The 72,089-nt window shown below is 38.1% G+C and overlaps 1 pseudogene across 1 annotated transcript; it reads left to right on the top strand.

The window, feature by feature from the left end:
• The first annotated feature begins 12,169 nt into the window (after positions 1-12,169).
• On the top strand, positions 12,170-71,074 carry LOC114261758 (putative zinc metalloprotease EGY1, chloroplastic; annotated as a pseudogene). Its single transcript, XR_014345543.1, has 12 exons — positions 12,170-12,404; positions 13,296-13,389; positions 41,214-41,262; positions 49,292-49,700; positions 49,838-49,973; positions 63,176-63,277; positions 63,787-63,998; positions 65,677-65,727; positions 65,802-65,871; positions 68,601-68,669; positions 70,482-70,532; positions 70,672-71,074. The product of XR_014345543.1 is annotated as a putative zinc metalloprotease EGY1, chloroplastic (transcript).
• Positions 71,075-72,089: the final 1,015 nt, after the last annotated feature.

Genomic DNA, 72,089 nt, shown 5'->3' with positions numbered 1-72,089 from the left:
TCGAGCGTGGACTTCCTCGCTCGAGCGGTCTGTAAAAAATGCAAAAAGTGCTGGATGTTGAAAATCTCCGCTCAATGCTCACTCGAGCGTGAGACACATCCTTCGCTCGAGCGTAGGTCTCGTCGCTCAAGTGTGCGTCTGCGTGCACCAAAAATCTGAGAGCTTGCAATCTACGCTCGAGCGGAGCTCTGAACAAAAGATGGTCGCTCGAGCATGGAATCCTTCGCTCGAGCGTGGAAGCCAAATTCTGGAATTTTCAGATTTGCCTCACAAGCTCAAACCAAGCATTCAACACCTCAAAACTCAACCTTTTGGGCCAATTTTTTGGAAAACACTTGAAAACCAACAATATAACATGTCTTGAAGATCAATTTGTAAAATCAAGCCCAAGGGTAAGTCAATTGAACACAATTTTAACCCAAATTTCAAGAACATGATGTAAATGCACCATGCATGTGTTTATTCGAAAACAAAGCTTCTAACACATGATCAAATGAACCATTGACTCCAAAAACAAGATGAATTCTTAGATTACAACCATAATCTAGACATGCATGGAAGAATTTAATGGAAAACAACGGTAAACTTCATGATAGGTACATGCATGCATACATAGCTACTCAATACAACACTTTGAGCCAATTCTAGACTCTAATCACCAACCTCCATGAACCATGCAAGAAATGACTTAAATCCACAAATGAGAGGATGAAAACTCTACCTTAGGTCCTGAATTCAAAGTATAAAAGCTCAATTTTGCAAATTCCCTTCAAGTCTTCTAAGTCTCCAAGCTAAATTTCTTGTTGAACTCAATTTCTCCCAATTTCCCTCTCTCACTCGGTTTGCTCAAGAAGATAAATGAGGAAATGATGCTAAACAATGTAAAGGGTGAGAGAAGTGGTGGCCTAGCACAATCCACTCAATGGCAAATTCGTAATAACTCAATCTAATGTAATTTAACGTTATTTAATCTAATTTAATCATTCCAAATTGAATTTTAATTAAATCTACCATAAAATCACATAAACTCTAATTAGCATAAAATACAAATCAATTTCAAATTCGGTCGCCGATAAGGCCTTCAATTTACAGTTCGAAATTAAAACATGAACAGATTCATTCAAAAATCAAACAGATAGAAATGCATTTAAAACAGTACACTCCTACAATCAATTCAAGATCTCATTCTAATTAGTTACTTATCACACTCAATCACAGTTTAGCACTAATCAGAGGTGAGTGTTGTCACATTAGCCGAGCCTATTTAAATTGCATATCGTATATGTTGCATTAGTCATCTTGCATAAGTTAGGAATCATGCATTTTTTTTTCTAACTCTTTTGTTCATTTTGGTTTGAAGTACTAGGTGAGTTTTTAGTGCTATAGCATACTTGCATAAGTGTAAGTGATTGCCATGACTAGCATGCTTGCCATGAGGCTAAGTGCTTACTTGTTAAACTGTTTGAGTGCTTGTGAATGAAAGCTTGTTGCTTGAATTGGAATGATTCAATGAATGTACGTTTAAGCCCACTTTGTCAAGTGGCAAATTCACAAACTTTAAGCCCACTTTGTTAAGTGGCAAAATCAAACTCTTTTCGAAAAACAAACATGACTTGAAATGTTCCAATTCGGGCAAACTAATCTATACCTTGTGTGAGCACATCACATAGTAAATGCTAGCCTAATAAACCGGAACAAAAGCATATAATGTTGATAAAAATCATATCATGATTAGTAGAGCCCGATCTTTGATCGGACGAGTAGGGTGCTCAATTCATGACCTTCCCCACTCGTACCTAAGTTCCCAAACCGAGACAATCTTGGTGATGACGGACACGTGGCCTTTGGCACGAGTCATGGGTTTTCTAAATTTTTCCAAAATAAAATATTTTGATGGCAACTCTGTATCTAGCAAAGCAGTCCATTTTTGGCAATTTGATTCGAAATCAATTTTCTAAAAGATTTGTCAGATTTGGACTCTTTGGTGTTTATCAATTTCACATTGCACTTGTGAGATTTGATTCAGAACTGCAGGAGTCCGAACTATAGGGCTTATTTCGAGTTTTCAAAAGGGGGGGGCCAAAAAGTCGAGCTACACATACTTACCCGGTTCTACTTCGTCTTCTTCGACAGAGGCATCCTGGGTTCAGATTCATTTTTATTTTTTTCCACTTAATGGGATAGGCTCTCTTTTTGTTGGTCTATTGTACATTGTTATGGGCTTTATGGGTGTTTCATTCTAAATTGCCACAGACCCAATTCATTGTGCATGGCTTTCTGCTTGGACTACGTCAAGCAAGTTTAAAAATCAAGCCCATCATGTCCAAGCATGATGTAGAAAAAACTATATTGCAAACCAATCCAAGAAAAGAAATAAACAAATAGTTTATTATAAATAAATCATATCCAATAAAAAAAATAAAAAAAATAAAGCACAAGATTGATTTAGTATTTTCTAAATTCATGAATATTTTAATATATATGACATAGATATATGAAAATATTGTTTTTTCATGTATCCCCCAACGTGTCGTGTCCTGAAATTTTGAAAAATTGTCGTGTCGGCATATCTGTGTCATATCCGTGTCTTATGTCCCTGCTTCAACATAAAATTTATTCCAATAAATAAATAATCAAATACATGAATCTAATTGGCTTAAAAACATATACCTTATGAAGCACCAATACTCCAAAATATGTGTTGTAGCAGTGTTGGAGACGGGGACACATAGGGGACTCGTGTGTCCCTTTATTTAATTACTTTTTTTTCAAGGAACACCCCAACTGGTTTTTTATCCACTTTTCTTAGTTCTTTTTATGCATGATGGATGTTAAATGATTATTACTTTTCGCTTAAATTTAAATAATTAATAGATGTCGATGGTGTGGTGAGGTTTCTTTGCAGTCTCATTTTCCATTGATTTTTTCTATTGCCATTGATCAGGAGGTTGTGGCTGTTACCTGGAATGCGGATTGTTCCGCTACATGGAACAGGAACATGAACATGCTCTAAAATGTGATACAATAGGGGTAAACTTGTATATATCACGCTTAAGAATTTAAGTTACACTAGAATAAATTTCTTTTAACTATTAGGCATCCAATAAATGTGGTTATTATTATTATTATTATTTTTTTTTTTTTATTTATTTATTTTTTTTTTTTTTTTATATTTTTTTCATGTAGCAAAACATTTCTATGAGCATTATGACTCATTTTTTTATGTTTTTGTCTTGTAAAAACTTAAGTCACCTTAGATTATAGTTCATTATATTTGATTTTTTTTCCTCCTAACGTAACATTTAAGGAAATATATTGGTAAAATTTATGGGATCGTTTCGGATCACTAAATTTATCGTTTTGAAACAGAAGTGAACGTGTATATCAATACGTAATTCGCTAAGGTATTAGCATTTTTTGGTAACATAGGGTTGTGGTGGCATCTTATCTAGATGGGTGATGGGTCGTTGAACACACAAAAAATAATCACTAAACTATACCAAATTCTTTTAGAATAATGGCAAGTCCAGGTATCAATCCACAGGGACAATTGTGAAATTAATCTAATTTAATTGTTAAATTCCCAAATTAATTTTGATAAAAAGATTGATGGTTCATAACCTAATTTAACAACAAATAAAATAAACTAAGGAATTAAATTATCAACTATAACTGACAGTGGATTTATTGAATTGGGGAAAAATCCTAGGGTAGAGAATTCACCACTAACCACATGAATGAAACTTAACATCAACCACCAATCGCAATTCGGTTTGAACAACCCAATATTTCACAACTACAAGTTTGAAATATTGATCAAGAGGGTTGTTGCATTCAATGTACAGGCACGAATCATCCCGAGGAGTACGAGTCATTTGCTCTAAACTATGTTAGCAAAACGACCCGTCTCTCATAGCATGACTCGTCTCGCACTTTGAATACAAACACAAAGAATACTAATGTATGGAAAGCATTAAACAATCACAGAGAGTAAAAAAGCTTGAAGAGAAGAACGAAACAATTATTTATGAACTTCTAAAACATCCATACATTCATTCAAACCAATTTACAATTAAAGCTCATGAAAAACTCCATTACATGGCTAAGGTTTCATCAAAACCCTAGAAAAGACGACTAGCCACTCATGGAGGAGTGGAAAGAAGAAGGAGATGAAGAAGAAACCTCCATGGAAGTGTCCTTCAAGCTTTGGTAGAAGCTTCTCTCTTTGGAACCCTAGCCTCCCTCTATTCTGTATTCAATTTTTGAACCCTAGGTTTGACTGATTTTCTGTCTTTTATTCGGAGCAAAACAGACCAAAAAGTTTGTGCACGCATCCCTAGGTGGGCCGCACGTGCGGTGAAGCTTGGCCGCACGTGCGGTGGTCTAGTGGGCTCGGATTTTTCACGTCTCGCTCGGAGAATCTGATTTTGCGCCCCCTTTTGATTGAATTTTCATATTTCCTGCCAAATCTGTACAAGTGCACGAAACACATCATCTCCACCAAATAAATAAAATTAAAAGACAACAAATGTAACCTAAGTGGCCTCAATGTGGTACCTTTTGGCCTACATCAATGGGGTTGGAGGTGCAATGGTTTGGGATATTATATTGCGTCGGCAGGTTCACGGTTGGGAGGTTGGGCAGCTGGTGGATTTACTGAGTTTCTTGTATAGGGTCCAGGTTTGGGGGGATGAGAGAGGATGTCTTGGGGTGTGGGGGGGGGGGGGAGGATCAAGTGCAAAAGGTGTTTTCTCGATTTTGTCATTCTACTGAGCTTTGTCTAGTGGTGTGGAAGGGGAGTTTCCTTGGTATCGTGTTTGTCTAGTGGTGTGGAAGGGGAGTTTCTATTTAATTATATTTTAAATCAATTCTTCATTATATTTTATATTTTAGAGCAATTCTTAATAATACTTGAATTTATTGAATTTTAATTAACATATTAATCTAATTTTAAATTTAGAGAAAATGGGGGTAAATTTGTCTTTTTGTTGTATTAATTTCACTTTAATTTTTCAGAAAATCAAACCCACTCTAAAAATTGGTGTGTGTAATACACCTTCCGTTAGTTTGGCTTGAAAAACTAACGTTGTGTTTGATTTAGAGATTTGGAAAGGGATTTGGAAAGGGAAAGAGAAAAGGTAGTTGAAATGTGAACAAAATATACCTACATTTCTCCTAATTTCACACCTTCACCTTTTCCTTTTCCATTTCCAAAATCCTCCCAAAATCCCTCATCCAAACACAGTGTACCAGTAACACTTTAGGCCAAAATCATATGGAGGTTTTCTAACTATATTTGAACCATAGGGAGATAAAGTGTGTAATAATTCGAATTCTAATACATATCGGGATTGGTATAGTTGGTGTCCATCACCTTAAAACTTGCATGGTTGTCGGACTCTTGGTATTGATGGGTTAACAAGTGAACCTTAAATATTATAATTGAGGACCCTTGGTAATGTTTGGAACCTTGATTGAAGTCTTAACAAGGTACTTAGGCAAGATTAGATCAAAAGCCCCAAAATTGAGTTTTTAGATTTGACCAACCTTCACTCCTTTGTCCTTTTCTCTCTCCATACTTTGAATTTGGATGTGAGGCTAGAACCATTGGAAAGCTTATTTTCGGGGCTTCGATTTGGATACAAGAACGACCTAAAATAGAGTTCGGATGAGAGAGTTAGGTTCGTTTGAATTTTGAGTTTTTGTGCTTGAAGTAAGCTCGCTCGAGTGAGACTTTCTTCGCTCGAGTGAACCGTGCAATTTTTAGAGATTCTGCGAGCTTCTTTTCCATGCTTGAGCGAAGCTTCCTTTGCTCGAGCGACCAGGTCGCTAACAGACATTATAAAGGGACTTTTTGGCCCAAGAACCTTAGTTTTTCTTCCTTTCTTCTTCTTCTCTCCTCCATGTCCGAAAACCTAGCCCTCAAAACTTTGATTTCATCCATTTTTACCAACAAATCCACCATGGATCTTGCATCAAGGATGGAGAACAAGAGAACATCAACATTTTCAACTGATTAGATTTTGGATTTTCGAAAGGATGCTCTTGATCTAGCTTCTTTGCTTCCAATCTTGAGGTAGGGGTGTCTTTAACTTGTTATATACTTGACTGAGACTTATATGTGGTATTTTCACTAGTTATTCATGTGGTATATGTATACATAGGTATATATATATATGTGTGTGTCATATAGAGATTTGTTGTGTTAATGAATAAATTGAAATACATGTGAGTAATACTTCATGGTTATGAAAGGAATCATACTTATTATGGATGAATATCATTCTTTATGATGGATAATTAACTCAATTTCATAAAGGAGAGAAAAACCCCAATTTTACTCAAACCCTAGTTTTCAACTTTAATTTATAAAAAGGGGTTTTGCTCAATTGATTTCTAAAACATGAAATTGAGTGTAATTACTTGATTTTGAGATTGAAATGTAAGATTGGAGATTCCTTCTTAATGTAAACCTTAAGAAGAAGATGATGATTGCTTGATGGTAGATCCTTGAATTATGAAATGTGAAGAGGTGGATTATTATTAGTTGATATCATCTTAGGAAAGTAATGCATTGTTTACAAATTCATGCATCATATGCATTATTCACCTCTTTTTGGTTTTACCTTTGTATAAACGGTTGAAAGTTGGAAGTGGGTAAATAGTTTATGAGTCCAGGTAGTGAGTTAGGTTGAAATTGAGTTATGTATTGTATTTGGTACCCACGCGGGGAGTCAAGGTGCTCAATTGCCCTGTCTGCGCATATCGCCGGACGAATGTGGGAAAACATTTTGGAGTGTCCACGAGCCCGCCGTTTTTGGAGCTGGCAAATGTGGAAAATAGATGGTTTTGGGTGTCCACGTTCCCGCCGTTTATGGAGCTGGCAAATGTGGAAGGTTATGATGTTTTGGGTGCCCATCGCCCTGCCATTTCCTGCATTGCATGATCATGTGTGTTTCAGTTAATTATATTACTTGTTAAATACATTGCCTGCTGAGCTTTTTGCTCACCCCAAAAGTTAACAAATTTCAGGAAAAGATATCGAGGCACCACCACAACAATGGATGTATGAAATGAGGTTGGATGAGAGCACGAGAGCTCTTTTGTAGATATTTTGTGATTTGGTTTGCACTATTTTGTATGGACTATTTGTATGAATGAATTGGAAACTTTTTTTGTATATATATAATTTGACAATGATGTATATTTGAGATAGTTCAATTGGAAAGAGGAGTTAGAGGATTGTATTAATGTTAATATTTGTTGTCTGTATGCGGGTATTATTGTTGATTGTATTAAGGTATCAGGGGAATTTAGAGGTATTTCTCTAGGGCGTTACAAAGTACCCCAACCACAAGGGGATAAAATGAATTTAACCCTTGTATTTATCTATATATATATATATATATATATTACCTGCTTATTTAATCAATTATTTATCTAATTAGTTATGGGTGATAATTGTGATACTTGCCCAATTCCTTAAAGACACGAATGTATGACCTAACCTAGCAGTTATATAGCCTACAATTGTTGGAAAATAATGGTTTGTCAACAACTTTAATTTGAAATTAAAGTGGGACCCAACCGCCGGTTGAGGTGGGTCTAAGTGGTTTTGTATTCTTTCAAGTGAGAAGATCACAATATAAAAATATTGAGCCAAAACCATTGAGTTATGAATGAGAATTGTCTCATAAAGTGGGCATCAATAAAATTGAGCTTAGATTTAGACTTAGTCTTAGTTTGGACTGGGTCTAGACTTGTATTTGTGCACGTGTTGGATTTGGTCTTGGACTTAGACTTGGACTTAATCTTAAGCTTGGGCTAAGCTATGTTGTGTTGGGCTTAGCATGTGCATGTGTTTGAGAATTGGGTTTGGATCGGGTTGCAACCCAACATTAGTATCCATTTTGTGACCCATCTAGTTGGTTTATTCAAACATCATTATATACATATTTATTTGTATATATTAAGTACATAGGAGGTTTAGACCTTTGTAACTCTCATCTTTTGATGATGGAGTTGATGACCATATTAGTGGCCTTAGGTTTTCAACCTTTGTAAATCTAGCCTTAATGGCTAGAGTTGATGGCCTTAGTTAGTGGCATTTGAGGCCTTATTGATGTATAACCTTCATGGCTAGAGATTTCCCTACTTATATAAATAAAGGCCTTTCCCCTTCAACTTGGAAGAAGAATTTTAGAGATGGAAAATGGTGATGGTGTTTTGAGATAAAAAGTTGGAGATGTTTATTGTACACCAAAGAAAATTTTTTCCTATCTTCTTTTGCTAGCCCCCTTCTTTGATTCTTGTTAGAGAGAGTGCATCCATTGCCAAGTTCGCCAAAGCTATTTAGAAGGTGCTTCTACATTAGCTGGTTTCAACTGTCGTGTCTTGGAAGACACACGCCAGCGTACCTCTAGCATCCATCAAGAGGCGGTGAATCTGTTTTAAGGAAACTATTTAGTGCAGGCTTCGATTTGCTTCTTTTCTTATCATTTGTTCTTAAATTTCTCAAAATTTCGTTTACAAAGATAGCTTCTAATTTTAAGTTATCCATGTTAATAATTTGTTCCATTAGTAATGTACTCTAATTCATTTCTATATTTTTAGTTGTGTAGTTTATTCTGTATTTCATTATTTAATAATAAAAAATTTTGTTTTGTCATTTCTATTTAATTTTTTTAATATATTTTCTTGTATTATTATAGAAAAATACCAACAACAACATCATTCATCAAATCAGGCATTATAGTCTTACACTGGTTAGAAGACACTTATCTCCAGAGTAAGTGTGTATGAGAAAAACAAAGTACAATTATTGAGAGGAATTCAGAGGATATTTACTCAAAAATCAATAATAGTTATATATAGAACCCATATTGTAAATGCACTCACAAATTACAAATTGAACTATTAGCATACCAAAAAAATAAAAATAAAATATGAATCCCCTATATTCTACAGCTTGAAGATCGCGGTTGATTAAACCTTTTCACCAAATCAATTAAACAAAAACTTCACAACATAACCCTGAAATCTTAGAGTTCTACAAATCAATTTAAAAAAAGAAGAAGAAGCACACAGATAGGATTTGAGTAGAGAAAGAGATGTGAAGTAAAAAGTACCTTTGAATGTAGTATCATCGCTTGAGCATGAAACGATAGAGAGTAAGACTGAGTGAGAGAAAATAAGAAGAGGTGGAGCTACAGAAGAGCTCATCGCTCCAAGGGAAAGAAAGAACGTGCCAGGCGCGCTTTGGGTTTGGATGGACCTTCTTGATGATTTTGGTTTTGAATTTTGGAAAACTACCTAGGAATGAGGAAAAAATATTACCAATATATAGGGGTGCAAATTACACCCCCCAGTCTTTTATTCGTACTCATTGTAAACACACTTGCCTCTTATGTATTTGTATTTTTTTTTTCAACTTCCACTTACATTTAGTTCTCCATTAATTTTTTGGTTTTTTTACAGAACTGAGATGAATTGAAATTTGGGTTTTTAGGGATGCATAAATTTGATCCTTTACACTTACTATGTTGGGCTCAGGGCATAATAATAACTGTTGTATCTTAATTTGAGGTTTATTATAGTTTATTTTTATAATTTGAATCGTTTATTTTGTAAAACTCGTCGAATACTTCAAATATGCCAAAAATTATATTAATCAGATATCAGTAACCATGTAATTAGATTACACTTATCATTAAAAAAATAAATAAATAAATAATTTTTTTCTATTAAAATAGTATAAAAAATATGCAATCTTCACGTAACTACCGATATCCGATCAATATAATTTTTTATATGTATGAAGTACTCAACGAATCCTACAAAATGAACGGTTGGGATCATAAAAATGAGTCCATAATAAGTCTCAAATTGAAGCACAAGAACTACTGTTGTGTCAAGGGCACAGTAGCAACCCATACCCTATTTTGGGGGCAATAATGCTACGCACATAAAGGACCAAACATAGAACCAAACATAGAAAGTATCCATTCGGGTGATCGACCGGATGAGAAGATGATAGTCGCGATTAACAAGATAACAGCCACAATTAACAAGATGATAATCGCGCTCAACAAGATGACAACTATGGTTGACAAGATGATAGTCCCAGTTGACATCCTTTGGCCGATTGACCATCCGGTCGTCCGGCCAGATGAACAATTTATGTGTTTGATTCTGTGTTTGGTCCTCTGTGTGCATTACTGATTTTGGGAGTGTTTGAGGAAGTAGGTTGGAAGCTAAAATAGTCAATAAAGACAAAATATACTAAAATAACCAATAAGACAAAATGTCATATCTAAATCATAATTATTTCATTTTTTCTCTCGCAACTATCAAATCAACTACCAAAAAAACAAAACAAAACAAAAAAGCAAACTTCTCAAACAAATTTTTTTTAGCCATGTTAAAATAGCCAAAAAGCTAACTAAAATAACTAACTTTCCAAACGAGGTTTTTGTAAGATAATAATCAATATATCTAGTGGAAGTTTTTGAAGATTTTTTTTTTTTTAAAAATGGCTTTATTAAACAAAATTATAAAAACCTATAACAAAATACATCTTAAATTTTCTAATTTGTCAATTTAAGTTCTATTTTTTTTTTATTCCCAATCTAAACTATTTGTCTATTTTCGTTACGATGAAAAAAATTTATATTTTAACCATTAAACTCGAAAAATATATTTTAGACATTTTATGTATACTTACATTTAATTTAATGGCTAAAATACTATTCTTTTTGGAGAAAATTAGTAATAAATCCAATTTGGAGAGTAACTAAGGCATTAGGTCAAGTGGATATTTTTTGTTAGTGAGAGGTCTATCCTTTGTGAAATAATTTGGTGAGATATCATTTTTATTGTTTTGAAGGACATTTTATTTTCAATTTTACCTCTTAATTTATGTATTGACTTTTTTTTGGACTATTTATTCAAATTTATATCTATCTATTCAAATTATTTTTTATTTGTTCAATTTTTTTTTCCTATCTGTTCAATTTTTTTGACTATATATTCAATTTTTTTTTCTATCTATTCAATTTTTACACCTCTATTTTCTCTCTTTCTCTATCTATTGAAATTCTCATTTTTAACTTATATGTTCAAATTCTCATTTTTAACTTATATGTTCAAATTCTAATTTTGAACAAATCAATCCACTGTTCAAAAAAATTATCTATTCAATTTTATTCTGTTTGTTAAAAATATCTGTTGATGAATCTACTATCTGTTGGAATCATTTCTCTCTCCCCCTATCGGTTGCATTATGTTTCATCATCATCATCATCAGTAGCAGCAGCAGCGACAGCAACAGCAACAACAACAACAACAACAACAACAACAACAACAACAACAAACAATCAACTATTAACAATAGAAAATAAAGAAGAAAAAAAATAACAGATCATTATCATCTTTATCATCTTTATCAACAACAGATCTAATACTGAGCTCAAATGTATAAAAATAAAAATAAAAATAAAAAACTGAAAGAGAGGGGAGAGAGAGGTCTCAAGTGTTGATTTATTTTTATTTTTATTTTTTAAATTTGTTACAATCTCCTCATATCTCTATCTCTATCTCTTTCTATCTATCTATCTATCTATCTATGGTTTCTTGACCTGAGCAATACCGTGAGAGTCACGGAGAATGACTCCGATCTACAATGGAGTCATGTCTTTTTTTGCAAACATGCAGGTGTTCTATTCAACCTACAAGATCATAAGAAATTTAAGTAGAAATATGATCAATCAGTGACCTTCACAACTTGCAATAATTGAAACCCCAAAAACAATAAATGAATAAAAATAAAATACAACAAACTCAGTTAATTAATGCATATTATGTGTGTATATATATTGAACTCACGACGGTTTTGACAAGTTCATCGAAGTAAGATTCGGTACGGATGACGGAGACACGAGAAGAGGCAAATCAGTAAGACGATCCAAGCCATTGATAAAAGGATTGGTAATTGATCCATTGAGATCTAGAGCAAACTAGGAGGGATTCGCTTGTGAGGTAGAGTTGAAGCGGACTTGCGAATGAAGGCCTACTAGAGCTTCGACAACTCTAGATTCGAGACGGCACAGTCCAATGACGCAGATGAGGGCCATATCTGAGTCATCATCATTGTCACAAAGAGATAGAAAAGATGGAGAGATCATTAGCCGGCACCAAGCGATGCTACGGTGGTGTCTCCGAAGCCACGGAGGAGGAGATCGACAACGGTTGCAGCGATGTTAAACAGAGAAAATGGAGAAGTGGAAAACGACGAGAAGGCGACAACGATACGGCAATGATGATGATCACAAGAGAGAGTGGGTGGATAGTTGATCATAGAAGAGAAGAGAAAGAGAGGAGAGATAGAGAAAGGGTTTGGTTCACATGTACACCACATACATATATATATACATAGAGAGCTAGAGAAAAGGTTTGGTTCACATGTACACCATATATATATACAAATGGGTAGTTTGGTCATTTTGGGGAGCTTGTTCTTACGGACTAGGGATGGCAATCTGAAACCGGCCCGATGGGGACCCGACCCCCCGATCCCGAATATAACGGTTATTCCCCGAAAATTATCCCCATAGGGCCGGGGATGGTATTAAAAATAAAATCCCCAATAATTTTCGGGCCGGGGACGGGGATAGGTTCCCCAACCCCGGACCCGGCCCGGCCCCGCCCCGACTAATCCCCGGCTCTATACATATGACTAATCCCCGTATATATATATATATATATATATTATATGTTTAGGTTATGTTGCGTCACTTCTCTTCTCTTAGCCTCTCTCTCACTCGCATTTCACTCACTTCCCTCTGCCTCTCTCCCTCTCTCTCTGCTGTGTAGTTCTTGAGATGAAGATCAATGGCGGACGAGCTCGTGCAGATGGGTGAAACAGAGACCTTCACTTTCCCCAACACAGTGACGTCGACGGTCCAAACGAACCAGGCCCTCTACCGACGACGACGAGTGCCATCTCCTCTTCCTCGTCCTCCGACGAGATCGATCGAGCATGGTGCAGATTTGCTCAAGATCTTCACCACTGCATGATGGATGGTATTACCAAATCTAGTTTCTCTCTCCCTCTCTCTCTCTCTCTCTCTCTCTCTCTCTCTCTCCCTCCTCCGTCGTCCTCTCAGATCTGTGTATCTTATTCTATCAATTTTTTTTTTTTTTTTTTGTAGTTGATCTGTTGTTGATGTTGGAAATCGTCCTCTCAGATCTGTGTACTGTATCTTATTCTATCAATTTTTTTTTTTTTTTTTTTGTAGTTGATCTGTTGTTGATGTTGAAAATGTATGTGTGTCTCTATGTTGTCGCTGATCTATTTGATGATATTGATGATTTTGTGCATCTCTCAGATCTGTGTTATTGTTGTTGTTGAAAATGTATGTGTAATGTTGTTATTGATGATGTTGAAAAAATTTAGGCCGGGTAATTTGCGGGGTCGAGGAAACCCGATCCCCGATCGGGGACGGGGATGGGGAGAGTAATAGGTTCCCCGTCGGGGATCGGGGCCGGGGACGGGGCAATGCTCACCATCGGGGATCGGGGACGGGGAGGGTGATCCCCGGCCCCGCCCCGCCCCGCCCCGTTGCCATTCCTATTATGGACAAAGTATTTTAGAGTGTGTGCCTTTGGACAAATAAAAAAAAATATAAATTCAAAATTGGACTTATAGACCAAATGCCTTATTTTTGTCGATTTTACTTAGCAAAAATAGATAAATAAGTTGTATTAAAAACAAATCAAATAATTAAGTTTTAAATGATTAGATAAATAGCTTGGAGAGCTCTTGCTTTTCCAAAGCTCTTCAAGCTCCTATGAGTGAGTCTCTAAAAAAGAGATATGAAGTGATTTCTTTTTTTTGTGGAGCTTTGGTGAGTGGTAGGTATTTATACACCCCCAAGATTAGCTTATGGTTTAAGCAACTGATTATAGTGATGCCACGTGTCAAAGGAACATGTATGGAAAAGATTTTTTCTAACTGTCAAATGAGGTAATTGTGAACCTCGAGGACTTTGTGCCTTTCCCTCAAATAATCCTTCGAGGATAATAGACAGTCCGACAGCATTATGAATTACATTGGTGATCCTTTGTCTTTAGCCACCAATCCAACAACTCCAACATCACAAAATAGGGTCAGCGGTAGTTCTAAAAAACATCTTGCCGCAAGGTTTGCCAAGTCCTGCAAGACCCCCCAAGTCTTGCCACCTAGACTTTAGGTATAGGCAAGTTATTTTAATTAGGAAGGGATATCTCTAAGTTCCACATCTTCAAGGTTTGCCAAGTCCTGCAAGACCCCCCAAGTCTTGCCACCTAGACTTTAGGTATAGGCAAGTTATTTTAATTAGGAAGGGATATCTCTAAGTTCCACATCTTCAAGAGAGGGTCACTAACTCCTGTCGCAACTTACCATTCTACGCATTATCATCGAAATAGCTCCAAGCCCTCATGTTACTATGGGACCCACTTTACTGTGCGACTTCTAGATTCCTAAAATATTGTGAAGCTAAATGCACTAATTTTTGGGGTCATTGGACCTTTTGTGTTTCGGCCACGTTTGGTTTCCGAGTTCATTGAACCTTTCAAGTCCCAAACCCCCTGAATCGGGGTTTTCACTTTTCTTCATCATACTTTTCTTGTCTTCCAAGAATCATGTATTTTACCCAAGAATTTTAAGGCCTCAACTTCTTTGAGCTATTCCTGCATTTGCAATTTGGTCTGGAATGCCTTCAATTTCCCCCATCTCACAAAACATAATTTTTTCAGCTTCTCTTTGAATATTTTCAATCACAATCATTTAGAACCACTTTTAGCCTGTCCAAACAGACGTTTCATCACCCAGAAATTAGCAATCCCTCTAGCCATTTTATGTATCGAAAAATTGTCACTATTCATTTGTTTCCTTTCTTATCCTCTACTTCATACTCTACATACCTTATAGTTTTGTATTCCAACGAGTAAGCACATACATAATTGTGGTTCGTTGACAATCTTCTTGGCATGTTGTGACTTGATTGTAAACCATTTCATATCAAGAGATAGATGCTAGTATTATGAAGTATCATGAGAAGGACAATTTTGTCTTAAAGAGAGAGCGTGAAACGCTCAACTTGGTTCGTCATTTGTCTCCCTTTCTTGAAGTGTTTTGTAAGCCTGTTGTTTTTTTTCTAGATTCAATTGTTGTTGTAATTTGTTTAATTTGCAATTGGTTTATATAATTAACAATTAAATTTGTATCAATTTGGTTTGTGCATTATGAGCTTGATTCTGTTTTATATTTCACACACAATTTACACGAGTGTATTGAGGTTTTCAACAATATATTCATATGTCATATGATCACTTTATTAAGATACATCATTTTTTACGTTATACTTTTAACTTAATAAATAAGCGACATGTGTCATTTAAGTAGAAATTTATTTAATAAATGACCTTTTTAATTTTTAAAATATGGGACATGTGTCATTTTGATATTCAAAATTATACGTTCACTATTGACTTTAACGATTTGGTTAGAGAATCAAATTGAAACATTTTAAAACATATTTTATATATTTGTTGACAAATTGGCACAATTTAAATATTTAAAACCAAAATAACACAAAACTCATACATTAAACATTAAAAATGTAATTAACCTACTGACACAAAAAATACAAAAAAATGCCAATTATTTATTATATCTCTATAAATTTATATCTGTCATTATTGAATTTTTTGGAGAAAATATCTCAAATATATATGCATACAGAGGCATATAGTGCATTGAAACTCTGCACTTTGAAATAAAAAATTGTATTAAATGAAAAAAAAAAGCACTAACCAAAAAAAAAAAAAATTTACTTATAAATCTCATTTCTAAAAAAAGAAATTTTACCCATAAATCTCATTTTAAGAAACGGTGATCCGTTTAGTCCTAAAGATTTTCTTATAGATCAATTATCCCAATAATTTTAGAAAGATAGATTTAATATATTATTTAAATTTTGAATTTACAGTTATACGTTATTTCTATTATGTGTTTTTTTTTTAATTTTTAATTTATTTATTTTTTAAGATAAGATACACAATTTATGATATTCAAATTTGGGATGAATTTCCATATGAAAATCTTTTTGGGGCGAATTAAACTAACAATCCCTATAGTTTGAGACTCGTGTCACTTTGGTCCCTAATTTTTCAATTGAGACACATTTGACCCTAAATTTTGAATCTTGTTCCAAATAAGGTTAATTGAAGATACCATTGCTCAATTTTAAGGGCAAAGTCGTCAATTTGATAAAATATAAGCTAATTTGGCAAAAATAAATGTCAAAAAAATATTTTTGAATTTTAAAAAATTATTTCTATCCACCAAAGATAAAATTATGTAAAATTGATAAATCTTTCGCACATTTATTTATTTATTTATTTTACCAAATTAATTTTTATTATGCGTTTGAATGATCATCATGTAATAGGTGGTTGTTAGGCTTTTAATGTGTAATCAATATATTTAATATATGAAATATTTTTAGTTTTAGATTTTTTGATTTAATAAATTGGTTTAATAATGATATCAAAGTTGTCGCCATATTTGAATTTTAGAAAAATAGAAACTAATTTAATGAAAATAAAAATAACCACCCATTGCATGATCATCATCCAAACACATAATAAAAATTAATTTGGTAAAATAAATATGTGTAAATGATTTACCAATTTTACATAATTTTATCTTTGGTGGGTAGAAATAATTTTTTAAAATTTAAAAATATTTTTTGACATTTATTTTTATCAAATTAGTTTATATTTTATCAAATTGACGACTTTGCACTTGAAATTGAGCAATGGCATCTTCAATTGTCCTTATTTAAAGCAAGATTCAAAATTCAGGGTTAAATATGTTACAATTGAAAAGTCAGGGACCAAAGTAACACAAGGCCTAAATTATAGGGACCATCAATGGGAAATTCTATTTCCACACACTCTTTCCTCTTTTTCCACATATTTTCTCAATACACACACTAAATAAATTTAAATTATCAACTTTCACTCAATACACATCTTACTATACCAAAAATACCCTTACCATCTTCATCTTCCAAACCCTAACCCTAACAAGCCACCATCGCTATTACTGCCACCGCCGGCACCTCTTTTCCTCCATTTCACATCCAGTCACTACCCCCACCCACTTCCGTGACCTCCATCGCCAAAATCAATCTTTGATTTCCTCTCTCTTTTAATCGCGAAGTAGGGCTGTTACCGGTGCCACCATTGCGACCTCGACCCTCTCCTCTTGAGATTGATCCATTTCTCTCTTTCTCTCTCTTACAGTCGTGAAGGGGGCAAAAAGTGGAGGCGACGGCGATTTGCTTGGCGGCGAGGAGAGATAAAGGCGAAGGAATATTGTGGTAGTGGGCAATGAAGGCGGAGGGAGATTGCAGTGATGCACCGATCTTTTTCTTAGGCAATAGAGGGTCGTAGTGGTGGGGAAGAGACGACGGGAAGAGTGGAAGAGGGGAGAAGCATGTAACATGCCCGGGGGGTACCCGTGCGTATTAACAGTTCGGACCCTCAATCTCTTTGATCTAATCTCACTAGTGCAATGCAAAATATAGATGGAGAGTCCAGATTTGGAAATTTTTAGAAAATCCATTTTATTGCAAAACATTTGGTCAGAAATGGACTGCATCATCAAATCTCAGAGTCGCCACCTAATATTTTGGAAAATTAGGAAACTCATGACTCGTGCCAAGACCACTGTTCGTCATAACCAAAGTTGTCTCGATTCGGAACCTTAGATATGAGAGGGAAAGGTCATTAATTGAACACCCTTACTCACCCGATCAAAAAACATCGGCCTTTACTAAACCATGATATGAATTTTATTTACTTTATATGTTTATATTCCAATTATTTAATAAATCCTAAAAATTACTATGTGAAGCATACAAGTATAGACTGTGTCATTCATTTTGGAATAATTTGATTTCATGTATTTTGAAAAAGAGTTTTGAAGGTGTACAACTCAAAGAAATTGAGTCTACAATCATGAAAAGCAATATCATTCCAAATTAAGCGACACAATCTCCATCCACTGGCATTCATAGAGTTATATTACGTAGGAAAATAGCCTCACGGTAGAATGCTAAACATAGTAAGAAAATTATGTACAAGCGGGATGTTAAAGCAAAACAACTTACATATTTACCGACGTCCCGTGAACAGCTAAAAAACAAAATTAGTAAAATGTGCATGATCCTATATACAAAATCCTAATACAATACATACACAAGAATGTTTCTAAAGATCCGGCTTCTAAAACATGACATGTGAAATATTGCAAAGCATGCGATAACGCACAAAATCATGTAATAATCAATTAAAGCACAGAGATACAAATTTAGCTGGATCTAGGCATGAATCATGTATGTGAAAGCATGGATATGCGTGGCATACAAGATATATACATATGTACAGCTAGGGAAAACGATTAAAGGATGTGATAGATAAAAAGTGGGGATGGAGAATTATTACAACACTTTAAATAAATTATTACAAACCGAATGAGAGAGAGGGAAAAAATTACAACAAAATAAAAACCTCATAAAACACTCAAATTAAAAAAGAAAAACAAAAATTGCATAGGCCTTGGAGATCATCTACCGAAAATTTGTTTGCTGCTCTATTTCACCTTTGGAAAATCATTTGGGAATTCTTGTTTTTCATGTAACAAGACCAAAACAAAGCAAACAAAACCTTTCCAAGAGAAATGATATAATATATACAAAAATTATCAATTGAAAAATCTAACAAATATTCGCAAATTATCTCATTTTGTTTATGGCCAAAATTAAAGCTTAATCCGACAATATTTAAAAATCATTCAAAATTTCACAATTCTAACTTTACAGTTGTGTCCGAAATGGCCCTTTTAGCTAGGAATAACTTTGCCGCATTTTCGGGGCCTTACTGAAAATCCTCCCAAAAAGTCGGGCCACACCATAATTATTTGAAAAATGTGGGCCATAGTGCAATTTTCAGAATTCATGAGATATTCTGTCAACACCAAGGAATATTCTGTGAAACGAGGAATATTGTATTTGCTGATGTTAGCGGTGCGTCATGCTGACATCATCATCCACAAATACTAATATACAAAAAAAAATGAAACAAAAAGGTGCGTCATGCTGACATCATCATCCACAAATACTAATATACAAAAAACAAAAAAAAAATGAAACAAAAAGACAAATATATTGCTATGGGGGTTTGAACCCATGATAAAAAGCCCTAACACCCAACATCTTAACCACTAAGCCAAACCAATCATTGTAAAGTATTTTCCCACACATAATATTTAGACAGTAATACTAGTAGGAAATAGCACCCCAACATATGCTTCAGACAACTTTCATGTTTCTTTTTATTTTATTTTCTTTTATGATAAATATAATGGTGGTTTCACCCACCACCGTACCAAAAACATATCTATTACAATATAATAATGTATTATATAATATAATTAGTAGAGAAATTTCATCAATCAACCATTTTTAGCAACCCAAGTATCACATATTTAAAACAAAAGAAATAGAAAGAAAATAAATGAGAAAATTGTAAAATTTCACCTTTGGAGGAAATGGTGAATTTTCTGATTATCAAACTTTCTTTTTTACACCCTCAAGGTTATGGTGTATGCTTTGGAATCTCAGCAAGAAATTTTAAATTTTAGCTTTAAAAGATGGTATGACAGTGAAGGTGGTATGTGAAAGGTATTGGAAGAAAATAATTATGAAGAAACAAACTCTCTCTGTTTATAAACAATTCTCTCATCCTCTCTCGTTTTATTCCTCCCTCTGAGCCTCCCCCCTCATTTTCTTCAGAAGTCTTACACCATTTATAGCCATGTAAAGTAAAAGCAAAAAAAATAAAAATAAAAATAAACAAAATGGCCGACACCCATCATCAAAGAAACATATTTATATATATTATATATAAAGGTAAGTATGATTAAATCAAGTACTTTGTCCCTTTCTTTATTTATATAATAATAAAATAATATATATATATATGCATGATTGAATTAGGTGCCCCTGTGCCGCACACTTCCTTTTTTTCTTTTTATATTATTTTTAAATATAAAAATACCAAAAATATGTACAAACACAGTCTAAAACAATTTGGCCAAAACGGTTGAAGGTTGAGATTAAAGCTTAAATCTTACTTTTCTGCTAAGAAATTCGTAATATAGCATATTCTAATTTTCAACATCGAGTGTTCAAAAGAAAGCATCCAAGTCTTAGGGCTTGTCAAAATTGGGTGTCTACAGTTGCCTCTCTTTGACAGAATTTAAATTCATTACTGACACGAGAGAATGTCAAAGCCCGAAGACGACCCTTTTGACAAGGCCGTAAGACTTGGGCAAACAAACAAGATGCATACACAAGTTGGTTGAACCCGAGGATTGCCTACGTATCCTTTTGCAAGGAATCAAACCAATGTAGTTCAGGGGCAAAATGCAAATGATATGCTCAAAATGCAATTTGCAAGTTGGACTTGCACGCTTCGTGAAGTCGGTTGTTTTGAAAATTCATGATTATGTAATAGATGTAATGAGCAATAATCAAGTCAACAGCATATGAATGAAAGAAGCCTCAACTTAAATCAAAACAAATATAGCCGTGCCTCACACAGAAAGGAGTAAGCAAATAACAATTCCAAACACGTTTCAAGTCAAAGGAGGGAACAATGTAATTAATAGGCATATCTCTCTGTAATTCATACGGAGAAATGAAAGGTTGTAACCAAGACAAATCAATAACTTGATGCGTCTCACGCAAAAGGAGGTAAAGGTGGCGTGAACAATAGGCACACCTGACATTTTTTAATCGAGTGAATAAACAACCTAACACGTCTCATGCGAAAGGAGGAAAGATGGTGGAACACCAGGCGCACCTGATGTTTTTAACCAAGTGAATAAACAACCTAACGCGTCTCACGTGAAAAGTGAAAAGATGATGTGAACACCAGGAGCACTTGATGTTTTTAACTGAGTAAATCAACAACCTAACGCATCTCACGCGAAAGGAGGAAAGATGGTGTGAACACCAAGTGCACCTGATTTTTTAACCGAGTGAATTAACAATCTAACGCATCTCACGCAAAAGGAGGAGAAATAGTGTGAACACCAGACGCACCTAATGTTTTTAACTGAGTAAATCAACAACCTAACATGTCTTACGCAAAAGGAGGAAAGATGGTGTGAACACTAGGCGCACCTGAGATCCAAACGCATCTCATGCGAGAGGAGAAAAGTGAACATGAGATCCAAACATGTCTCACGTGAGAGAAGAAAAGTGAACTTGAGATCCAAACACGTCTCATGCGAGAGAAGAAAAGTGAACTTGAGATCCAAATGCATCTCATGCGAGAGGAGAAAAGTGAACTTGAGATTCAAACGTGTCTCACACAAGAGGAGAAAAGTGAACTTGAGATCCAAACGCGTCTCATGTGAGAGGAGAAAAATGAACTTCAGATCCAAATGTGTCTCAAGCGAGAGGAGAAAAGTAAACTTGAGATCCAAAGGCGTCTTATGCGAGAGGAGAAAAGTGAACTTAAGATCCAAATGTGTCTCACGCGAGAAAAGAAAAGTGAACTTGAGATCCAAACACATCTCACGTGAGAGGAGAAAAGTGAACTTGAGATCCAAATGCGTCTCATGCGAGAGGACAAAAGTGAACATAAGATCCAAATGCGTCTCATGCAAGAGGAGAAATAGTGAACAAATCGCGTTTCACGCGAGAGGAGAAAAGTGAACTTGAGATCCAAACGCATCTCACGCGAGAAAAGAAATAGTGAACAAATCCAAACGCGTCTCACGCGATAGGAGAAGGGTGATATAATCAACAAACGTACCTAAACATATTTCCTATAGGAGGGGAAATATTTTAACGTCACATCCTAACACGTTTCACGTGAAAGGAGTAAAGTTGGTGTAACCAACAGGCATACCTAACCGTATCTCATACAAAGAGGGGGAATGTTTTAACCGGGTGAACATCAAATCCTAACATGTTTCACATGAAATGAGCAAAGGTAAATTTGAAGTCCAAACGTGTCTTACGCGAATGGAAGAAGGTATAGTAGAATGATTTATTTTATTTTATTTTATTTTGTTTTCAAAAATCAAATATTTATTTATTTATTTATTTATTTATCTATTATTTGTATAAATACCAAATATCATATACATATACACACCATATCCATAATACAAATATATATACAGGCACACACAGGCAAGCTATACACATACACGGAGACACACACACACACACACCCACAAACACACATATATATACATATGAACAAAAACACATACACAGACATATACGGTATACACATATTTATATACAGGCAAAAGACATTCAGATATGTACATACGGTATACATATACACATTCGAGGAATATTCCGTTATTGATAAGGAATATTCTGTTTGCTGATGTCAGCGTACTCAAAACACGCAAAAATAAGGGAAAAACACAAATGCGTTGATACGAGGGTTTGAACCCCCAATCTCAAGTTTAGCCTTCTAGTTCTTAATCGTCAAACCAAACCACCTAACCAAGCCACTCTTGTGACAAAATATTCAAACAAATATATATAATACATAAGTATACAATACATGTACACATAAAATCAAAACACAAAAAAGAAACACTCTCTGTTATGGGGGTTCGAACCTCTGACCTCAGGCTCAGCCTCTTAATCCTTGACCACTAAGCCAAACTAATTCTTTTTACAAAATATATACACAAATAATATATGTACAAGATATATGCATACAGACACAATACACATACATATTTATATATTTCCCGCCTCCATTGTTTTTTTCTCACTCTCCCTCTTCATCTTCTTCGAGCGTCATGTCTGGTATGTGATTTCAATAAACACGGCGCCTGGCCAACGGAGCTAGATCCTTACTGATTTACCCCATTGTCTTCTTCTCCTTCCTCGTTCATTTCTTAAACCGAGGCCTGTGAGAGAGGTAGAGCAAAAGGCCGCAAACTCTCTCTACCACCACTCTGTAACCCCTTTCTTTTACCTCACTCTCCTCTGACATGGCCTCTTTCTGCAGTTCTCTCACTCTTTTTCCAGACCTCAAGGAGTCTACAATAGAGATGACCGATTCCAACTCCTCTGAACCTCAACCACTCTCCTTCCCCTTCTTCTATTTTTAACTTTCCTACAATGCCAGTTGAACAACTGATGGCTGCTCAGTTTGAAATTGAGGCCAATTCTTTCAGGCTGAAAGCATGCGTAGAGACCGTGACTGTGGTTTCCAACCTGTCCTATCGCTTGGAGCGCAGGACGAATGACCATCGATTGAATGCAAAATTTTCTTTACTTCAATGTATGTACAAAGATTCTTCCAGGGAAGTTAGCGGATTGAAGAAACAAATCAAGGAACTGAAATGACAAGCAACTGTTACAACTCGTTATGGGATTTCTACCTTTGATGGCTGGCAATGGATCATCACTTTCGGCGTTGTTGTAGACATTGAGGCAAGGTCTTCAAGAGCCTGCCAAAATGAAGGTAAGAATAAGTGATCAGTGAGAGAATCAAGCAAGGAAGGTATCAGCAAGGGAGGTCGGCGTGTATCCGTCATCGCCGGGCCACTGCCTGAATTTGAGAAGATTGTTACCTCATTTGTTTTTCCTTTACTGTTTTCTCTTTGTTGTTGTTGTTGTTGCTGTTGTTTTTGCTTCTGTTTTTGCTTAGGAAGGAGCACCAATCCTTCAAACACTTCTCTCTTTTGTTTTGAAATTTCTTCTTCTTTTTGTAATGCTGTAATCGGCCGGGGGGGGTTCACCTTGGAATTTGAAAAAAAGAAATTTCATTTTTGCACGTCTTGGCGTGAATGACTTTGCACTAGATTTTGAAAATATTTTATTGAATTTGTATTTGAGAATGATCGAATTTAAATGAAGTCTGAATTGGACATTGAGCCCTCAATTGACTAGAAATCAAAGAATGACTCAATGGAAGAAGAACAGAACAAAAACAATCCAAACAAACTATTTACACTCATTAGAATGAAAGAGACTTAAAAAAAAAAAAAAAAAAAAAAAAAAAAAAAAAAAAAAAAAAAAACTAAAAGACAAGCCATTGAGCTTTATACAAATTATGCAGTTCTCACATTTTGGGTTCATATATTGGCCTACCGGCAGATTGAGTGACCGACTGGCTGACACAAATAGGAAACACACCTAGAGTCAACTAAAATCTGGATGGCCGACTAAATGGTTGGCCGGCCAGCTGAAATATGAACATAGGACTCGAGAATGCGGGGAGAAGACAGAATTCCTAACTCGATTATGCCCCTAGTTCATTGTTTTGATCTTCTTTTTTTTTTTTGACTAAAAAGATTTTGAGCAACATGAGAATTAGATTAACATGTGTGTTCCACTCTCTGTTTTGAAATCATGTAAGTCAAGCTATGAGCATTGAAATTTTTTCCCTTTTTTAAGTCTAAAAAATGGTCTGGTTTTGCAAAAATGGAATGATTTTCGAGAAAAATTAGTCAGCTTCATTCAAAATAATCAAAAACCTATTTTTGAAAAAGGCCAAATCAACTATTAGGCTGCATAGTCCCAAGCCAGATAATCGCAAATTGATTTTGTTGTAGCAATGGTGATAACCGAAACTGAACGAAGCCGAGCAAAACTGGACTGAATCGAACAGAACAGAACCGAACGGAGCCAAGTTGAATCGAACCGAACTGAACCGAGCGGAATAGAGACAAGCCAAGCAAACACGGATAGGACAACCAAGTCGACTAAAGATACATCAGATAATATGGACGGGATGAGTGAGTTGAAAATAGCTATGGCCGAACTTCAGGATGAAGCTGCCTATGTATCCTAAAGATAGGAATCAGGCCTTACGTAGTTCCGGCTAAGGTTCACTCGGGTATTAACACTTTCCTTTTGTGCTTTAACTTTTTCCAAAGCCGCCCTTCTAAGTTTTCTACCTTGCGAGCTTTTTCATTATTTTTTTATTTTTTGTTTTTCTGCTCTAACTTTTGCCTGGGTCGCTCTTCCAGGTTTTCATCCCAACGAGCCTCTCAAGGGTGGTGCTTTCGTTTTAGCTTGTCCATGTTAATTTGTTGTGCGATCTCTAGGCTATCTAAATCTATAAGAATGACTGCTACACTCCAAATAGACATGATGATGTAGGGACTAAGCTAATTGGGTCTGAATTTTCCCCTAATGTAGCGGATAGGAATTTGATTGTCCTTCAGTAATAAAACTCATTCTCTCATATTTCGGGATTGGACTTCTTTTCCAGTCTTCATTAGCTTGAGAAACGATCCAGTTTGAATCTTTGTCACATTTGACCTTATTGTCCCTAATTCAAGGGCTGCTTCTAATCTGAATTACATCCGACCTTATTGCCCCTAGTTCAAGGGCTATCTCCATTTCGGCTATGCAAGCCTTATACTTTGGTTGATTTTTGAACATTTTGAATCAAGGTTTGAAAGCTAAGGAGGTTGGACCTCAAGTCGAGAGGGATCCTATGCTGTACAATCTCAAGATTAATTCCAGGCATGTCTTCATAACACCACACAAAAACATTTTTTAAAATCTTTTAACAAAGTGACTAATCGCTCGTGCTCTTACGAAGACAATATAGAACCAATCTGGACCAAGCCAGGATCCTTCTAAATACCCACATTAACAGAAATGATCTCATTCATCAAGGGCGTAGCACACCTCTCTTCCTCTCAGTCAATCAAAATTTACAAATCCTGAGGAATTTCTTCATCTTCATTTTTATCAGAGTTTTGAATTTTTTTTTTTTTGTAATTTTTGGTCAACGCAATGAATTAAAGGCATAGAGAAGTAGGTAGAATCTATGGCACTTTCATTGAAAAGAAACTACGACTTAGCGATGACAACTGACTCAAAAGAAAATGACAAAGAAGACCTAGACAGGACAGAGATGTCTAGGTTAGCATTCCCAAAATCAAAAGAAAATGACAAAGAAGACCTAGACAGGACAAAGATGTCTAGGTTAGCATTCCCAAAATCAACAAACTCTGACTCACTAGAATGACTCGAGCCTGATCCCAACTCTACAAACTTGGTGGAATCAAACTTAGACTTAATACTCAATTCAGAACTCAGAATAAAACCATTCTCAAATTGCTAGTCAAAGTGTGGGCCATCATAACATTCAACATAAAGCCCGTGCAATCAACAGGTGGTCACTCCCCAATCACATAAATGGTTAGATATCCCACAAGTTATATTTATGTACACTGGTAGACTTTGTAGGATATCGAACTTTTCTGAAGCAATGGTGCTATAACAACTTAGCAAAAACAAAACGGAACTTCAAACCAGAACTATGGCGGCACTTTAGCCTAATTAACATAACTGATCGTTGTATGCCCCCCACTGAAAAAAACTGAACCCCACAAACTGACATGCCTGAACCACTATTCAGAATTTGAGAACCTCAGATCCCATACATTGCAGATATTAGGAAAAAGAACAAACAATCCTATGGGGGCTAGGGTTACCCTGTCCTAGCTTGAAATGATCTAGGGCTTCACTATTCAAACAAGCGGCATTATACAACCTAGAAATGGGAGAGCATCCTGTCTTATTGTTGGAAGGTACTAGAGCTCACTATATGTGTAAGGTTGGTTGTACTCTAGGGGTTGAAGTCAAGGTGACGTTACCAAAGAGTCCTTTCGGTCATAACTAATAAAGATCCCAAGAAATCAGAAGAGTCAATATAGCCTCTCTTCAAAGACTGAAAACCTTCAGATCTCAAAAGGTTATAACAAAAGGCCTCCAAAGTAACGTAGAGATAGGTGTAGTGTCACAAAAAGTGTGCTTGTGCTCTCACTAGTATCTAAGCAACACAGGGACTTTAAGTGCACCAATGCATACAATGCAATAAACATATAATTGAAAATAAAAGTCATATCATCGAGTTCGAGTCAAGGTTTCATAAAAACCCAAGTAGAGTCACAAGAAACTATAACATGCCCGGGGGGGGGTACCCGTGCACGTTAAACAGTTCGAACCCTCGGTCTCTTTGATCTAATCTCACTAATGCAATGTGAAATACAGATGGAGAGTCCAGATTTGGCAATTTTTAGAAAATCCATTTTATTGCAAAACATTTTACCAAAAATGGACTGCGTCATCAGATCTCAGAGTCGCCACCTAATATTTTGGGAAATTAGGAAACCCATGACTCGTGCCAAGACCACTATTTGCCATAACTAAAGTTGTCTCGGTTCGGAACCTTAGGTATGAGAGGGGAAGGTCATTAATTGAGCACCCCCGCTCACCCGATCAAAAAACATCGGTCTTTACTAAACCATAATATGAATTTTATTTACTTTATATGTTCATATTCTAATTATTTAATAAATCCTAAAAATTACTATGTGAAGCATACAAGTATAGACTATGTCATTCATTTTGGAATAATTTGATTTCATGTATTTTGAAAAAGAGTTTTGAAGATGTACTGTGAGAACCCGAATATAAAAATAAAGTAAATAATTAAATAATAATAATATTACAATCTCAAATAATTTGATGGTGAATCCTAAAGTGCAAATTAAATATTATTGGAGGGTCTTTTAATTAATTTAAACCTAAAATAAATTTATGGTGAAAATCTCTAATTTAGAGGCAAAATTTACTATTAAAATAAATAATAGTAATAATGTTAAATAATAATAATAGTAATAATGTTAAATAATAATAATAGTAATAATAATAATAACAACAACAACAACAACAACAACAACAACAACAACAACAACAATAATAATTAAAAAAAAAAAAGAAAAGAAAAGAAAAGAAAAAAAAAAGGTTAAGGGAGTTAGATTATTTGAAGTGTGTGGGTAACCCTAAACTCTCATTATATTGAATGAGCAGCCGTGAAGTCTAGGGAGAAGAGGAGATAGGAATGAAAGGTACTAATTAGGTGGCTTCAATATCTAATTATGAAAATATAGTTGTTTTGTATAGATGTTTCTGTGCATTCTTTGGAAGAAGAAGGAATGAAAGGTACTAATTAGGTGGCTTCAATATCTATCAGGTTAATGGTTGGTGTGAAATAGTGTAATGGGTATAGTGGATGTATGAAAAACATGCATATGGCATGGTTATATTCAATGAGTGTTTTTGCTTGTAATGGTGGACCTTGTGAGTGAAACGTGGGTTAGGTAGAGTACTTGGCCACCAATGTTTGTGAATATCATGGTTTTTTATGTAGTTTAAGGAATTAATCGAGTACATAAAGTTGAGGGTGCAATTTATGAGCATGAAATTCTGCGTATAGCTACAAACTTTAAAAATCAAGAAACCATATCAAATGAATGAATTTTGAATTGAAATTTTTACAGTAGATTAATTACATATTGAATTGCATATCTGAATTTTCTCATAATTTTTGGGAGCCGAAATCTATATTAACTAGTGTGTTCAAATCTGTCTAGAAAACTGGTTTAAAATAGTAACTTCAGAAGTGTCATTCTCTTTGGGTATAAATTCGAAAATTATCAAATCAGCGTCATTAGAACTAATTACAAGTCTAGATTCTTACATTTTTGGCCTTCCGTTGATTGCTCGTGTCTACTAAGAGAACCATTAATTTCTTTAAAATTGTAAATAATTATTTTGTTAAGCAAATCAAGTGAAACCATTTGGGTTTGAAACTTAGGATATATTAATTGATATCTGGAGAGTTTTGGAATTTTCCAAACAGTGTGGAGTGGGTTTTGTAATTTTCAAAGTTAGCGAATAGATTGGGAAAACTTGTTTAAAACTCTGTTTTATCTTCAAGTTACTTTTAATTAAGTTTCGATCTGAACCCATGTCTTTGGTAATTTTAGACTTTGAAGAACATGAGCTTAGGTAATATTTAAGAGTAACGGTGAGTTGGGTTGAGCCGTGTTAGTGAGCTTTAGTTTGGGGTCACTTAGTTCTTATTCTTTAGTATTTTTAAATTAGTAGTGACGTGTAGTTTTCATACTTGGTTTAGGGCACTAGTTGAACTCTTATACTCTATTCCAGGACTACATTGTTCCGTTTTCAGGTGAGTAGTTGCATGCTACATATTTTTATAAATGTTCCCCTACCCTGAATTGTTGGAAAATTGAATAGTTGTTTCAGGACTAAATTGTTTTGATAAATTATTATAGTATCAATGGAATTAAATTATTTCTGAAACATGTGTAAACCTGGCATACTGTAAACTATTTGTTATGGTCTCATGTTTATAATGGTGAACTACCATGTTTTGCGAAACTGAATTTTATTGATTATCGGGACCATCTGTATATTTAGTCCTGGGAAATTATTCCACTATGTGTGGTGACTTTGGCCACTAGGGAAACGATTCGGGTTGGGCCGTGATGACTCTAGTGCTCAACGATTATAAGGAAAAGACCTGGGTTGGGCTAGGTGACCTTCAATCGGATCGTCTTAGAGAAAAGGCCCGGGTTGCCACTCTGAGGATGACTCTTAGTTCGATATTGGATCCAACGAGCCTATAGCCTTGAGAACTGTGTGGCATGTTACTTGTTATTCTTGGTACCCAGAAAATTATTGGTGTTCATGTTGTAATCTGTTTTAAGTGAAAAATGTCATTTATCATGTTTTTAAGAGACATGAGTATTTTAACTGTGGAACCTTCTTTTTGAAACAGATTATTTTTATTAAAAGTGTATGTCAATCTAGTTTCTGTGATATATATCTTATTTTGGAATTGATTCCTGTTTTCAAAACTGTATATACTATCCATGTTGCTACTCACTGAGTTATCAGCTGACTTCGTTGTTTATCATTTCCCAAGTATTAGAAGGACTTAGAGTAAACTCATGGCGTAGTAGGGACTCAATTGCATGGACCTCTAGGACATTCATTTATTTTGTTTTAGATTGTTATGTCAAGTTTGTGCATATTTATTTTTATTTTTATTGAGATTCATTTAGGATTATTTTGATATGTAGGCTGTTTATATCCCATAAGTTTGGATGGTATTGATTACAGTTGGTTTTGCCATTTATACTTGTGGCGTGTCACTGGATTGAGTTTGGTTATTTATTACTGGACTTTTGTATAGTTGTTCAATGTGATTATGGATTCGTGGTTAGGCTTACGTGTGCCTTGGGCTAAGGCCCTGTGGGCCACTACCAGTCATACCTGGTTTGGGGTGTGACATGTACAACTCAAAGAAATTAAGTCTACAATCATGAAACCCAATATCATTCCGAATTAAGCAACACAATCTCCATCCACTGGCATTCATAGAGTTATATCACATAAGAAAATGGCCTCATGGTAGAATGCTAACCACAGTAAGAAAATTATGTACAAGCGGGATGCTAAAGCATAACAACTTACATATTTACCGACATCTCGCAAACAGTTACAAAACAAAATTAGTAAAATATGCATAATCCTATATTCAAAATCCTAATGCAATACATACACAAGAATGCTTTTAAAGATCCGGCTTCTAAAACATGACATGTGAAATATTGCAAAACATGCGATAACGCACAAAATCATGTAATAATCAATTAAAGCACAAAGATACAAATTTAGCTGGATCTAGGCATGAATCATGTATGTAAAAGCATGGATATGCATGGCATGCATGATATATACATATGTACAGGTAGGGAAAGCGATTAAAGAATGGGATAGATAAGAAGTGGGGATGGAGAATTATTACAATACTTTAAATAAATAATTACAAACCGAATGAGAGAGAGGAAAAAAAATTACAACAAAATAAAAACCTCATAAAACACTCAAATTAAAAAAGAAAAACAGAAACTACATAGGCCTTGGAGATCATCCACCAAAAATTTGTTTGTTGCTCTATTTCACCTTTGGAAAATCATTTGGGAATTCCTATTTTTCATGCAACAAGACCAAAACAAAGCAAACAAAACCTTTCCAAGAGAAATGATATAATATATACAAAAATTATCAATTGAAAAATCTAACAAATATTCGCAAATTATCTCATTTTGTTTATGGCCAAAATTAGAGCTTAATCCGACAATATTGAAAAATTATTCAAAATTTCACAATTCTAACTTCACAGTTGTGTCTGAAATGGTCCTTTTAGCTAGGAATAACTTCGCCACATTTCCGGGAGCCTTACTGAAAATCCTCCCAGAAAGTCAGGCCACACCATAATTATTTGAAAATTTTGGGCCATAGTGCAATTTTCAGAATTCATGAGATATTCTGTCAACACCAAGGAATATTCTGTGAAACGAGCAATATTGTATTTGCTGATGTCAACGGTGCTTCATGCTGACATTATTATCCACAAATACTAATATACAAAAAAAAAAAAAAAAAAAAAAAACGAAAAGACAAATATTTTGCTATGGGGGTTTGAACCCATGATGAAAAGCCCCAACACCCAACATCTTAACCACTAAGCCAAACCAAACCTTGTAAAGTATTTTCTCACACATAATATTTAGACAGTAATACCAGTAGGAAATAGCACCCAAGCAGATGCTTCAGACAACTTTCTTGTTTCTTTTTATTTTCTTTTCTTTTATGATAAATATAATGGTGGTTTCACCCACCACTGTACCAAAAAAAAAATATATATTACAATATAATAATATATTATATAATAAAATTAGTAGAGAAATTTCATCAATCAACCATTTTTAGCAACCCAAGTATCACATATTTAAAACAAAAGAAATAGAAAGAAAATAAATGAGAAAATTGTAAAATTTCACCTTTGGAGGAAATGGTGAATTTTCTGATTATCAAACTTTCTTCTTTACACTCTCAAGGTTATGATGTATGCTTTGGAATCTCAGCAAGAAATTTTAAATTTTAGCTTTAAAAGATGGTATCACAGTGAAGGTGGTATGTGAAAGGTATTGGAAGAAAATAATTATGAAGAAACAAACTCTATGTGTTTATAAACAATTCTCGGCTCCTCTCTCGTTTTCTTCCCCCCTCTGAGCCTTCCCCTCATTTTCTTCAGAAGTTTTACACCATTTATAGCCATGTAAAGTAAAAGAAAAAAAAAACAAAATGGCAGGCACCCATCATCAAAGAAACATATTTATATATATTATATTAATTATTATATATAAAGGTATGTATGATTAAGTCAAGTGCACCTCAGTCGCTCACTTTGTCCATTTATTTATTCATATAATAATAAAATAATATATATATATATATATATATATGCATGATTGAATTATGTGCGCCTGTGCCGCGCACTTCCTTTTTTTCTTTTTTTATTATTTTTAAATATAAAAATACCAAAAATATGTACAAACACGGCCTAAAACAATTTGGCCAAAACGGTTTAAGGTTGGGATTAAAGCTTAAATTTGACTTTTCTACTGAGAAATTTGTAATATAGCATATTCTAATTTTCATTATTGAGTGTTCAAAAGAAAGCACACAAGTCTTAGGGCTGGTCAAAATGGAGTGTCTACAAAGCGACAGCCATGGATGGTGATGGTGGAAATTGATGGTTTGAGAGAGTTAGAGTTAGGGTTTTGGGAAAGGGATATTTTGGTAATTTAATTTTAGGACAAAAATGTAATTGAAAAAAAAAATCATTAAGTTTGTGGAAAAAGAGGAAGTAGTGTGTGGAAATAGAAGCTCCCATGTCAGTGTAATGCGCCCATCTTTTTTACTTGGAAAATATTTCAAAAGTAATACAAAAATAATTAGAAATATGAGATTTTTCAAACATTCAAAAAGGATATGGGATTTTTCGAACATTTCAAAAGGAGTACAAAAACTCTTTGTTAAGTTTTGAGCAAATATATAATTTCAAATTATAACACTCCAATATAATATTACAAAAAAACTTCTTAGTGTACTTTTTATAAATATAATACTCTAATGTAACATACAAAAAAACCATTTAGTGTACTTTTTTTAAACGAAACACTCCAATGTAACACTTCCAAAAAAGAAGGTGTGATTCTTCAAATTATTTCAAAAGGATTTGAGATTCTTCAAACCATTCCAAAAGTAATACACAAATTCCTTAGTAAGTTTTAAGCAAATATATAATTTTAAACTGTGAGTGTTACGTTTAGGAAAAGTACACTAGGGAGTTTTTTTAAATGTTTTTGTATGTGTTATATTGAAATATGTTACGTTTGGAATTACATTGATTGGAGTGTTATGTTTGAGAAATGTACAGTAAGAAGTTTTTTTTGTATATTACATTGGAGTGTTACGTTTTAAAAAAATACATTAATGTTGTGTCTGGTTAGGGAATTTAGGGAGGGATTTGGAAAGGGAAAGGGAAAGAGAAAATGTGTGTGAAATATAGATATGCTTTATTTACATTTCATCTACCTTTTTTATTTTCCTTTTCAAATCTCTCCTCTAATCCTCCAACCAAACACAACATAAGGAGTTTCTTTTAGCGTTATATTATTACATTTGAGAAAAATACACTAAGAAATTTTTTAGTGTTTTTATGTGTTACATTGAAATGTTATATTTAGAAAAAATACACAGTTTTTTTTAGTATTATATTGTTACGTTTGGGAAAATTACAATAAGAAATTTTTTACTACGTTACATGGGAGTGGTACATTAAAATGTTACGTTTTTGTTCGAAATGTAGGATTTGTCCAAGAATGAGAGAAAATCTAAAATCTTTGTAGTGTAGATTGCCCAAATATGTAATTTTATATTTGGAGAACAACAATGCTAGGGATACTTACACATTTACTAACAATTTTACTAATACATTCACAAGTTTTAATAAGATCAACCATCATTTGATATGAGACCCACATCAATTTGTGAGTGTGTTAGTAAGATTATTAGTATCCCTACCATTTTTCTTTGGAGAAATCCACACAAAAATTAAATCCAAACTTGTAAGTGACTACTCTTTTTTTTTTTTCTGTGTGTAATTTCTACTTTAATAGGATCTTTAAGTTCATAAGAAGAAAAAAAAGGCTAAACAATTTATAAGATCATATTTTAAGATTTATTGATATTTTACTATAAAAAAAAGCATTTATTACATATACATATATTGCATTGAAACTCCATTTATCAATGGGAACTCTTACAAGCAGTAGTTTTAGGGCTGAGCAAGGAATCCGTGAAATCCGTAATCCGATCCAATCCAGTCCAATCCGATAGGTTTGGATTGGTTTTTTGAATCCGCAGTTCAGTTCTGGATTGAAGAATTAAAAATCTGTAGTCCACGGATTGGTTCCGGATTGAACCCCATGGTTCCGGATTGGAACAAATCTGAACCGTATACAAATAGTCTATATTTTTATTATACATCCTCCCCCATAGTATCTTCTCTTATTCTATATAAAATCCGTAGTCCACGGATTGGTTCCGGATTGAACCCCACGGTTTCGGATTGGAACAAATCCGGACCGTATACAAATAGTTTATATTTTTATTATACATCCTCCCCCATAGTATCTTCTCTTATTCTATATAAAATCTAAATTCAAACCTAAAACCGTATAATATCTTCTTTTATTACTTTTGTTTGTTAGTTTTTAGTTTTAATTTGTAATGGTCTAAATACTTATGGTGAAACTAGTTTTTTTATGTTTGTTTAAATTGTAGAACAGTATGTCACTATTATAGAAAAACATGTTGCTATTGTGGAACTGATATAGCGCTATGTTTATATTTTTATGAAATTAATATGTTATATATATATATATATATATATTTGTTATTTAATTATGTGAATCCGTAGTTCTAAACCGATCCAATCCGTATTTAAATGGATTGGTTCGGATTGGTTTCATGATTTAAACGGATTGGATTGGTTCTAATTTTTCAGGAACCGTAGATAACGAATTGGTCCTGGTTTTACCCCAATCTGGTCCAATCCGGACCATGTTCACCCCTAAGTAGTTTCAGTGCCGTTAACTTAAGCCTCCAATGGCGTCCCATTAGCAATACTTCAAGGAAAAGAATTGAACTGTTCGTGCGAAAGAGCAATTGTTTTTTGTGCAAGGAGGTATCGAAGAGGCATCGAGTTTTGAATAGGAATTTTGCTAGGTCTTGGTGTTTTGGTGCGAACAACAATGGTGATAATGACGGAGATAGTAGCAACAATGCATCAAACGATTCGAATTTGGCGACAACGACATCGAGAGACGAGGCAGAAGAGAAAGCACAAAGCAACTGTGGGGATATATTTTCTGAGTACCAACATGTGGCAAGGTGATGCCGACGTGTCAGCCGAGGTGCCATGTGTCTTGGTCGTTGTGCCGAGGTCATCTCGGCTAGGCCGAGGTTGCCTCCGAAGATATCGGAATCTGAGATAAGCGGATAAGGGACAAGAGTCCTAGAATGAAGAGGGAACTCAACCTGGATATGGACAAGAGTCCTAGATTTGAAGAAGACTTCAGTTTGGGTAAAGATAAGACTCTTAGAGAGTTTATCCTAATCCCACTGGGAGTCCTAGATTAGCAGTAATTCTAAGTCCATTAGGGCCAGGCTCCTATTGGGACTAGGATTGTATTGGCTATAAAAGAGAGGCACCCCCATGGGTCTAAGGTATGCTTTTGATACTCAAGCTTGTGAATTTAGCACTTGATTTATCTTTGAGAGATATACTGACTTGATCGTCGGAGTGGCCCCGGGTGGACGAACCACCGCCGGAGTCTTCTCTTTCTGTTGTAGGTCAGCCAGGTGCCATCTATTCTGTCGGTGCTCTCCAGCTGGTTACTAAGCGGGCAGTGTGGTTAGAAAATCACCCACACAATTTGGCGCCGTCTGTGGGAAAGAAAAAAGAATAGATGGCCAATGACGGACAGAAGGATCAGATTAGAGACAACGCTCCTGCTGGAGGTCGGAGACCTATCGATCTCGACGTTGAAGGGGACGACCTCAACACAGAAACTCGTGACCAGAGGCACGGAGTGAAAGACGTCGGCCAGAAAGGTAACGCACCAAAGACAACAGATCGAAGCGGATACTATAACGAAGATGACCTCCAGGTATGGAAGGATAAATACCTGCGGAGGAACGAAGACCCTTCCAGAAGGGATGCAAAGACAGGGGGCATGAACGCTCCCAAGGAGATAACATTCAAGTATAGAAGAGCTCAACCTGAGTGAGCAAATCTTGGATCCTAGATCCCAGAAAACATGATCTCGGCCTAGATAAGTAGGTCCGAGAAAAGAAGAGCTCAACCTGAGTGAGCAGATCCAACATTCCAGAAGATAAGATCTCGGCACCTGAGTCCGAGAAGAGAAGAGCACAATGATCAGATCTCAGATCCCAGAAGATAAAAAGGAAACACACAAGATCAGACTAAAGTTGGCCAGAATTGAGAAGTATGCTAGGGCCGAGGAGGACATGCCGGGAACAAAGGCGTTGGAACAAGAAAAGAGAAACGGCTCGTCGATGCGAGGCCGAAAATCAAACTCAGGTTGGAGCCAAGTAAGATCAATAGAGAAACCAAGGCCAACAACCTCGGCTTGAATTCAACCTCAGCGACAAGGTCGAAACTACATATATGATGAGAACCCAAGTGGATTTTAAGTTCACACTGGGGGGGGCAGAGAGAAGAAGAATGTGTTTACCACTTGTTGAAATTTGTAGCAATTTACAAGTTGGTTAAACCGATATGATGTTTAACGCTTGTTGAAATTTGTAGCAATTTACAAGTTGAAGTTAAACCGAAGTGATGCTTAACGCTTGTTGAAATTTGTAGCAATTTACAAGTTGAAGTTAAACCGAAGTAATGCTTAACGCTTGTTGAAATTTGTAGCAATTTACAAGTTGAAGTTAAGCCGAGATGATTGTTTATCTTCGCTTTTTGAAATTTGTAGCAATTTACAAGTTGAAGTTAAACCAAAGTAATGCTTAACGCTTGTTGAAATTTATAGCAATTTACAAGTTGAAGTTAAACTGAAGTAATGCTTAACGCTTGTTGAAATTCGTAGCAATTTACAAGTTGAAGTTAAGCCGAGATGATTGTTTATCTTCACTTGTTGAAATTTGTAGCAATTTACAAGTTAAAGTTAAACCGAGATGATTGTTTATCTTCGCTTGTTGAAATTTGTAGCAATTTACAAGTTAGTTAAGCCGAGATGATGTTTATCGCTTGTTGAAATTTGTAGCAATTTACAAGTTGAAGTTAAGCCGAGATAATTATTTATCTTCACTTGTTGAAATTTGTAGCAATTTACAAGTTGAAGTTAAACCGACGTAATGCTTAACGCTTATTGAAATTTGTAGCAATTTACAAGTTAGTTAAGCCGCGATGATGTTTACCGCTTGTTGAAATTTGTAGCAATTTACAAGTTGGTTAAACCGATATGATGTCTACCGCTTGTTGAAATTTGTAGCAATTTACAAGTTGGTTAAACCGATATGATGTTTACCGCTTGTTGAAATTTGTAGCAATTTACAAGTTGGTTAAACCGAGATGATGCTTAACCGAAGTTAAGCCGAGATGATACTTAATCGAAGTTAAGTCGAGATGATTCTTAACCGAAGTTAAGCCGAGATGATTCTTAACTGAAGTTAAGCCGAGATGATGTTTAACCGAAGTTAAACCGAGATGATGCTTAACTGAAGTTAAGCCGAGATGATGCTTAACCGAAGTTAAACCGAGATGATGCTTAACCGAAGTTAAGCCGAAGATAATGTTTAACCGAAGTTAAATCGAGATGATGTTTAACCGAAGTTAAACCGTGATAATGCTTAACCGAAGTTAAGCCGAAGATGATGTTTAACTGAAGTTAAACTGAGATAATGCTTAACCGAAGTTAAGCCGAGATGATGTTAAGACTTGAGAAAAGTTTACAAGTTAGGTTAAACCGAGAAGATGCTCAAACACTTGTTGAAACTTGAGAAGAGTTTACAAGTTGAAGACTATGGTTAAATACTTGTTGAAATTTTTTGAGCAAAAATTTACAAGTTAAACCAAGGTTATGTTGAAAGAAGTATCTACATACTTGCCGAGAATACCATATTGCCAAGACTTGGAAGAAATTTGAAGACAAAAGTCTTACTAAAAGTGAAGTATCAAGTTGTAAATAACACTTGTGGAAATATTATGATAAATATTTTCAAGTATTAGGTCAAAACCGAGATAAACTGATGAATGGGTACAACCGAGGTGTTACACCCCGAGGAGATTGCACAGTTAAAGGTGTATGTTGAAGGCGGGCATATGACTCAGGTCTGCAGAGCACTAAAAGCACACTTAGAAGATCTGATGAGGCAAGGCCATCTGAAGGGACCTCGTCAATGAGACCAGAACAAGGGAAGAACAGGCAAAACTGCCTCAGGCGCTAGCAGCTCCGCCTCCTCCAGCACAACAACCTCAGGCAGGAGGACCTCGGGCAATTAATCTAATTCACTCGAGGGTCAACGAGAACAGGGGGGAGACTCAGGAGGTGAAGCACCTGCAACATGTCTACCAAGTCAGGGACAAGAGACATTGGGCAGATAAGTGCTTGGGACCAGTAGTGTCTTTTACCAAAGCCGACCTCGAGATGGTCCAGCACCCGCATAATGATGCTTTGGTAGTATCCCTCCAGGTTGGGAAGTGCCAAGTGAAACGCGTCCTGATTGACCAAGGAAGCTCTTATGACATCATGTATGTCCGATGTTACAAGGAGCTCGACCTTCATCCAGACGATATGGAGTAACCCAATGGCCCAATGGTTGGGTTCAATGGAACACCGACATGGCCATTGAGAACAGTAAGCTTGGAGGTGCATGCTGGCACCAGAAAGATCACAACAGAATTCACCATCATCGACACTCCATCTCCTTACAAATCTTAGGAAGATCATGGTTGCATGCAATGGGGGCAGTTCCCTCAACATTGCATCAACTATTGCAGTTCCCAACAAAACATGGAATTGAAGAAGTCAGAGGGGATCAACTGCAGGCGGAGAATTGCTCCATGGCAGTAATGAAATCCACCTGCAGCATTCGAGAACCAGAGAAGGCAAAGATTGAAAACGAGGACATAGAGGTCCTAGATGATGTCGGCAAGGAGCCAGTCGAGAAGAGTGAAGAGGCACTGAAGAAAATCCTCGTCCAGAAGGGGGATGAAGAATGCTTCTTTCTTCTCGGCTCAGGCTTAGTCGAAGAAGAAAAAAGAGAATTAGAAGCTTTTTTTTAGAACAAACATTGAGGTATTTGCTTGGACACCTTACGAAATGCTTGGCATTGACCCCAAGGTCACTTACCACCAACTAAACGTCGACAGGTTGGCCAAACCTGTAATCCAACGAGCAAGAGGACCGACGTTGATGCACGTCGAAGCAGTAGAGGAAGAAGTAGATAGACTTCTGGAGCCCAGGGCCATCCGAGAAGTCAATTACCTGACATGGCTATCAAATACAGTGGAAGAAGGAATGATAATCAAAGAGCAAGGAATGTTAACATCGGCCAACAACAGACATTTTTCAGAAGCAAAAAAGGTTACATATGCAAAGAAAACAAAAGTACAAAGATGAAAACCCTAAGAACTAGGGACTAAGGCAAGAACGTCGGACTAATCTACTTCAACGGTTGACGGTGGTTCAGCGTTGGCAGTCAGCTGGGAGAGCTTCTCTACCATTATCTCGGCAACAATTTCAAGAATGGACATGGTTCTGAGACTATGCAGAAAACAGAAACGAAGGCAAGAATCTGGAAATACAACAAGAAAAACAAGAAGAGAAAAATCAGAGTCAAGAAGATGACAAAGTTCAAAGAATAAAGCCAAGTACACAGACACTAAGTAAGTATGTGAAGAACAAGAAAGTAATGAACCATACATGATGCTAGCAACAGAAAGCGGATATGACAAGAACAGTTCCAGGCATTTTAGCTATAAAAAATCCAAAACTTGAAGACAGACGAGAACAAAAGGCCACAGATGGCAAATAAATAGATTCAAAGTAAATCAGAAGAGTTATGAAAGATTGAGTTTAATAAAAAGTGAGAATTTATAAACCTACCAAATGAACGCCGATATAAAGATCGCCGGAGTCAAATAGGTGACTGGAAATCAGGAAACCCACCGGAGAGTATGAACGGAGCAGTTGCAGAAAGCTTGAAAAGAGATCGATGAAGGATTGGGGATATTTTTTGAAAAGAGAAAAGTTTTAGCATAGAAAGCACATGAAACAATGCAAAATAAGAAGACAAAGGGAAAGAGAGAAAGCTTTGTTGAAAACTCAAAAAGGCGACAAAGGAGTATTGAATTGTACCTTGGGGGACGTACCTGTCAGGTAGCGTACGCAGAAACGACACAAACCTAATAAACGCATACAAGCCAGTAAGGGATGAACGCATGAACAAAACGGTTGAGGAGCGTATGCATGGTAGCTCGAATTGATGGAACCATAAACCTCGGCTAGGAGGTGCGATCTCAAGTAGCCTGGAAGACATGAATCTTGATACTTGACATAAGTGGATAGTAAGGTCCAGGGAACTTTGAGGTCGGCGAGTTTGATCTCGGACAGAGGGGCACAGATGAACGAACAATGTAGGTTCCATCACCTCAGAATGCCGAGGTAATAGAACCTAGGGGGCAGTTGTGGGGAAATATTTTCTGAGTACCAACACGTGGCAAGGTGACGCCGATGTGTCAGCCGAGGTGCCACGTGTCTTGGTCATTGTGCCGAGGTCATCTCGGCTAGGCCGAGGTTGCCTCCGAAGATATCGGAATCCGAGATAAGCGGATAAGGGACAAGAGTCCTAGAATGAAAAGGGAACTCAACCTGGATATGGACAAGAGTCCTAGATTGGAAGAAGACTTCAGTTTGGGTAAAGATAAGACTCTTAGAGAGTTTATCCTAATCCCACTGGGAGTCCCAGATTAGCAGTAATCCTAAGTCCATTAGGGCCAGGCTCCTATTGGGACTAGGATTGTATTGGCTATAAGAGAGAGGCACCCCCATGGGTCTAAGGTATGTTTTTGATACTCAAGCTTGTGAGTTTAGCACTTGATTTATCTTTGAGAGATATATTGACTTGATCGTCGGAGTGCCCCCGGGTGGACGAACCACCGCCGGAGTCTTCTCTTTCTGTTGCAGGTCAGCCAGGTGCCATCTATTCTGCCGGTGCTCTCCAACTGGTTACTAAGCGGGCAGTGTGGTCAAAAAATCACCCACACAGCAACGATGATTTTGATTCGGACAAGTCTAAGGCTTCTATTTCATCAAGGGTGAGATTTTTTTCTATCTATCTCTTATAGTTTGTTGTTTTTTGGTTAATTAGTGTGTTTGAATTGAAAGTTGTACCTAATTTAGGAAGAGTGCTACTCCATAAATTATTTTGGACCCCTTAATTTTTAATTTTTTTTATTATAATAATAACCTTAAATAAAATTACTAAAAAGGATATCATTAATTTTGGAACACCCCATCTCATAATTAAACTTACACACTCACTACATCATGAATTAGGGTTTATGAGAGCACCCATCTCCATCACCACCCATCCATCTTCCTCAAATCCCACCTGCAAAACCTATCCACCCTCAAAACCTTGAAAACCCTTCGGCAGCAATATTCTGGCGGTAACAGTAGCAACCATTTGACTACCTACACTTCTCCGGTAATGACAATGAGTGGTAGTTTTTATGGTAACCACAACTCCATAAGCCGAGGGGAGTATAACAATAAAAGCTTAGAGGAGGTTCATAGCATTGATGTTGTTCTTAGCTCAGAGGAGATTGGCCTTGTAAGGGTAAGTTTATTGAAAAAATGGAAAAAATAATAAAATATGTTTGTCATTTTTTCGAGATTGAACTCCCGAACATATGACCGTCAGGAACACAGACCCGAACATTGTTTATTTGTTCGAAAAGGCGTTCCCAAACAAATAAGTAATGTTCGGGAATACAGGTCCAAACATGGAAATTTCTTAACAAATGGAATAGTCAAAATTGTTAACGCTTGCAGAAGTTTACTTTTTTTCAAGTTCGGGAATACAGGCCCGAACATTACTTATTTGTTCGGGAAGTTCATGAACAAATAAGTAATGTTTAGGAATGCAGGCCTGAACATGGAAATTTCTTAACACATTGAACGGTCAAAATTGTTTACGCTTGCAAAAGTTTTCATTTTTTCAAGTTTGAGAATATAGGCCCGAACATGGAAATTTCTTAACATACATTGAATGGTCAAAATTTTTAATACTTGCAGAAGCTATCGGAAGTAGCCCAAATCCATTATCAGGTTCAAAAGTTAATCCTTCATCGCGTAGCTTTGCTAATATTGCTGCATGGTTGTCTGCTAATCTCACAATTTTATAATATCTACCAACAAACCCAACCAAACCAATTCTTATAATTTTTTTTCCTGCAAGAGAAGAAATTATTATGAGAAAACTAAGAAATTATGTATATATATACATAGAGAGAGAGAGAGAGAGAGAGAGAGAGAGAGAGAGAGAGAGAGAGATCATACCAACTGTGACAAAGGTGGATGAGGCAGAACCGACAGTAATCACATTGGCTCATCTTCTTCTTGGTGGGTTTTGTTAGGGTTTTTTGGAAGAGGAATTTTTTTGGGGTGTGGGGGTGTGCATTCAATGGGTGGAATGTTTTCATAAGGATAATTTTGGTATTATTTTGGAGGGAGGGAAGAAATTTTGAGGGTTTTAGAATTTATATGTGGGGGGTCCAAAGAAATGGGGGGGTCCAAAATAATTCATGGGATGCTAATAGCACCACTCTTTGGGCAGGGATGATGAGAATGAAATCTATTTGGTAGCTGAAAATGCAGGAAATGAATTGGTTCTAATTTTTTGAAAATTAAGGTTTTTTTCTTTAATATCTTTTTTTAGTGTTTTTTTTTTCATGTTTTTTTTTCGTAAAATTTTTAAGTAAATTTTTTACTCTTTAATTTAGATGTAATTAAAAAGTAAAATATTTATAAAAGTCAATAAATATACAAAAATATAAAAATATATTGAATTTTTTTATTTTTGGTATTTAGTGTTTTTTTTTATTTTAAATTTCACATATATTATACTTTTTAATTGTATTTATATTAAGAGGTTGTTTGACATGTTCCAAAATAGCTAAAACAGCAAGCTATTTTAGTATATTATCTTATTTAGATCACAATCATCTTACGAGGGTCACATCACTTCTTATTTGACTCATATCACCTCTTTACCACATCACTTTAATTCAACCCCAACTCACATTTCATTTCACATTTTTTCGTAAAAAGTAAAAAAAAAAAATTCTAATCTGACATTTCCCAAACAACCCCTAAGTGCATCTAAAAACTAAAAAAAAATATTTAAAATATTAAAAAATTCAGTAAAAAAAATATACGGAAAATAAAAAATTTAATTTTCAAAAAATTGAATTTATAAAATTGGAAACAAACAAGGTGGAAAAAATTGACAATTTTGATGGAGAATCCAACATTAAAGCACCATTTTAGAAAATGGTTATTAAAAAATTATTGAAAATATCTTTATTTGACAAATAATTCAAAATATATATATATATGTATATATATATATATATATTTGTGTGTGTATCCAAGACAAATTTCATTAAACCAATGGGCAAATAGTACACATTAATGTGTGTTAGTGTGTATCGAAGACAAATTTCATTACTTTATTAAAATCAACTTTTTATTTGAAGCACGAACTCTTCTAAGGAGTTGTGTCATGTTGTACACGACACTTTATGTAAACATCTAAAAGCAGGTCTAGTACTTTCTTCAACATGTTTGATTTAAAAATTTAAATTTATAATAGAACACTTCACATAACTTTTCGGACACTTTGGTGACATTTCTTGAACTGTTTGAATACATGCTATGTAATGAATCTCATCACAGAGACAATGTTTTGCATTATTTGAAATGCAACTTATGCACTTTAAATATGTGTTGGAACATTTATATGATCAGTACATCATGTTTATTTCAATGTTCTACAATTATTTTATATTTTTAAAAATGTAATTGTGTTATATGAATGATACCTTGATGTTTAAGTAATAAAATATGACTTTTTAATTTTAATTAGCGTATGTTGCTTAAAGAAAAAAACAAAACTGTTCATATATTTGACTTTTATAAATCTATAAAAATATAAATTTTTAACAGTTCCCACTCGTACTATGTTCTATATTTTTTGAAAATCGTCCTGTTGGTGTGTTGCATGTCAGTGCTACTGTAGGTTTGATAGTGGAAATTAGAATCAAAAGCAACTTTAAAATATCCGAGCAAAATAGAAAAGATTGAGAATGAGTACAAGTTGTTGAGTGTGGTATTGAAGAGGTATAAAGTTTTTGTGCATGAGTGGGCATATTAGAATATGATTGTGTGCATTAGAATAATCTGCCAAGTAATATATGATTAAGTATGTGATTTGACGAAAATTTGGATAATCTACTTGTAAGATTCCTGAAAGCTTTTCTGTATCTTGTATATTCAATGTGTGAATGATTACAATCAGACCTTAGATTATATAGCCCTAAATCCTAAACCAAAAGGGAAAATACAATTATGCCTCTAATAGGATTGTAACACAACCATACCTCTAATAGGACTCTAATTTGTACAACCACAATCATGTCTAATTTGGAAAATAATAGAAAATATACAATATATTCTCACACTCCCGCTCAAACTCAAGGTATTTTAGCAGAAAACACTGAGAGTTTGCTAAGAAGAAATTGAAACCGAGTGGTAGTGTGAGTCTTGGTGAAGAAGTCCGCAAGTCGCAAAGCCGAAGGGATTAAAGGAAGCGAGATAGAGGCAAACTGCAGATGTTGGCGAACAAAGTGACAATCAATCTCAATATGTTTCATCCGCTCATGAAAGACAGTATTGTGAGCAATCTGAACTGCACTGCGATTGTCACAATAGAGAGAGGTCGGAGAAGACTGAGAGACACCCAAATCAGACAAGAAACAACGAAGCTAAACAATCTCAGCAGTGGCATGAACCATGGCACGATACTCAGCTTCGGCAGTAGAGCGAGCAACGACTGATTGTTTCTTGCTTTTCCAAGAGATTAAGGAATCTCCAAGAAATATACAGAAACCAGACGTAGACTTACGATCAGTAACATCACCAGCCCAATCAGAGTCAGCATAGGCCACCAAGTCCAAAGAGGAAGTAGAGGACAACAATAAGCCCTGAAAGATAGTACCCCTGAGATAGCGAAGAACTCGAACCAAAGCAGCCCAATGGGTAGAGCAAGGAGCAGAAACAAACTGACTAACCACATGAATAGCATAAGCAAGGTTAGGACGAGTGACAGTTAGATAAACTAAACAATCCACAAGCTCGCGATATAAAGTGGGATCATCCAAAGGGACACCATTAGTAGAGTTAAGCTTCACATTAAGCTCAATAGGTGTATCAGAAACCTTAGTATCAGTAAGATCAGCACGATGAATGACTTCATTAGCATACTTAGCCTGAGACAAAAAATAGCCCTTGGGAGAAGAAACAACCTCAATACCAAGAAAATACCGTAATGGACCCAGATCCTTCATTTGAAAGGTGCGGAAGAGATGCTGCTTGACCTCAGAGATAGCAGAAGAGTCCGAGCCAGTGATGATCATATCATCCACATAGAGCAAGAGAGCAACAAAACCAACCGAGGTATGTCACAGAAATAAAGCAGAGCCAGAAGCAGAAGGATGAAACCCAAGCTCAGTAACAGCAATTTGAAATCGATCATACCAAGCACGAGGAGACTGTTTCAGACCATACAGAGCACGCCGAAGACGACAAACCTGTCCAGAGAGATGGTTAAGGCCAGGAGGAGGACGCATGTAAACCTCCTCAGTGAGATGGCTATTAAGAAAAGCATTCTTAACATCCATCTGATAAAGAGGCAAAGAATGAAATAGCAGCGACAGAGATCAAAGTACGAACAGTAGTCATTTTGGCAACAGGAGCAAATGTCTCCTCATAATCAATACTATACTCCTGAGAGAAACCTTTGGCAACCAGACGAGCTTTGTAACGCTCAAGAGAGCCATCAGAATAAGTCTTGACTTTGTAAACCCATTTGCAACCAACCAGGTTCTTACCAGCAGGTAAAGGAACCAACTCCCAAGTACTAGTTTTCTGTAAAGCAGACAACTCATCCTCCATAGCTTGAACCCAATCAGGATCTTGACAGGCCTCCTTGTAAGACTGAGGTTCTACAAAAGAGTGAATAGTAGACAAAAAAGTACGATAGGAAGTAGAAAAACAAGTATTAGACCAACCCAACCTGTTTGGAGGATGACGTGCTCGAGGAGGATATCGGTGTGCAGTAGGATCATAGTCGTCAGAAGTAGGAGGATCAACAGTAGGAGTGGAGACAACTGGTGGAGGAAGAGCCTTACGGTGAGAATAAACTAACAACGGAGGAGGAGAAGAAACTGAAGAAGGAGAAACAGCCAGAGGTAAAGTAGGAGGAGAAGACGAAACAAGCTCAAGAGGAATTGTGGAGATGTACTCATCAGACGGTTCCTCAGAAGGAAATGGGTCAATGTGAACCAAATCCTCTTTGGAAACTGGAGCAGTGACAGGAGGAAGCTGAAAGTAAGGCAGACGTTCGAGAAAAGAAACATGACGAGAGACATAAAGACGACGGGAAACAAGATCGTAACACCGATAACCTTTCTGAGTAGGACATAACCCAAAAAGACACAGAGGACAGACCAGTTACTAAGTTTGGTCCTATCTTTACGGGGAAGAAGAACAAAACAGGCAGACCCAAACACACGAAGGAGGGAATAGTTAGGAATTTGGGAGAACAAAGCCTCATAAGGAGACCGACCAGAAAGAAGGGGAGTAGGCATGTGGTTAAGAAGAAAAGCAGCAGTAAGAACTGCTTCCCCCCAGGATGGAGCCGGAACTGAGGTAGAGAGAAGAAGAGACCTAGCGGTCTCAAGAAGATGACGGTGTTTACGCTCGGCTCGACCATTTTGGGTAGGTATATCTGTATAGGAAGTTTGGTGAATGGTACCCAAATTGGCCAAATACTCACAGAACTCATTTTTAAAATATTCCCCACCCAAGTCAGATCGTAACACTTTAATTGTAGACCCAAACTGAGTAGTAATCATAGACTGAAAGGCATGGTATATCTGATAGAAATCGGATTTATGAGTCATAAGATAAACCAAAGTGTAATGGGTGCAGTCATCAACAAATGACACATAGTATGCAGAGCCCCCTTTGGTGAGAACAGGAGAAGGGCCCCAAACATCAGTATGAACTAAAGAAAACGGTGTATCAGATATAGAAGTACTTTTACGAAAAGGTAAGGCTATCATTTTGGCAAGTTTACACCCCCCAACATTCAGTAAGTTCACTAGGAGAAACTTTACCCAAAATACCTGACTGAGCTAAAGACCGTAAGCGGTCAGCAGACAAATGCCCTAATCGAGAATGCCATAAGTAGAAAGGACTAGACAGAGAATCTAACTGAAAAGAGGAAAAGACAGTCAAAGAGGTTACTATAGACAGATGCAAGTTCTCCACCACATAGAGGTCTCCAATTCTACGGCCGGTCCCAATCTGCTGCTTAGACATTTGATCCTGTACAGAACAGATAACAGAAGAAAAGATAACATCAAAACCAGCGGCATCAAGTCGACTAATAGATAATAAACTGACAGATAACTGAGAAACATAAATGGCAGATGGAATAGAGACAACAGACATAGCAGACGGTAGGATAGACCCAACAGATACAACAGACATACCAGATCCATTAGCCGTATTGACAGTAATAGGAAAGGGAGGAGGAGTACAATTGTGAAGTAAGAAAAGATGGGGAGTCATGTGATGAGAGGCACCAGAGTCAAAAAGCCAGACAGACGAAAAGATATCTAAAGAAGACCCAAGCAAACCTGAATGAAGAGATGAAACAACAGAAGCAGATGGAGATGGCTAGGAGGTAGACAATATATGTTGAAGTTGACTAATCTAAGCAGTCAAGGAAGCCAAGTCAAGATCAGGAGTCAGAGTAGATGCAACATACGCAGTGGGAGAAGCCCGGAAGTGGTTTTGAGATTGCTGAAAAAATGAGACAGGCTGACGTCCCTTCTTGGGAGAGTGGTACTTCTAATGGCCCTTCTGATGACAGAAGGCACACTCATCAAAAGCCAGAGACATCGTAATAACTAGAAAATTGAGGGGTTAAAGTGTAATAAACCCTATATTCAACAAAATAGCCAAAACAGGGGTCGAATGGTAATACACAAAAATCTGATGGGGGTAAGGCCAATAAATCCAAAACCATAATGTAATAATCAGAAGAGTGTTAGGTTTGAATGTAAAATATAAAAACTAGTTTTTTTTTTTTTTTTTTTTTTTATTTTTTTTTTTACGTTGACCCACAAATATTAACTAGAGTATTGAAGTCGAAAAAACCAGTCTGAAGCCGAGAGAACCAAATCAGAGAAGAGTGAGAGAGAGAGAGAGAGATTAAAGCCGAAGTCAAGGAAGAGGGAGATTACGATGTGGTTGGTGGTGCCCGCTAGGGTTTTGTAGCGTCAATGGCTCCGACACGTAAACGTGGAGCGAGAGGAGCGAAGGGGAAGAGTGAGTTACGTCTCGGTGATCTGGTTCTCGCCAAGGTCAAGGGAACTTCGATCGATCAAAGGAGAAGATTTGAGAACCAGATTTGATCAAGGGAGAAGATGACCCACAACTCACACAGAGACTGAAGAGGAAGACAATTTCTAGGGTTCTGGTGGTGGCTCTGATACCATGTAAGATTCCTGAAAGCTTTTCTGTTTCTTGTGTATTCAATGTGTGAATGATTACAATCAGACCTTAGATTATATAGCCCTAAATCCTAAACCAAAAGGGAGAATACAATTATGCCTCTAATAGGACTCTAACACAACCATATTTGTACAACCACAATCATGCCTAATTTGGAAAATAATAGAAAATACACAATATATTCTCATACTACCTTCACACATATCTTCATGCTTGTAGCTTAAAAGTATATAGACAATCAGTCATCAGATGATTCTGTGGCCAATGGGGCTAGCATGGGTCACATGCTAAAGCACATGGATGATGGATGTGATTACAACCAAGGTCATCTGAGAGAAACAAAAGGAGGGTTGGAAATGGGATGAATATATAATATTACCAACGGGTACCATATACAGAAGAAGATAGGTTGTTTATAATTTTGCTTGACACAACAATGATAATGTTGATTCTAATATATTTGATTCCCTTCTTTAGCCACCAACAATTTCAACTGTTGGACCATCTTATAATAATTTCCAAGTCGACTCTTTTAACCAGAGAAGGTTGATCCTACCGATGTAAAGCTTATTAAGAAAAACCTTTTTGGCTATTCCACCTTCTGGGTGACCAAAGAAGAGCCATTTGGAGATCTAGGAGAGGGCATTCTTTTTCTTGGCAATCTAAGGGGAAAGAGAGAGGAAGTTTTTTCCAAACTTCAGAATCAGCTGGCTGAACTCATGGGCGATAAGTACAATTTATTTATGGTAGACCCCGTGTTAGTTTTGGTATGCTGCGTAAAGAGGTTTCAGAACAAGGACCAACAACACTATGGCAATATGTGATTGCTCTATTGTTATTCGTTCTCACTATTGGTTCCTCGGTGGAGCTAAGAATTGCATCTCAGGTATTGCTGATTACTTTTACACTTGGACATTATTGTATTAAGAGAAGTTATGATCTCCTTTTCATTTATCAAATCCTTTTCATAGAGTAGATTATTCCATGTGTATGTGTTCTTTCATTGCATTTTTCATGAAGCAGATAAATCGACTTCCACCAGAGGTAGTCAAGTACTTCACAGATCCAAATGTCATTGAACCACCAGATATGCAGCTTTTATTCCCATTTGTGGAGCTCTGCCCTGGCATATGGTGTCCTGGGGGTTTAGTTATTTCACGTAAGAAGAATTTCTCTCCTTTTGTTGATTTAGTTAAATGAATGCTTTTTCTTGAGGGGAAAAAAAATGTTTCTTGTGTATTACTATTTCCTGTGCTGGGCTTTATGCAGAAAATAGTCCCTTTAACCTTCTTTATTTGTAATTTCTTATCATAAGATTATAAGGGCTTAAGCTTATAAACTAAACTAGCCTACATTTAATCTTTATCAACTGTAGACTAGTAAGTAAATTTCTTTAACAAAAAAAGAAGTTGCCCCACGAGATAGTTATATACATCCATTCCTCCATCTTTCCCATTCTCCTCTTTATGACATTGTTAATTGTTTTAAACCACTTCATCTGGTAAAAGTCCAAGTTTCTGACTTGAACCATAGATAATAGGTCTTTGTCCAATGCTATATGTGCCCTTTTCAGCCATCTGCTTCTCATCTTAGAATCATAAACTGGTCCTAATGCGCACATTCTCAGTATTTCGTCCCTCTCCAGTTGAAATAATTGGTGGTTCTTTATTGCATTTCCTGATAGCGTCACCTTCTACGAAATTCTACTCTTGTATTCATATCATATGTTTTTTAATCATCTTAAACAATTATTTTAGTAAAACCGATCTCAGTAAGATCTTTCACTTAAAAGCCAACTATACGTATCAGTGTGTAAGACAAAAACTATATTTCATCATGATTATTTTTGATGCCCACTCATTTATTTTGATTCGAATATGTGAAAGCACAATAGAACAAGCACCAAAAGAGGAGTTTAAAAAGAAAAAACACAATGCAATCACATTGTTTTGGCCCTAATCTCCCCTTTTATAAGCAATAGCCAACATATGCTTCATACATGGCACAAGAATTGCTAAAAAAAGAAAAAAGAAAAAGAGACGCAGCAAGGCTGCTTATTCTTTGGGCTACCAAACTCCCTTTTTGTGAGCCACCTGTCCTGGGAAGGACAGCAGAGGTAGTGCGCGCATAATCTTGAGGCTGCATAGCCAGCCTTGAAATAGGGAGGAGGATGAACGTTAGAGGTATGCAATCTCTTTCTCTAAAAAAAAACACTCTCTTCCTCATCTTCTTCTTCAAGTGGACTGACTTGATCGTCGGAGAGTCTATCCGGCACACCACCGCCGGGCAGCTCACCGTTTCTGTGTCGCCAGGTTAGATGCTGTCAAGAGAGGCTTGGAGTGCAAGGAGTACGGAAAGCAGAGGATATTTCGCCCCCGTACAATTGGCGCCGTCTGTGGGAATCCTTTGATACTCAACCCTTGCTCTTTGAGCTTCTTCGACCACTTCCACGGCCGACAACGGCGAAGCCCCACCATCCATCGTCGATGGTGTCACACCTGAGTACGTCCGCTTGAGAGAAGGTCCTCCGAATATCCCAGCCATGGCGGGCCTAGAAAATTCTTCGCGAGGTGCGTGAGACAAACGCGGGAGGAGTATTGATCGCCCGCAGAGTCCGGAGAGCCGCCGACGCCGGGGGGAGTCCTATGCGCAGCGCCTGGAGCACAAACTCAAGGACCAAGACGCCCTCATTCGCAAGATGGCGGCGGAGATGGAGCTGCTGAAATGCCAGATTAAAGGGAATGGTGTTGTTGGAGAGGGTAACCTCAGTGAGCGCACCCCGTCCCCTCTTAGTAGCAGTCGCCGCCAGGGGAGGACTCACTCTCTCTCCATCACCAGGAACTACGGGGTTGGAGATTCCGACCAAAGAGAGGACAGGTCTCCTTCTCGTGACAGCACCTACCGCCCCTCACGCTCGACGTCGACGTCAGGATCCTCTTTCTCCACACGTTCCAGGGATTTGAGGGATGTATTGGAGGAGAGGGCGCGCCGTCGGGAGGCCCGGAGTGCCGGCATTGCAGAGGTTGAGCGCTCCAGTTCGTTGTAGTGAGGAAGTGGCGATGCCAGCCCCCAAAGTGATGGCTTCTGCGCTGGTGGACAAAGAGCTGGCACGACTTACAGCCACGCCGCTGTCTCCAGAGATTGAGAGTACACCACTCCCCGCCGGATTCCACCAGCCAAAGTTCACTTTGTACGACGGCAAGACGGATCTGTACATGCATGTGAGCCATTACCGGCAAGTAATGGCTGGACACCGGCGCAATGATGCCTTGATATGTCTCATATTCCCAGCAAACTTGGGAGAGCTGGGTTTGAAATGGTTCGAAAGGCTCCCGGATGGGAGTATTGAGGGGTGGCAGCAATTAGCGGAAGCCTTCGTCACCAGGTTCAAAACCAACACACGAACGCTGAAGGAGGTCAACCATCTCCTGGGCGTCAAGATGGAGTCTGGATGTTCGTTGAAGGCATACAATGCGAAATACTGGGAAACTTACAATGAGATCCTCGGCTGCCCCACTAATCTGGCAATCACTCAATACAAACGGGGTCTCCCAGTCGGACATAGGCTGCGCGATTCACTCACGATGCATCAACCCACGACCATGGAGTCATTGATGCAACAGATCAATGAGCATATTCGTGTGGAGGATGATGCCGCCTCTGCGACCAAGAAGGCTAATCCGGTCACGGCGGACAGAAGGGTGGCGGGAAAAGTTTACTCGGTTGGGTAGGAGGATAACCACCCAAACAACCGGTCAAAAGATCAGCGCCATGGTTCGAACCGTGATGACAGAAAAAAGGGTCGCCGAAACGATCTGGCTGACACTCCCCGCGACGCAGTAGAGGATGCCAAAAGAAAATTAAAGGCACGAACTAGAATCACCACGGTATTTAAAATCCCCATCTACTGCATGTTGAGCGAGATTCGAGGTGAACCCTTCATCCGTTGGCCGGCCAAGTTGGGGAGCGCGCAGAGGGGCTTCAATTCAAAATATCGCTACACCTTTCATGAAGAACGGGGGCACCGAACAAAGGACTGCTTGCCGCTCAAACAACACTTAGAGGAGTTGGTGGCGGTGGGGCATCTTGACCAGTACATAGATGGGGGCATCAAGGCCACGACGGCGGACCAACTCGAGCCAAACGGCCTGGCCGCCCTAGAAGCGCCCCCGCAAGGTGTAATCAACGTCATCCACGGCATCATTAAACCGGCCAAGGTCTGTGAGCTGAGAGGGATGATCAAGAAGGCCGAGCACATGAGGGAAGTGCTCTCAGTTCAGCCCGCCGTGAAGAAGGGAAAGTCCGAAGAAAGGGACATCCTTTCATTCTCGACCAAGGACTTGGAAAGAGTTTAGATGCCGCACAACGATGCTTTAGTAGTCACTCTTCGCGTCAAAGACTTTGACATCAAGAGAATCTTGATCGATCAGGGGAGTTCGGTAGAAATTATGTATTATGACGCGTTTAAACAAATGAAGTTGGAAGACAAGGACTTGGCCCCCGCAACATCCCCTTTGGTCGGCTTCAACTCACAGCCAGAATGGCCAATTGGAAAGATTATTTTGCCGGTCAAAGCGGGATCGGTCGTAAAGCAAGTAGAGTTCTGGGTGCTCAAAGTTCCATCGACTTACAACTTGATCTTAGGGAGGGGTTGGCTGCACGCCATGCAAGCAGTTGTTTCGACCTTCCACCATGTCATGCGCTTTCCGGCACCAAGCGGGCAAATAGAGGAAGTTTGGGGGGACCAGGTGATGGCAAAACAATGCTTCGTTGCGGTAAATGGTAGCCGAGCGGCCAAAGGGTTCGTCCAAATGATTAAGGGGCCCGAGGGCAAAGAAGTCCTTGAAGACGTAGGGAGAAAGGCCGAGGAAAAATTGGTCAAAGATTTGGTGGAAGTGCGCATTGACGAAAACGATCCAACTAAATTCTTCCTCTTGGGGTCATCCTTGACTAGCGCCGAGTGGATGGACTATGTCAACTTCTTGTTTTCCAATTTGGAGGCCTTTGCCTGGACGCCTTACGACATGCCCAGCATCGACCCAAGCTTCATTTGTCATCAGTTGAATGTCTTCCCCAATGCACGACCAGTCATTCAAAGGACGCGCCTCTCGGCCTTGCACCATGCTGAAGTGGTGGCAGAAGAAGTGAAGAATTTGTTGGAAGCTGGGGCCATAGAGGAGGTGCATTACCCTCGGTGGATATCCAACACGGTGGTTGTTCCGAAGAAGAACGGCAAGTGGCGAGTCTACGTTGACTACAAAACCGTCAACCGAGCTTGCCCAAATGATAGCTTTCCCCTCCCACGAATTGACCAGCTGGTGGACTTAACCACTGGCCATCAGAGATTTAGTTTCCTGGACGCATATCGCGGCTACCACCAGATAGCCATGTATAAACCAGACAGAGAGATCACGTCGTTCACAACTCCCACAGGGTTATATTGCTACAAAGTCATGCCGTTCGGACTAAAGAATGCCGGGGCGACCTTTCGGCGGATGGTAACAAAAATGTTCACTCCTCTCTTGGGCCGAACAATGGAGGCTTATATCGACGATATGGTGGTGAAGAGTAAGGAGAAGTCTCAACACCTCGCCGACCTTGCAGAAATGTTCGCCATACTTAAGCTCCACAAGCTTCGTCTGAACGCCATGAAGTGCGCCTTCGGAGTTGGCACCGGAAAGTTTCTGGGTTTTCTGGTCACAAATCGAGGGATTGAAGCTGACCCATCATAGATCAAGGTCATACAAGACCTGGAGCGCCCCAACTCCACAAAGGACGTGCAGCATCTTGCCGGGATAGCAGCCGCGTTGAACAAATTTATTAGCCGGTCTTCTGATCGTTGCAGGCCCTTCTTTAAAACTCTGAAGTCCAAGTTCTTCTGGGATGACGAGTGCGACCGCGCACTAGCAGACCTGAAAGCATATCTCTCCTCAGCCCCTATTTTGGTCACACCTCAGCCAGGCGAAGAATTGTACCTCTACTTGGCTGTCTCTCAACACGCAGTCAGCGCGGTATTGGTGCGTGCTAAAGGCATCCAACACCTGCCGATCTTCTATGTAAGAAAGACTCTTCTCCCAGCCGAAATGAGATATCTTCCCTTGGAAAAATTGGCGCTGGCCCTAATGATGGCGTCAAGAAAGCTGGCACACTATTTTCATGCCCATACAATAGTTGTGTTAACCGAGTTCCCGCTTAAAGTGCTTTTTGAAAAGGCAGACTTCACTGGGAGCATTTTGAAATGGACCGTGGAATTAGGACAATATGACATCAAGTTCCGACCGCGCACCGCAATCAAGGCTCAAGCACTTGCCGACTTTGTGGCGGAATTTGCCCCTGGAATGCATCCAGTATGCCCGGTTGATTTGGTTGGCGCGGATTTAGCACAACCTATGGTTCGGGCAACAGAAACGGGTGTTGGTTCGCAAGTAGGAAAAGGGACGAGCACGACCGGACTAACAAAGTCCAACGATGATGAACCAAACCAAGACAAGGAAAAAGACCAGAATTGGCTGACTAGAGACTTGGAACTGAGAACCTCCCAAAACCCGTCTGATTGCTGGAAGCTGTTCATTGACGAGATGTGGAAGCTCTTCGTCGATGGGGCATCCAACAGGCATGGGGCTGGGCTGGGCATAGTGCTGACCTCACCGGACGGGCTGATCATCGAGCATGCGATTACACTCGGCTTCCCAGCATCCAACAACGAGGCTGAGTATAAAGCCCTCCTTGCCGGACTAAGGAGCGCGCTGAGGATGAAAGCCACGGCCCTTATGGCGTTCAGTGATTCCAAGTTGGTGGTCAATCAGGTCTTAGGGGAGTATGAAGCGAGGGATGAGAGAATGGCCAAGTATCAGGCGCTGGTACGCGCAGAGATCAAGAAGTTTGCTGCCATAAGGATGGAACAAATCAACCGCGAAGAAAACAACACGGCTGACGAATTGGCTGGACTCGCTTCTGCTCAGACAGCTTTTCCCAACCCCTTAATGATAGAATTTTTACCCCAGCCAAGCATTGAGGAACTAGAATCAGCCGAGGTACTCTGCGCCGACTTGGGTCCTTCCTAGATGGATCCCATCATCACCTTCTTGAGAGATAGAAATCTACCAGAAGAAAAGAAGGCAGCACACAAGATCCGGGCAAAGTCAAAGCGGTTTTGGCTCTCCCCATCCGGGGCCTTGTACAAAAAATGTTTCACCGGGCCGTATTTGAAATGTGTCCACCCAACCAAGGAGGAGGCTTTCCTCTACGAGATACACGAGGGCATCCGTGGCAGCCATACTGGGGGCAGATCCTTGGTTTACCGAGCAATCTCTCAGGGATATTGGTGGCCGCGCATGCAGGCAGATGCGCAAAAATATGTTCGCAGGTGCGAAAAGTGTCAAAAGTTCGCCCACCAGATCCACCAACCGGCTAGAGATTTGCTCCCTCTCACAAGTCCTTGGTCGTTCGCGCTTTGGGGGTTGGATATTGTTGGGCCACTCCCAGCTGTTCCGGGCAATCGCAAGTTCTTCATCGCCGCCACTGACTACTTCACGAAGTGGGTTGAGGCCGAGCAGTTGGCGACCATAAAGGAAAAGGATGTGAAGAAGTTTGTATGGCAAAATGTTATCACCTGTTTCAGTATACCCAAGGCCCTCATCTCGGATAACGGCACTTAGTTCGATGGAAAACGCTTTCGCGGATTTTGCAAAGAGTTGAAGATCGAGTTCTACAATTCGACGCCGGCCTATCCTCAGTCAAATGGTCAAACAGAGGCCTCAAACAAGACCATCCTGGACGGGCTGAAGAAGCGGCTTGAGAAGGCTAAGGGCAAGTGGGCTGAAGAACTCCCTAATGTGCTCTGGGCATACCGCACTACGCCAAGGCGGTCAACCGGGGAAACACCGTTTGCTTTGGCCTACGGCATGGAGGCCGTCATCCCATTGGAAATTGGCATGCCAACCATCCGCTCTGAAAGTTTCCAGCCAGATCTGAATAGTGAAGCGGTGGCATTGGAGTTGGACCTTGCTGAAGAAAGGAGGGAGCGAGCATTGATCCACATAGCGGCTTATCAACAAGAACTCTCCAAAAAATACAACAAGGCAGTACACCCCAGGCTATTCAAGATTGGGGACTGGGTCTTAAGGAAGGTGCTTGGCAATACGGTGTTCCCCGGCGAAGGAAAGCTCGGTGCAAATTGGGAAGGACCATACAAGGTGATTGGTCTTGCTGGTAAAGAGGCATACCATCTGGAAGATTTAGATGGCAAGGCTATCCCTAGACCATGGAATGCGGCCAACCTTAAGGTTTTTTACTTTTAGGATGTAATCTGCTTGTGTTGTTTAGATTTTCTAGACCTTTAGCCTTTTTGACACTTGATGTAAACGATAGCGATGTTTTTGTAATGAAAAATAGCCCTCTTGTTGTTTGGTATTACATCTTTGTACAATGGCATCGCAAGGACGCAAGGCAATTATGGATGCCAGGGGCAGGGAGACCGACCTGAATGGGACCGGACTGATGCATGCACGTCGGAATAAAAGCAGACCGCGCAAACAGTTGGTGCCTTGTCCGACGATGTAATAGGCGTATGGCCCAATTCGCATTAGGGCCGAGCTGGTTTTGCTCGCCCGGTTGAAATGTTGGCGTCATGATCGACTTATCTAAAACATTGGTGTTTTGCCCAGTGTAAGGGCCGAGCTAATTTTGCTCGGCCCAATCGACATATTGGTGTCTTGCCCAATATGGAAAACAAGCGGAATTTGCTCGGCAGAATTCGCAATGTTGGAGTTTTGTCCAACCGATGAGAAGCCGAGCTGAATTTGCTCAGCCTAAAGGAAATGTTGGCGACTTACCTAACTTAAAAGGCGAGCTGATTTTGCTCGGCCACGTTGGAATTCTATATAGTGTACAAACGAATTACGGCCAAGCAGATTTTGCTCGGAAGAGTTAAAATGTCAGTTCATTTGAAAGTTCATGGAACCGAACTACTAGTTCTGATCAGAAAACATGTGAGGTGATTTTAGCTCGGCAAACCGTACGGCACAGCCGACCTGGCAGTTGTGAATTGTCAACAATTGAATCAAGGAATTCATGCAGATGCAAACCGAACAGAAATAGAAGGTGAGCGAGCAAAAAGTCCAAAATTTTCATTGATAAAGGGAATTTAAGTACAAGACGGGGGGCATAGCCCGGTTACATGCCCAAAAAAAAAAAACAACAACAAAACAAGATCTTCAGTCTAGGTCGACAGTTTGTTCGGCTGCCTCCACCGTCTGCTCGGCGATCTCAATGGTCTGCTCGGGCAAGTTTTCCTCGGCGTCATCGTCAGCTCCCTCTTCCACAGCAACATCCCGATCAGCCACTTCATCTTCCGCATCTCCTGATGCTTCTTGAGAAATTTGCTCGGGTTGTTGCGCGGCGGCGGCTTCCTCCTCGGCCTCCTTCCTTGCCTCCGCGATGAGCCGATTTTGAGCGGCATTGGCGTACGCCTGCATATAGACCGGGATATACGCTGTGGGGAGATTCAAGAACATATCAGCGTCCTGACCAAGGCCAACTTTCTCCACGGCTGCTTTCCAACCGCACTGGAAAAAGATGTCCTTGGTCGCTTCAACTTGACGCTCATAAGTCTTCTCCCCCTGCGTATATCCACGGTCCTCTGCCTCGTCAACCGCCTTGTCCCTCTCGGCCTTGTGGGCATCGCGCAGTTTCCTCAGCTCGGCAAGGTACTGAGCCTTGGTCGACTTCATGGCCTGTTGTTTGTCCTCGTTAGCTCAGTCGACTTTTTGGCTTAGGATATCTTGCTCCGCCACGACCGCTTCTTGCGCGGCCCTGAGTTTTGCTATCTCGGCCTTTTGGGCCTTATTCTTGGCGATGGCCTCACGCAGACTCTGCCGCACCTTGATCATCCGGTCGTGGGCCAAGTAGTTATTTTGCGCGGCCTGAAAACAAGCGAAAGATCGTGAGTATTCGAGAAACCGAGCAAAAATCGAGCAAACAGTTCGAAACAAAAAATGGAGAACTTACCAGTACAATTGATTTCGCCGCCGAGCGGAGGACCTTGAGGTCGGAAAGCTCATCGTGTTTCTTCATATCCGCGGGCAAGATCAACCCCTTGGTCAAATTGAAACCAAGCGTGTAGTCCTTGTCCGCGTAGACCGAGTCTTCAGCAGAAACTGCTCGGCCCTGGTAGTTGAACTCGGGCGCCGAGACCGGGGGAGTGGCTGGGCCCTTGGATTTGCCGGTCTATGGTTGCTCGGTTTGGTCCCCGAGCTCGGTAGAGTCTTCATCTGCCAGACTCGGCCCGGTTTGCTCTGTCCTCGGCCGCTTTTTGGACCGACCAGCCGGCTGCTCGCTGGCAAGGGCCAGTACTGCCCCTTCTCGTTGCCCGGCGGGTGTGGAGGAAGTCCCCCCGGTTGCCTCTGGTGGTTGGGACTCGCCTTCTTCCCCGGTGATCATGGACTTGATGGCCTTGATTTTCGCCATTTCTTGCTTGGCGGTGAGTGGAACAAGTCTGATCGGTGGTAGGTTTGGATCTGGTTCTGGGGACGGCGCACGCAGAAAGTCGGTAACCCGGCTCCTTCGCGGTGCGGTGTAGTTGTAGGTCTGCTCGAAGCTGAGCAGTTTCGAAGCCTCCCTCTCCTCGGCAGGATGGCGCAGCAGGGTTCTGATGGCCTCTTGGTTGGCCTGGTGGTAGTCTGCTGCTAGGTGCTTATTTGCAAAAAGAAGACAAGTGTCAGATCGGCATAGAAAGTAATGAATGCATAAAGAAAATAGCGCGGTCAGCCGAGCAACTCACCCGCACTGCCAAAATCCTTTCTAATATACCATCCCGGTATGGGTGCCTCGGTGTCCTCATAGCGACCGGACACCCACAAGAAGTCGTCGTCGTTGGTCTCCTTGTCCGGGTTGCCCTCTATGAGTTTTGCTCGGCCCTTCTTCACTTTGAGGTACCAGCAAAAGCCGCTCTTATTTCTACTAAGACTATAATGGTGGAAAATTTCAGCCAGACCGAGATTGAGACCGAGCCTCCGGTTCAGTTCGGCGACCCCGTTTATTATTTTGTAAGTGTTATTTGAAACTTAGGTCGGGCAAAGCCTTGTCTGCCTCAAAAACTCGCAGATCAAAGGCTGGACCGGGAAGCGGAGCCCTCCCTCTACTATTGATACAACGGTAAAGGGGCACCGGTCTAGGTCCCCCAAGAGGTGTCTCCCTTTTTGGCGAGCTCTAAGACGACATCATCGGGGATGTTATACTCCCTTCGAAACTCCGCCATCGCGCTGGGCGAGCTAACCATAAATCGGTACTTCCCCATTTATCTCGATTTTATTTGGTTTATTGACTATCTCGGTCAAAAAGGATAGTGTATTTGCTCGGACCTTGAGCTCCACCAATGATGGTTCTGGACTGGCCTAGACGGTCCTAGTGTGTTCTGCATTATTAAAAATAATTTCGAAGGGTTAGCACGGCAAAAATTGCGCGGCTCTTATTGCAACTAGCTCAATAAAAGGGTCACTAGTGTTTGGCCGGTTCGACCCCTACCTCAGCTAGACCACTTTGTCGATTTCCTAGCTCGGTTCACTCCTATTTGCAGATCTAATGGAGTATTCAGCTCGGCTATGGTATTCAGCTCGGTGCGTTCCTATTTACCAATCTAATTAAAGTATTCAGTTCGGTTGCGACCTCGGTAAGAAGCCACAAACCAGTTTTTGCTCGGCTATAGCTCTACCTATGGATCTAAATGAGCGTTTAGCTCGGTTCTACCCAGATTTAAATTGTTCATCCTAGAAGTGGGGCGAACTCGTTTGAACCAAGGAGGAACAGGGGGCTCAGAGGCCCCTTCCATTCTCAAAGTTCCCATTTTCCCTAGGGTGTGCAGGTTCTAAGCAAAGAAAGGGGACTCTGGTGGTCACAAAAAAAAAAAACACACACACACACACACACACGAAGCACAGTGGCACGGAATCGAAGAACATGTATAAAGAATTTCGAGAAACAGAAACAGAAAATGCAAGGGAAGGTAGTGTAGCTTACCAGGGGGACAGATGCGAGGTTGAACGCAACCTCGAGAGCTTGATCGTGGCCTTCGAAAGGATCTGAAATTGAGGATGTAGCACTGAGACAGTAAGGGCAGTGGTCTGGGGGGTTCGAAGGTTTGAGAGGTTTGGGGTTTGTGCGGAAGAGAAGGTGAAAAGTGAAGAATTGTAGGCCCTTCGTTGGAATATAAAAGAGGGGGAAATGAACCCCAAACAGCTGCGCCGTTTGAATTCTGCGCGTGCAGGACAGCTGGCTGCACGACCCAATGGCGTGATGCCACGTGGCACTGGAAACGCGGCTATCAGTATGGCTGTACGACCTTTGATGAGACTGCGGAGAAAATAGCCGACCAAACAGGATAGCTCGGCGATAGATATGCCCCCAATCATGCTCGGCTTGGTGATGGCACAACTCATCGGTTAGCTCGATCACCATGGTAACCCCAGTCACGACTAGGTCGGATGGGGTTAAGGGGCAATTGAGAGGGGAGATTTGCGCGCTAGTACGGCCGAGTTACGATAACGCCGATCATGACGAACTGCACGCCGCCGAGCAGGAGACCGGCCAGAGACGAACTAATGCCTGGCCGAGCTATAACGCGGCCGTGGGCGTAGCAGTGTCTGATGACCAAGCTAGGAGCAACTCGGGCTAGACTGTGGACGCGGTTAGGGCTGGCATGCTTCTGACTGACCAGCCGAGATAAGTGGACTTCGTGTGACCGAGAATGAAGGTAGGACGGGTGGAGGCCGGCATACCTCACAACCGGTTAGCCAAATGAACCGGTCAATATCAACTTGGCCATGAGTGCCGCCCTTTGGCCCCTTCACGAGGGACAGCCTGGCGGTGCATAGCTCAGTGGTGTGCATGCGATGGCAACTCTCCACGAGTGATAGGTCGGTCACGGTATTCTGGTCGAGTGTGCCACCTGGACCAATGGCATGAGGGATAGAGGAAATCAGCTCCAAGCATGCGCCAATACCGTTGGACAGTTCTGCGTGTACTAGTGGGAGGACTAAGCCTTTACACGCGTAAGGTGGTAAGAGGTGAGCACTACCACCTGTCCTGGGAAGGACAGCAGAGGTAGTGCGCGCATAATCTTGAGGCTGCATGGCCAGCCTTGAAATAGGGAGGAGGACGAACGTTAGAGGTATGCAATCTCTTTCTCTAAAAAAAAACACTCTCTTCCTAATCTTCTTCTTCAAGTGGACTGACTTGATCGTCGGAGGGTCTATCCGGCACACCACCGCCGGGCAGCTCACCGTTTCTGTGTCGCCAGGTTAGACGCCGTCAAGAGAGGCTTGGAGTGCAAGGAGTACGGAAAGCAGAGGATATTTCGCCCCCGTACAGTTATTTACTATTGGTTGTTTCACAGAAAGCATCACTCATCTCGAGTTGGCAATCTTGAAATTTTATGCCTGTGTCATTGTTTCCTCTAGCTACCTACTGTATACATTGTGCATTCGGTGCATGAGATTGTTGGAAGCTGCATATGTATTGAAATATTACTGATAATGGATGCTACGAAAGAGAATGTCATAACTTGCACTTCTTGTATTCATTGGTTGCATAACTTTGTTTTGATCTGCATTGTAACTTAGTTGTTGTTTGGTTCGTTGTGTGTTTCTTGTTTTTTGAAAAAAAAAAAAAGAAAAAAAAAGAAAAGGAAAAGGAGCATGTTTTTGTTTTTTCCCAAGAGAGTTTGAAGTTTAATGGGCTTCCTTTTATTGTTAATACACCAAAATAAGTTTGAAAAACACTACTTCTTCTTCTTCTTCTTTTTTTTTTTGGTTTCATTCTCTGTATGTGTGTGTTTATTTTGGAGCCTTGTTTGGAAAACAATTTAAAAAAAAAAAAAAAAGTACCAAACATGTTTTAAGTATATGTTCGGTTATGTTACTGTTTTTTGTTCTTGTTTTGACAACTGTTTTCATTTCCAAAAAATGGAAACAATTTTCAAATTTTACAAAATTCTAGGAAACACAAATTTTGTGTTTTCACTTGTTTTGAAAATAAGTTTTCATTCCCGCTTCCCTCTCCCACCCCCTCTGGCAACCACACCCTTTGGCAAATCTCCAAACATGTTTTCTTGTTTATTTTTTTGGGTATTTTAAAACATGTGTGTACCAAACATATTTTTTGTATTTGTTTTTAGCAAAAAAATAAAATAAAATAAGGTGAACATGTTTTCTATTTTCTGTAAACAAAAAATGGTAAATGGTAAATGCTACCTAACCAGACTGAACCTTATTTTTTCTCCTCCCCGAGGTTAATTCCACCCTAATTAGTCATTCATGTAGTATGTTATCTTTTGAATATGCATATGAGAAAATTCAATTGACGCAGAAAGTAGGGCATTTTTTGGCTGCTTTCCCAAAGAAAGTAAAACTAAGCATTCCATTCTTCATTCCTAATATTACTCTTGGAAGCTTTTGTGCAATTACTCAGGTAATTATGTCTACTTATCACTTGATGGATGTTAATTTAAATGAAGTTCTTATTATGTTATATATTTCCATACACTCTCCCTATATATTTTATTGTATTTTTTTACACATATACCAACATTAACCACCGCCCATGGGCTAGCTGTTAGCATTTTCCTTTTTTAAATAATTTGTTGTATCAAATTTTAGAGAGTTTGAATTTATCTCAAGTCTGCCATTTAACAACATCTTCTTTCATCAATAAGATAATGGTCCCATTACCATTGATAAATGAGATCAACTCTATTCGGTAAAAGCACTTTTTTGTCACGACATTTTTCTGTTTTTTGCTCTTTTGATTTGATCCATGGATGCAATTTTTCTACCTATATCGTTGAGAGTTTATTTTATTGTTTTTTTTCCTTTCATTTTTTGATTGGAATTATGATCTATGTCTGTTCTATTTGTTTGTAAATTTATGATATACCTCATTTTTATTGCTTAAAAAGCATCACATCTTGGCTTCTGCAGGTCAAATCTATTCTCCCTGACCGAAAGACAAAAGTTGATATTTCCCTTGCGGGTCCATTTACTGGTGCTACATTGTCTTTTTCTATGTTTGTTGTTGGCTTGCTGCTTTCATCAAACCCAAATGCTGCAGGGGATTTGGTGCAGGTTCCTAGCATGCTATTTCAAGGTTCTTTGCTTCTTGGATTAATAAGCAGAGCCACTTTAGGTTATGTGTAAGTTTTTTCTCTGCTTTGATAGCTTTGATTGGCTGATAAATGATACATATGCAAACTATCAATAAATCCTAGACCTAATTGTTATAATACCCCTTTGGATTATACCTCATACCAAATATCCTAGATGGGACTCTTGATGTGCTAGGGTCTTAATAAAAAGAAAAAAGAAAAATAAATAAAAATAAAATATGCCAAATCAAACTAAACCTTGTGTCCCAATCAAGTAGGATTAGTTGCATTAATAATTTTTCGCCATTTTGTTCTATGAATGGTTATATGCTCAATGAAACCAAAAAAATCACTATTCTTTTTTATTACAACATCCCATGTCAGTTTAGGTTTGTCCATCCTCGTAACATTTCCATTTATAGAGATCATATCACTTTTCCTTACTATTGCATCTATAGATCTTCGTTCTATATAATCAAATCATCTTCACTTGTTTTCTCTCAATTTAACTTCAATTGGTGTTACTCCAACCACTTAATGAATATATTCACTTCAAATTCAATCTTTCTTAGTTTTACCACAAATCCATCTAAGCATCTTTATCTCATTTACACACATTTCATGAATGTGTTGTTTCTTAGTTGCCCAACATTTTATTCTGTAAATCATTGTTGCCCTTATAGCTCTCTATAAACTTTCCCATTCAATTTTGTTAATATTCATAGATGACATAATAAGCTAGATACACTCATTCACTTGGGCCAATACACATTAATTATATGGATCACATCATCTTCAATCTCGCCATTCTTATTAATAACCGAACCTATTTAATAAAAATGTTCACCTTTTGTTATCTTATGATTTTTAATATTCACCTCATTATTTCTCCTTTAGTTGTTACCAAAGTTACATTCTGGATATTTAGTTTTATTATTACTACTTTAAAATCATTTTGACTCTGGTTTTTCTCTTTAGATTTCTAATTTGGTGTTATGTTCTTCTTTAGTGTCATCCACTATAACAATATATCATTTGTGAAAAACATTTATCATGGGATATTATCTTGAATGTGTTTAGCTAACGTGGGTATCTATATTGTGTTTGGCACGTGGCGAGCACTACGGGTGTCACATCATCACCGTCACACATCTATGTGGCAGACCCCTGAGGTAACTAGGTAATGACTCAAAGTTGACCCTTAACATCCATTAAAAATTCATTAGTTTGGTGATCTAGTTGTAGTCACAACCTCATCATGCCTTTTGTCACATCAATATATCCCACACTATTTTTTTCCCACACCCCCTATATTATATTTCTAAGCACCCTAATTTGAGCTTTTTCAAAAACTATTAAAACTATATGTATATCCCTTTTTTTTTCCAATACTTTTCTATTAACTGTCTTAATAAATGTGTTCTTGCCTTAGTTGATCTGCCATGCATAAATTTAAGCTAATTCTCTAACACCTTAAGCATTGATCACGTACTCTCTCCCATAATCTCATTGTATGATTCATCAACTTAATGGTTTTTTAATTATTGCAATTTTGGAAGATAAATAAATAAAGTATAACTATTGTAAAGCTGAAGCACTGAATGTTATCTCAATTATCTTCTTTAACTTAATTAAGTGTCAGTTTGATATATAATTTTTTGTTCAAAACTGAAATTATTGTTGTCTTGACAATACTGATTGAGATTTTGCTAATGTGTCCCTGTAGAGCAATGCATACAGCCACAGTTTGGGTCCATCCTCTTGTAATTGCAGGCTGGTGAGACACCATTCTTGAACATTGTTTCTTTATTACGATGTATAGATTGCTAACCATTCAAGTCCTTGTTGTAGGTGTGGGTTAACTACGTCAGCTTTTAATATGCTTCAAGTGGGATGTATTGAAGGTGGAAGAGCTATACAGGTATCCTTTGTTTTTATAGTTTGATGAAGTATTAAGGTTTATGGTAAATCAGGAAGCATGAAGGAGCTTGGACAATAATTACAGGCTAAGCTCTTGCCATGCTAATTGCTAAAACTTGTCTTAAAATTAACAAAAAGATCAATTTGTTTTGTGGAGCTTTTTAAGGGTTGGACTTTGGTCATAATACACGATACATAGACGGAGAACCACAAGTCTTAGTCGTGATGCTGGCTTCAGGATTTTAGGGATTGAGCAGCTATATGCCACACATGTTTATTAAGTTCATGCTTTAACTGTCATTTCTAGTTTTAAGTTTCAATGTCATAGGCCCTTAGCTTGAGAACTAGGATGTAATACAAGTGCGAAGATTATATTATAAGCAATTAAGCATATGTTGTTAGGATTATTCCACCCATGTAATAAAGGTGGGTCCCATATGATTATTAGGTTGGTTTATACATGTATTTGTGTTAGGATAGTAGAGTCTGGAATTTACTGGGGAACCTAATATATGTAGGATTTGGTTACCTAATTGTATAAAATTAGGATTCTCATGGGTGGACTATTATAAATAGTCATGTGGACTATAGGATTTTCTTGAGAGAGATTGAGAGATTGAGGGGCGAAAAAATAGAAATGTAAGGGGTGAGAGAAAAAATACCGTGAGAGCACCGGGGTGAGCAAGGGCTCAACTACCCTTGAGCATGGGGTTCGGTGGTGTGGGTTTTTGAGTATTTTTGCTATGTTACATATATTCTCTATTAAATGGTTTAAAGGAATTGGATAGATTTGACGGTGATCAGGTTTGACCGCGGGTGATAAAGGATGATCTAGGAGTAATCTGATTCAATCAACAAGGAAGTTCAGTCATTGTGGGGTTAATTAGATTGTGTTTTTCTAATTGGACATCATGATTGGTAACTTGTACAGGTTCGTGGAATATCTTGTGACAAGAGGGGAGTTACTATCAAACATCAGACAAGTAATATGAGTCGTGGGTGAATAGTGGTGAGCAACAGTTGCAATGATATTTGGTGGTCACCAAGAGGAAGACGACAGGTTGCTGGATGTTCACAAAAGGAAGCTTTAGGCATAGAACTTGAGATAGTTTTGCGGCGAAAGGGTGTACATCAATGGAAGTTGGGTCGAAAGTTGTGCTCTTTCTATGAAGGTTTTGGTTCGTGGCAATGGAGACACCTACGGAGGTGTGACAAATTCCATGAGCCCAAGCATGAGGACAAAGGAAGCTACAAAGGACACGTTTAAAGCACTATGGCATGAGGTGCAAATAACGTGGGCACTTGGTTGAAGGGGGTGCAACATTATGTAGGTGAAGGTGGAGTGTATCATGCAAATTAGAACACTTAGGTTGGAGGGTGCACATAACATTTGCCCCATATGTGTTGAAGGAGTGATTGCTAGGATTAGTCCACGCATGTGATAAAGGTGGGTGGTCCCATACAATTATTAGGTTGGTTTATACATGTATTTGGGTTAGGATAGTAGAGTTTGAAATTTACTGGGGAACATAATTTTTGTAGAATTGTATGGAACTAAGATTCTCATGGGTAGACTTTTATAAATAGTCATGTGGATTATAGGATTTTCTTGAGAGAGATTGAGAGGAGGAAAAATAGTGATGTAAAGGGTGACAGAAAAAATATCATGAGAGTGCCGGAGTGAGCAAGGGCTCAATTACCCTTGAGCATGGGGTTTGGATATTGGTGTGGGTTTTGAATATTTTGGCCATGTCACATGTATTCTTTATTTTTATCATAGTGAAAACTTTCTCTCCCATGGATGTAGGCATTTTGGTCTGAACCACGTAAATCTGTGTGATTGTTTTTCCTCTTTAGTGTGTGTGGGTGTGCTTCTGTATGCGTTGGTAGGATGCGGTATAAATCCCAACATATTCTTTAGTTAGTCTTAGCTCGGGAAGCAGATGGTTTAATTTCCAAGAGGCATTCTCTTGTGGCATCTCTCCACAGAGATTTGATATTACAAGGGATTGGACAACTATCAAAGGCTTTTTTAGATAAGAAGGTAAATAGGCCAAACGACAAAACCTAATTGTTAGTCAATACTTTGAATTAGGGAACTACTTTGTTTGTATTTGCTCATTTTGATTTACTTCAAGAACCTGGAAGGTTCATCTCTAACCCCCATCTATGTTACATGGACTCGGGTACAGGTGTTGGGTGCGGGTATGTACCTAGAGGTCAGACTCATCAAACTATAAATTTAAGGGTATGCGAACTCGGCAAAAAATGTAATATTTTTATATTTTTAATCAAGTATGTAAGATAAATGATGTTATATGTAACTTACAGTATCAAAAAAACATTTATAGTAATTAAAAAACAATATGTACATATAATAATAGTATTATATACAATTATACAAGAAGTGTCCGTTGAAATGTATCCGACACATATCCCATACTTGTCTAAGTGTCGAGTGTTTGACACAAATATTTGATTTACTTTAAAGAGTCCGTATAACACAAACCCCCATAACAAAATTAAATGTTAAAATATTTTAATTCCATATGGGGTAAATACCTCTCTATGAGCATCACTAATTTTTTTCCCTTTGTAATCAACCGAGTCCTAGATTCTTCAATTGCTATGAAAAGGAGAGAATAGAAGAGCTCCTTTCCTTTGACACCCTGGAATTCTTTATGATTGTGTTCTATAACTTCTATAGAATTTGAATTTCTTGTTTTATAGGGTGCCTTTGGGAAAAATGCACTAATTGGATTTGGTTTGACAACCTACACATTGCTTGGATTGGGAGTGGCATGTCCACCCTTTTGCTTATTTATATGTTTCTTTGTAGAACTCGATACCATTGTCATATACAATCCATTTTAATTCAATTTCCTCATGTTATTTGTATATGATGCTTTTAAAAAGGTATATGGTTTTAGTAACCATTTATAAGTAGTAAATGAATTTCAATTTGAATTAACATACGGAGTTTTATCTACGGTACATGGACTCAGATACAGGTGTTGGGTGCGGGTATGTATTTAGAGATCAGATTCATCAAATCATAAATATAAGGATACGTGAACTCGGCAAAAAATGTCATATTTTTATATTTTTAATCAAGTATGTGAGATAAAATGATGCTATATGTAACTTACAATATGAAAAAGACATTTATAGTAATTACAAAACAATATGTACGTATAATAATAGTATTATATACAATTACATAAGAAGTGTCCGTTGAAAAGCATCCAACACATATCTCATACTTGTCCGAGTGCTGGGTGTCCACCACGGGTATTTGACTTATTTTGAAGAGTGCATGTAATATAGAGTTTTATTGCTTACAAATGTTGCATCGCTTCAAATATGTTCTTATTCAACTAAAGCAAATTGAAATGAAAGATAGTTTTAGAACACACTAGTCATAGATTCATTAGTTCCACCCAAAAAGCGCTACTTTAGACGGGTCTTGGTTTTCCAAATATCTTTGCAAGGGAAGGAAGAATCCTCCTCTTGACATAGCTTCTTATAAAATAATAAAGCATTCTTGGAAGCTTCCCAGCTGAAGTATCTTGAGCCGCCTCTAGACTAAAGCCAATATATTATCCCAAAGATGGCCTCCACAAACTCCACCTTTGAATCCTTCAACATCCTCCTCCATTGTCGGGTCCACACCACCCCTTCAAAACCCATCTACCAAAATTCTAAATAGGCCTAGAAAACCTCCCTCAAAAGTTGATGCCCGATAAGTATCATGCCAAAACCAAACTTCACAAGCATTCCCCACCTTGAAAATTATGAAATTGATAAATTCTTCCTAACTCATGTGATTTCTTTCCAAACTTCAAACCCATGAACTTGTCTGACCACCCTGGTGCACCAATTTAATGCCTACCTTTCACCGCAATCTCTCCCTTCTGAAAACAAATATCCTCTACAACTTCACAAATAAAACTTTGGCCTTGTTTAGTGGAGTCTTTTTAAGTTAAAAGCTGATAATCAGAAAGCAGAAACTAAAAGCACCCCTACTCTAGCTTTCAAATAATCAACTTTTTTCAACTTATTGAAGCTATTTCTGCCTTATAAACTATAAGCCGAAGCTACACCAAACAGTCTGTCACAGACTCTCAAATCAAAATAAGCTATAATCATCCCCAAAAGCTGTAACAAACAGTCCCTTTGTTGAACAAGTCCAACTTTCTAATGCCAAAACACCACCTTTACTGGCAAACACACCTCTTCCCAATAGACAAGATGAGACTTCAATTCTTTTCCTGTGCCTCCTTACTGGGAGTACCTTTGTAGCATCTCACTCCTCCTCCTTGTCATTGATATAGCCTAGGGATCAGAAAAAGAGACATGAAGCATGTAGTTCACAAGGCACTTTTAATGAGAGTTTTTCAGACAGAGCAAACCTCCACAGCCATTAGCCCAATAAGACTTTGTTAAACAAGTATTGTATTCTGACACCCCCTTACTTTTATGGTTTGTGTATTTAACTACTTGTAGATGATGATGTTTCCAAATTGTAAACCGCCATTAAAGTGGCATCCTATGATAATATTTTGTTTGAATTAAAGTTTACTTTCGTGATTTGTTGTTTTCTCCTTCTAGCTTGGTGGACCTTTGTCACTTCCTTGGGGTCTGTATATGTTGATGCGTCAGGTATGCAATCAGTAGGTTATATATGAACAAAATAGCTAGATTAAATTTGAATCACTATTTTGTTATTTATTTATTTTATGAAAAACAACACAAAATAATGGTTCACATGCCTAATTTTATGCAAATACTACATGCACAGAGGGCACCAGAGAAACCATGCTTGAATGATGTGACAGATTGGAACATGGAGGAGACAGTTCTTACAGTGGCTATTTTCCTGGTTGTGTTGACACTCCTTCCTGTGTGGGATGAGCTTGCTAAGGAGCTGGGTATTTGTAACTGCATTTTGATGTAAATACACAGCAATCCAATTTTGACTTTTTAAAGCTAAATTAGAAATAAAGGAATTGATGGCTTAAGCGAGTCATATTCATTGTATCCCCACCCGATAAAATTATTCTTATTATTAGGTGAGCACATGGTGACATAGTAGGACATACCTACTAGATAACCTCTTCCTACCCACCCACTTTCTCTTTATATGTTCGTAAGATGTACATGCATTAATAATTTTGTGTTCTTTATATGTTTGTAAGTTGTACATGCATTAGTATTTTTGCGCTTAACAATATGTTCTTTGAATGCTCTAAAATTTTTCTGTGTGTTTCTATTTTCCAATTTTTTGAAACTTGATTTATGGATAGGGAAGAAGGAATGTTCTTCTGGGCTTTTGATTGAGAGATTGATTGAAGTCTGTTTCAGGTTCTAACCAAATGCAATGCTAGTCTTAACCGACTGTGAGTAGTCTAATTAGTCAGAACCGTTACACATCTCTTTGAATCTTGTCCTCCCCTTCAAAGCTATCGACATACCAATACCAATATTAATTTGGGGGAAAAAAAAAAGGGTCTAGCTCCTCTCCAATCCTAAACAGACTGGACGGTGACGTTATGTTACGGGGGGTCTAAGTTCGGGTCCATCCTGATAATCTAAATCGTTCAATGTGTAGAGTTTGCCAAGTACATCCTCTTTGTAAAAAATCATGTTAATCGGACATTGATAGCCACTTAATCAGATTGCAACTGTGTTTGCGATTTATTTTTAAAATTATAGTTGTCGTTGAAACAAATACAATCCAATAAAATAGCTATCGATATCTGATCAATATGATTTTTTGCAGGGATGATGTACCCAACGAGCTCTATACATTGGATGATTTGGATCATCAAGATGGGCCCGAAAATTGGGCCTACCACGACTTAACAGTATCGTCTAGTCCGATCATGGACTAGATCGCAGCTATGGCCAAAAAGAAAAACCCTCAACCTACCCCGTTTGGGGACATTAGTTTTTAGTTTAAAAACTAAAAAGTTATTACAAGTTGTCATATTACACTCTTTATTTTTCTATACATTTTTTTGTAAAAAGTTAAAAAAATCAACTAAAATAGTTAAGCTTTGTTTGGCATTGACTACGGTAGTCAATTTTTTTTGTGTTAGGGCTTTTTTAACCTCATTTGGTTTTTATTTTTGAATTTTTTTTACTTTTGTGAGAGAAAAAGTATAATAATTATGGTTTGGATACAATATTTTGTCTTATTGACTTATATAGTGTATT

The sequence above is a fragment of the Camellia sinensis genome, chromosome 12, assembly GCF_055761805.1.
Source record: "Camellia sinensis isolate YWXY chromosome 12, ASM5576180v1, whole genome shotgun sequence".
Taxonomy (NCBI): domain Eukaryota; kingdom Viridiplantae; phylum Streptophyta; class Magnoliopsida; order Ericales; family Theaceae; genus Camellia; species Camellia sinensis.
Note: the sequence above shows the minus strand (reverse complement) of the source record. Positions and strands in the feature narration are given on the sequence as shown.